At 41.1% G+C, this 72,089-nt stretch overlaps 7 pseudogenes; all 7 read right to left on the bottom strand.

Annotated features, from left to right (window-relative positions):
- The window catches only part of LOC149281616 (proprotein convertase subtilisin/kexin type 4 pseudogene), a 3,368-nt pseudogene extending 3,016 nt beyond the window's left edge, over window positions 1–352 (bottom strand).
- Window positions 353–7,347: 6,995 nt separating this feature from the next.
- Window positions 7,348–10,677, bottom strand: LOC149281615 (proprotein convertase subtilisin/kexin type 4 pseudogene; annotated as a pseudogene).
- An 8,274-nt stretch (window positions 10,678–18,951) lies between these two features.
- LOC149281614 (proprotein convertase subtilisin/kexin type 4 pseudogene) lies at window positions 18,952–22,281 on the bottom strand (annotated as a pseudogene).
- An 8,272-nt stretch (window positions 22,282–30,553) lies between these two features.
- LOC149281613 (proprotein convertase subtilisin/kexin type 4 pseudogene) lies at window positions 30,554–33,883 on the bottom strand (annotated as a pseudogene).
- An 11,370-nt stretch (window positions 33,884–45,253) lies between these two features.
- Window positions 45,254–48,633, bottom strand: LOC149281612 (proprotein convertase subtilisin/kexin type 4 pseudogene; annotated as a pseudogene).
- An 8,342-nt stretch (window positions 48,634–56,975) lies between these two features.
- LOC149281611 (proprotein convertase subtilisin/kexin type 4 pseudogene) lies at window positions 56,976–60,297 on the bottom strand (annotated as a pseudogene).
- Window positions 60,298–68,450: 8,153 nt separating this feature from the next.
- Window positions 68,451–71,780, bottom strand: LOC149281610 (proprotein convertase subtilisin/kexin type 4 pseudogene; annotated as a pseudogene).
- Window positions 71,781–72,089: the final 309 nt, after the last annotated feature.

The following is a 72,089-nucleotide window of genomic DNA, read 5'->3' as shown; positions in this document are numbered from 1 at the left end:
ACCACTGCAAGCTGAAGAGGGGGTCTGTGGGAACCATACTAGGCTGTCTTTTCTCCCTTCTCCTCAGCGTCTGCTGCTCAAACCAGCTAACCTTGGGTTCTTTTTTCAGTTGAATATTTCTACCCCAGTGAGGGCTGAAGGATTTCCTTTGAATGCCACGATGAGATAAATGGTAGAAATCACTGCCAAGCACCACCTGGCCAAGGTTGATGAAACCGAATTTCTGTGCAATACGTTCTGCCTCTACAGAGCCATCAGGTATGTGCACAGCCCAGCTATTTGTGTAAATCTCCAAAGTAAAGATCACATGGATCAGAACAGTAACAACGAAAACCAGAGCTATGCTCCTCATCTTGTACTGTCAGCTTACAAAAGCATCTGTTGGCCTAACGGCCAGTGCTTTTATAACCTACACTATGTCACAGTAGAAGGGCGTGGCACATCTGTTACATCACAATAGCAGGGCGGGGCTCGGAACTCTCAGCGACAAGCCGGCTAGACAACGCTTACAGTTATGATGTCAATATATAATTCTGAAACAGTAGTGTGTGATTATATATATATATATATATATATATACACGGTATATACACACACACACATATATATATATCACACACAGACTACCATTCTAAAATGTGGGGTCACTTGGAAAATAAATGTCTAGCTGTAACAATTGCAAAAGGGGTTTTCTAATTATTGATTAGCCTTTTAAATTTAAACTTGGATTATATATATATATATATATATATATTGCCAAGAGAACGCCAAGTATAAACAAAACCCTTGGGGACTCTAATCAAGATAATCTAACAGAGTAATAAAGTGACATTTAAAGAAGCGACGTGATTAAGGGTTCAAAATGGTGTAAAAAAGGCACGAGAAGACAAGCAGTCGCAGGGTCGGCCCCTGTACTTACGCCACTGACCAAGATGGCTCCGGATATAAAAACATCAAATCCATGGCATGTAGCTGTATGTCCTGACTGAGTGGTGGCGGTTAACACAGTAAGGGAATATAGATATGAATGGGATCGGCATATTGTTATCCCGACTCCTGAGTGAAGATGCGAGTCTGCAGTCAAACTCTATTCCTATGTTTCTTTTTTTTTTTGATTCCCATTGCTATGTTTCATGTACAAAGTGAAATATGTTTTAATGATCCCTTTTTTTCCCAGTGTGATACCCACAGTGTTAGCAAATGCATACACACGTATATAACCCTGGGGGGACCTGTGGGATCAATAAGGATGTCCTCCATGATGAGAGAGGCACAACCAGGGTTCATGGAATTTTATTAAGGAGAAAAACTACACAAAATCCTGATCCGTTTCATACATTTATTATACATCTATGCACAGACATGTAGTACATACATATATTCCATTTAATCTGTAATAATTGAAAACTGTTCAGATCTTTAGTCATAATATAAACAAAAGCCACATAATAGCTTGATTTATACTTTCTATGCCGACTATCCGTTTTAATGGGTTAACTACTTCCATGTCTGCTTATGGTGAACATTTCGCCCTCACAAACACGGCAGCTCCTTGAGATGAGGTACAGATGGCAGACCGCGCGGAGGGCACTGGGTGTACAGAACGGCACTAGAAGCATGAAATAAATACGTTAAAAAAAAACCACTGTATTTGTTGTTCGGTTTTGTTTATAATCCAGTCCCTCGTTTGATTGCTGCTAAAACACCGACATGTTTAGTGCGGCTGGTAACAGGCGGTGACCCGCCAACACTTCCTCTTCATGCGGAAGCTTTATATATATACGAGACCAGAGTTCTCCTCATTCCACGGTAAGCTGGACACTGTCACTTTGACCGTGCTGATCGTGTTTCCGTGCTGAAAAACATCAAGAATATTATCTTTTATTTATAATATAATATATATTTAGAATATATTCCTATAGTCCATACATTCAGAGTCTGACAAAACTAGAACTGACAGATTAAAAACGATCATTTACGTTAAGTAAATAGAGACCGGTCCGTAAACTTACAGTCTAGAGGATATTTCGATTCAATGGCCACCATCCTAGATTAAAACGCAAAAATTAACACATCTACCACTTTTGCTCCGGTTACATAGTTACATAGTTACATAGGCTGAAAAAAGACATGCGTCCATCAAGTTCAGCCTTTCCTATATCTGTTAATTTGTTGCTGTTTGATCCAAAAGAAGGCAAAAAACCCTGGCTTCGCTCTTTCCAATTTTGCACTAACCAGGGAAAAAAATTCCTTCTTGACCCCAAAATGGCAGTCAGATTTCTCCTTGGATCAATAAGCTGTTTCCCCATAATTAAAGATTATATCCCTGAATATTATGTTTTTCCAGGTATCCATCCAGTTGCAGTTTAAACGTCTGTACAGACTCTGATAAAACTACCTCTGCAGGCAGAGAATTCCACATCCTTACTGCCCTTACTGTAAAAAACCCTTTCCTCTGCTTTAGTCTAAATCTCCTTTCTTCCAGTCTAAATGCATGACCACGTGTCCTATGCATAGTCCTGTTTATGAACAGATTTCCACACAATGGTTTGTATTGGCCCCGAATATATTTATATAATGCTATCATATCCCCTCTGAGGCGACGTTTTTCTAAACTAAACAGATTTAAATTAGTTAACCTTTCTTCATAACTATATTGCTCCATTCCTTTTATTAATTTTGTAGCCCGCCTCTGCACCCTTTCTAGTGCTATGATATCCTTCTTCAGACAAGGCAGTTAAAGGGGGCATATTAATCACTGAATGTTTAACTAGACTTGAGTACATGGACCAAAAATGATTTGGACACAATTTCAATTTTTCCTTTCCTGCACCTTTCGGTTTGGATGAGATTCAGGGTTTTTTTTTTGTTTTTGTTTTTATTATTATTATTATTATTATTATTAGTGCTCCATTCACTATCACACTCTCAATGTCCTCATACCTTTTTCGCCAGCCAGCATAGCCGAGCAGAAATCAGGAAGAAGATGACCAAGAAAGAAGATGGGGACACGGAAGAGATTAATGGGAAAATGTGTGCTGACGACCTATAGGATATGCCACAGCGTTTCGGCAGTGAAACAACTTATTTTCTCTTATTATACCCTATAGGGATTCATCTGTCATTCTCTAGCACACAGCTATATTTTCACTTAATCTGACTCTTAGAACCTGTGACTGTACTAAGTATGTGTGTACCAAAATCTACGTTTTATTCCTATGAACACTGACCCAGTGCTGTCATTCCGTAGGGGAAAAAAAAAAAGATATAATTTCACTTAGTTTGACTCCAGAAAAAAACACAAAACATCTTATTACATTGGACATTTAACCATTTAACATTTAATCATTCATCTGTCACTCCCTAAAACACAGCAATTGTTTAAAATGCTATAAAGGGTGATAATGGCTCACATGCAGGGTTCTCAACTACTAATGTGTTAACTGCTCCAATTTAATTGTACAGCGCATCTTAATTTCTTTCTCTGAACAGATAAAGGGTAATAATAATTCCATCTAATCTAACTACCGCATTTGCTCGATTATAAGACGACCCTGATTATAAGACGACCCCCCAAATCTGAATATTAATTTAGGAAAAAAAGAAAAAGCCTGAATATAAGACGACCCTAAAGGAAAAAAGTTTTACCAGAAAATGTTAATTCATGTAAACTATTTTTTTTATAAAGCTATGATTGAGAAAAATATTTTTTTTGTTTTTATTTCCTTGTATTTTCCAACCTGTCCCCCAGTTACGCACATCTGCCCCCAGGCTTGCCACTCCAATATGGCACTGTGGCCCATGATATGCCTTTTAACCCTCTATATGCCACTGTGCCCCATGGTATGCCTTTTGACCCCCTATGTGCCACTCTGCCTCCAGAAATGCCTTATACCCCTAAATGCCACTCTGGCATTTAGGGGGTTAAAATGCATATTATGGGGCAGAGTGGCATATAGGGAGGTATAAGGCATTCCAGGAGGCAGAGTGGAATTAAGGGAGTTAAAAGGCATTGTATAGAGCACTCTGCCTCCAGAAATGCCTTATACCCCTATATGCCACTCTGGCATTTAGGGGGTTAAAAGGCATATTATGGGGCAGAGTGGCATATAGGGAGGTGAAATGCCTTATACCTCCCTATATGCCACTCTGCCCCATAATATGCTTTTTAACCCCCTAAGTGCCAGAGTGGCATATAGGGGTATAAGGCATTCCAGAAATGCCCTATGCCCCCATTTAACACACACACACACACACACACACACACTTACTTACTTACCGGTGCTTCCAATTTCCTGCTGTTTTGCCGGGGCAGCGGGTTAACATCTCCTTCCGCTGCAGCGGGGTTTGTTGGCAGCGGGGTTTGTCTGCGTCCGTCTCATATAGCTTCCCTGGCTGTCAGAGATCAGAGTTCCCCGCACCGGTGCGAGGAACTCTGATCTCTGACAGCCGGGGAAGGTATACGCGACGGACGCAGACAACCCCCGCTGCTAGCCACACCTCCTTCCGGCTGCAGCGGACGTTGTGTACGCGGATCGCTGCCCCGGCAACACAGCAGGAAGCACCGGTAAGTGTGTGTATGGGGGGGGAGACAGGAGGATCCAGGTCCCCTGCAGCGGTGCGGGGGATCTGGATCTTAGTCTCATAATCAGACCTCTATTTGAGGTCTGATTAGAAGACGACCCCGATTAGAAGACCCAAAATGTGGGGTCACTTTCATGTATCAATTGCAAAAGGTTTTTTTAACGATTGATTAGCCTTTTAAACTTGGATTAGCAAACACAACGTGCCGTTGGAACGCAGGAAAGATGGGTGAGATAAAGAGCCTCAAGAGTTATTCCATTAAAAATCACCAAAAAAGAATACCAGCTCTTCATCTAAACCCAGAGAAAGATGGGAAAGGGCAGACCTCCTGGAAGTATAATCTGTCGGCACTAAAGAGATTACCTGCTAGCCATACTGACCACAGAACATAATAAAACAAAACAAAAGTACACTCAGCACTGGAGATACATAATAATGTCGATCCTTAAAAGAAGGAAAAAAAAACAAGCACTATAATAGAATATCTGGAACAGACACATCGCGGACCCCTTCTGGCACACTAACTGTGAATAACGGTCAGGGACCCAGAACCTCCTCTAATGATCACACAAACCGCTATCTCCAGCGGCGCACACAGGCGCGGACCCGCATACATCTCCACACGGCCGACATAACAGTAACAACACGGCAACACCGTAAACTACACGGGTGTACACAACAATCTCCTGACCATACAAAGTGCTCGTGTTACTCCGGGACACAAGAATTATAGCAAAACATTCCTATTAGAAGGAGGACATCCTAAGAGGAATGTAATAGTCTTAAAACTTTAAGATGTAGGGTTTATAAAAATTCAAAAAAAAATCACTTTTTATGCCCCTTTTATTATAGTCTACGGCCTACGGCCTTCCTTTTTATCCTCCCTGTTAGCATGTACCATGTTTCAGTTCTCTTATGACATAAATGAGCTCTAATGACGCCATATAATTACTAATTCACGCAAACACGAACATTACAAATGAGTGTGAATGTGCAGGTGAAACCTGTGACAGCCGGTAGCGCGGATGCAGAATAAAGGTATTTGGCGGTACTACAGACTTCCAAGAGCCCCAACACCGGCCCATTTAAACATAAAGGCATGCGGTCACCTGCTCACTAAACCGGCTCTCCTTGGCATTCTGTACCGGCGGGGCGACCACGAACCCCAAACACACAGGGAGCAGGAGCGGGTTCATGTCCTGTCACTCGTACCGGAGTCCCTCACAGCATTCTGACACAACGTCGCTTCCTGCTTCCTGCTCAACTGGCGAGAAAAGAGCGCTGGGATTGGTCCACGCATTCTAGCGGCTGAATGCTCGCTCATTATTGGTCAGAACTGATGACACGTCCTCCCAATAGCAATGCGCACCCGCCATCTTTATTCCTGGCAGCGATTACGCTACTGTTCGTGATCTGTCGCTTTTTCATTTATCTGTTTTGTGTACGGAATTCGTGTGGATTCTCATAACACTGTCTATATGTTTATTATCTGAAGCAAAACGATTGTTGAATAAAATAAATATTGTTTCCAATATATAATACTTTATCAATGCTCACTCACCCTTACACATAGACATTCATGCTCAAAATATATTTTCTGTAAGATATAACAAAATATTTTTCTGTATGTGATGTAAGGATAAAAATAAAAATAGAGATGTTTGTTGCACTCACAAGTGTATTAGAAATAGAAAGCTCGTCAAAAATCCATACTTTCTTTCGTCTTAGGAGCTTCTGTGTAGAAGATAAGAAACGAAATAGTGCAATAAAAACGATATTGTTTAATGAATATAGATGTCCCAAGACACTGTATAAAATGTAATAAATTCTCGTTTTCCGATTTTAAAGTAATAGGGATAGATTTAGTATCCCCCCACTGGCGGGGAGGAGATGTAAAAGATATGCTATCAAGAAAAGAAACTGAATGGATATATAAATTTCAAACCTACAAGAAAGACGGATTGAATGTAGAATTCGATATATCCATTTTTTTGTGAATCCATTCATTTTTTGTGTATTAATTCCCTTTTCAAACAATCAAAATTTATTTTTTCTTTTTTAAATTATATTTATTTTATTAAGTTTTTATTTACAACATATTTTATCACACATACTAATTAAAATTGCATATAAGCGTTTTTATTCATATACTTTTTATATACACGATTTTATACACATGATTTTTAAACAATATTTTTACAAGATTTCTCTCTTTTAATAACATCATTTTTACACCATGTTTGTTCCATCTGAAGGTTAATTGTTCAACCACAGAACAGATGGATATCAGTAACATAATCGTGACAGCATTCAATTAATCAATTAGCGAGAGTACAATCAGAATACTTTCTTCTACATCTCTCTCTTATGTCTTCTTTCGTGTGGGAGTTCTGTCCAACAGGATAGATTCCTAAGAAAATAAAAATACATTCACTGAATACATTGGATCTTTAAATTGGTACCAATTAATATTGTTACTAAGTTGCTACATTGTTTCACTTGCCTATTGAGGTTTGGACGGATGCCAAACCACATACACAGATGTCTTCTATCTTGAATCAGCCTGTCTGTCTTTCCTTCTGTTGGTCCCTTGATGCTCTGCCGATATATCCCTGTAACTAGAAAAGATAGTTAAATGAAAAACATTCTATATGTCATGTTTTTAACTGTATAAATCTATTTTACACACTTACCGATTTACGAATACTGCCGACTACGAGTCCCGTTGACAGAATGAAACAGAGGGTTCCACAACATCTGCCGTTATTTCATCCTGAGGAATTAAAAAAGAAAAGAAAAAAGAAAAAAGACTAAACGTGATGACGTCGAAATGACGCAAATAGAACAAGACGGCGAGCCGGGACCTTTAAAAGAACCGCGAAAACACAGACAGGATACAGATTGATTTCTTAAATTTTCTCCTGAGGAAGCCAGAATTGGTGAAACGCGTTGAGATATTTTGGAAAACTTTACAACTATTGAAAACCTGGACTTTACATGGACTTGATGATCATCCACTTATCTTTATAAAGGACACTGCTCTTACGCATAACCCAGTTGTTATGCCTACTTGTTTGTAAGTTTTTAATCTATATTCATTAAACAATATCTTTTTTATTGCACTATTTCGTTTCTTATCTTCTACACAGAAGCTCCTAAGACGAAAGAAAGTATGGATTTTTGACGAGCTTTCTATTTCTAATACATTTGTGAGTGCAACAAACATCTCTATTTTTATTTTTTTCGTATTAACTTATTACACTATATTTGTTTTATTTTTTCCCACATATCTATGCGCCCCGACCTTTGCCTATACATCATTTGTTATAACACTTATGAGGAGTGTTGATCTGCGGGAGCAGCAAGATTTGTAGGGTACTGTAATTTATTTCATATTCATTTTTTAAGACCTACCCACTCGTGAAGGTGTTTCTTTTCCGTTCTATATTGTGATGTAAGGATCTGGGGTATTACATAACTTTTAAGTCACTTAAATGCAAAATAAAACCAAACATGTCAGTGGTGACATTAAGTCACATAAAAATGATGTATTTCCAATCTTTAATCAATGTGCATTGCTATAGAATGCTTGATTCTTGTTTTGGAATCCACACAAGATATGAAATCTGAGATCGGTCTAAGCTTTTCCTTCAAGCATGCGAGCACGGTTTAATTGTTTTATTATTCAACATAAAATTTCCAGGTACTTAAAATCTAAATTTGTAAAATATAGCAAGGAAAAGGTATTTTTGCCAAATAGTAAAAGGAATTTTATTGGTGTAACAGTGCTATCCGCGTCAGGTTGGGTCTCTACTCTCCCTTGTTGAATTTGTCCTCATCAGTGTTCAAAAGCAAAGGAAATCTCCTCCCTGCGCAGATTCCAGATCTGATTTAGAGCACGGTGGTTGCCCATCAGACGGGACTGGGGTCTACTCGTGATCTTTTTCGTAGATACCAGTGAATGAAAACCACCAGCGGTCCCATAACCATTACAATGGCCGCACTCATTATCACTGCCACTAATGTTGTTTGAGGGATCCGGATGAATGAGGCGTTCTGTAAGTCTACACTTGGGGAGTCAGATCTTACGCATGAGTTGTCTTTTCCATTATATTCGTATAAAGGGGAACAGGAAGTGCAATTATTGGCAGACGACCCTTTACACGTAAAGCAGGATGGGTGGCAAGCGGCACAAGAACGAACAAGGTGAAAGCTGCTGGGCTCTGACACCTCCGCTCTCTGCGTAGACTTAAAGTATTTGGCAGGGCAGTAAGATAGACAGAGCTTTCCAAAGGTATAATATGGTGCCAAACATTCTATGCACGACCCATTTCTATCCCGCCTCAGACACTTTCTCATGACAGACTTCTTGATTTTCCTGGACATCATGTGTTCATCTGTCCCGTACAAAATCAACGTGACGTGATGTAGAAATCCGTGGTTGGTGTAGCTTCCTCTGTTCCTAAATTCTAAGGTCCAAAGGCCCAATGGATTTTCATCCCAAGATTGTGTGGTCATGAAGGACCAATCTCTGTACCCATCAGTGCTGGTATCATGTGGTCTCTTGCCCATCAGCACAGAACGGGTGCCCATAGGACTGGTAAGATAGATTTCCAGGTCACCTCTGCGACTGTAGCTGAGGGTCATTTGGGCTTGGACATGCTCAAGGGATGTTATGTGATTGGGGGACCCAGAACAGGCAGTGACATTGTAAGTCAAAATCAGATCTGAATGCACTCTTTTAGGGGTGCTCACAATTGTTATGAGGCACTTTCTTTGAGGCTGCGTTGTCTCCCATGTTTCGGCCAGCTCCACTACTCGTCCAGCATGCAAGAGTCCGTAGCCGAAAAAGTGGCTCACTTTTCTTCCCACTCCATTTATGACCCAATCGTCAGCCATTAGGTGGGCAGGACTGGACGCTCTTACCACGATATGTTGTATATCCCTCCATGTAAGAGCTGGGTTTGCCTCCAATGCCAAAGCAAGGATCCCGGCAGCAAGTGGAGTGGCGGCTGAAGTCCCGGTGTGTTTATCTGTACACGTGTGGCGTATATCAGTGGTGATAAAAGTCTCTTCCTCACCACCACCGCTGCTGTAAGTGCTTGTAAGTTTGCATGCACACGCCTCACTGTAACAAGGGACTGTTCCATGATTTGTGACACCCCCAACAGCAACAGTGTAGATACTGTTGGAGTAGCCGTCACTGTTGCAGTTGTCATTCCTGCCACCGTTTCCAGATGCCCAAACAAAGATAGATCCAAGGCCACGGCGGCCATTTAGTATTCCTTGGTAAAAAGCCTCAGAAGACAACATTCCTGGTCCATCCAGTATCTTTCCATCATCAGTGGGACCCCAGCTGGCGCTATAAATGTCAATATGCTGTGGGTTCAAACTCAACGACTGAGCTTCAACAAAGTCTGTGACTATCCCATCCAGCATTCGCACACCTCCTATTCTAGCGTTGTATGCTACTCCAGCGCCGCAGATATCATTATTGGCAACCGCAGCCACCTCGCCTGCACAGCGGGTCCCGTGGTTGGTCTCATTAGATGAGTTATATCGGGGCTGAGGGTCAGGATCGTCGTCATTAAAATCATAACTCGCTTCCGGATCATAGTTTAATGCGAGATCGGGGTGGTCCTTTTCAAGCCCATCATCCAGAACGGTCACCACCACGCCTCGTCCGGTATATCCACGGTTCCAAGCAGTCTGGATGCCTAAGTCAAGATTTTTACCCAGGTACCACTGCAAGCTGAAGAGGGGGTCTGTGGGAACCATACTAGGCTGTCTTTTCTCCCTTCTCCTCAGCGTCTGCTGCTCAAACCAGCTAACCTTGGGTTCTTTTTTCAGTTGAATATTTCTACCCCAGTGAGGGCTGAAGGATTTCCTTTGAATGCCACGATGAGATAAATGGTAGAAATCACTGCCAAGCACCACCTGGCCAAGGTTGATGAAACCGAATTTCTGTGCAATACGTTCTGCCTCTACAGAGCCATCAGGTATGTGCACAGCCCAGCTATTTGTGTAAATCTCCAAAGTAAAGATCACATGGATCAGAACAGTAACAACGAAAACCAGAGCTATGCTCCTCATCTTGTACTGTCAGCTTACAAAAGCATATGTTGGCCTGACGGCCAGTGCTTTTATAACCTACACTATGTCACAGTAGAAGGGCGTGGCACATCTGTTACATCACAATAGCAGGGCGGGGCTCGGAACTCTCAGCGACAAGCCGGCTAGACAACGCTTACAGTTATGATGTCAATATATAATTCTGAAACAGTAGTGTGTGATTATATATATATATATATATATATATATATATATACACGGTATATACACACACACACATATATATATATCACACACAGACTACCATTCTAAAATGTGGGGTCACTTGGAAAATAAATGTCTAGCTGTAACAATTGCAAAAGGGGTTTTCTAATTATTGATTAGCCTTTTAAATTTAAACTTGGATTAAACACAACGTGCCGTTGGAACACAGCTACAATCATTCAGTCATTTATAACATTAATGATGCCTGTGCTGTATTTCTGATGCATTTCATGTCATTTTAATAGACAACATTCGTTTTCTTACAAAAAGAGAGACAGATCTATGTGACCTCGTACTTTTGAATGGTAGAGTATATATATATATAATTATAATTATATATATATATATATATATATATATATTGCCAAGAGAACGCCAAGTATAAACAAAACCCTTGGGGACTCTAATCAAGATAATCTAACAGAGTAATAAAGTGACATTTAAAGAAGCGACGTGATTAAGGGTTCAAAATGGTGTAAAAAAGGCACGAGAAGACAAGCAGTCGCAGGGTCGGCCCCTGTACTTACGCCACTGACCAAGATGGCTCCGGATATAAAAACATCAAATCCATGGCATGTAGCTGTATGTCCTGACTGAGTGGTGGCGGTTAACACAGTAAGGGAATATAGATATGAATGGGATCGGCATATTGTTATCCCGACTCCTGAGTGAAGATGCGAGTCTGCAGTCAAACTCTATTCCTATGTTTCTTTTTTTTTTTGATTCCCATTGCTATGTTTCATGTACAAAGTGAAATATGTTTTAATGATCCCTTTTTTTCCCAGTGTGATACCCACAGTGTTAGCAAATGCATACACACGTATATAACCCTGGGGGGACCTGTGGGATCAATAAGGATGTCCTCCATGATGAGAGAGGCACAACCAGGGTTCATGGAATTTTATTAAGGAGAAAAACTACACAAAATCCTGATCCGTTTCATACATTTATTATACATCTATGCACAGACATGTAGTACATACATATATTCCATTTAATCTGTAATAATTGAAAACTGTTCAGATCTTTAGTCATAATATAAACAAAAGCCACATAATAGCTTGATTTATACTTTCTATGCCGACTATCCGTTTTAATGGGTTAACTACTTCCATGTCTGCTTATGGTGAACATTTCGCCCTCACAAACACGGCAGCTCCTTGAGATGAGGTACAGATGGCAGACCGCGCGGAGGGCACTGGGTGTACAGAACGGCACTAGAAGCATGAAATAAATACGTTAAAAAAAAACCACTGTATTTGTTGTTCGGTTTTGTTTATAATCCAGTCCCTCGTTTGATTGCTGCTAAAACACCGACATGTTTAGTGCGGCTGGTAACAGGCGGTGACCCGCCAACACGTCCTCTTCATGCGGAAGCTTTATATATATACGAGACCAGAGTTCTCCTCATTCCACGGTAAGCTGGACACTGTCACTTTGACCGTGCTGATCGTGTTTCCGTGCTGAAAAACATCAAGAATATTATCTTTTATTTATAATATAATATATATTTAGAATATATTCCTATAGTCCATACATTCAGAGTCTGACAAAACTAGAACTGACAGATTAAAAACGATCATTTACGTTAAGTAAATAGAGACCGGTCCGTAAACTTACAGTCTAGAGGATATTTCGATTCAATGGCCACCATCCTAGATTAAAACGCAAAAATTAACACATCTACCACTTTTGCTCCGGTTACATAGTTACATAGTTACATAGGCTGAAAAAAGACATGCGTCCATCAAGTTCAGCCTTTCCTATATCTGTTAATTTGTTGCTGTTTGATCCAAAAGAAGGCAAAAAACCCTGGCTTCGCTCTTTCCAATTTTGCACTAACCAGGGAAAAAAATTCCTTCTTGACCCCAAAATGGCAGTCAGATTTCTCCTTGGATCAATAAGCTGTTTCCCCATAATTAAAGATTATATCCCTGAATATTATGTTTTTCCAGGTATCCATCCAGTTGCAGTTTAAACGTCTGTACAGACTCTGATAAAACTACCTCTGCAGGCAGAGAATTCCACATCCTTACTGCCCTTACTGTAAAAAACCCTTTCCTCTGCTTTAGTCTAAATCTCCTTTCTTCCAGTCTAAATGCATGACCACGTGTCCTATGCATAGTCCTGTATATGAACAGATTTCCACACAATGGTTTGTATTGGCCCCGAATATATTTATATAATGCTATCATATCCCCTCTGAGGCGACGTTTTTCTAAACTAAACAGATTTAAATTAGTTAACCTTTCTTCATAACTATATTGCTCCATTCCTTTTATTAATTTTGTAGCCCGCCTCTGCACCCTTTCTAGTGCTATGATATCCTTCTTCAGAAAAGGCGCCCAAAATTGCACAGCATATTCAAGGTGCGGCCTTACCATTGATTTATACAGAGGCAAAATTATATCTTTATTCCGCGACTTGATGCCCCTTTTTATACACGACAATACCTTACTGGCCTTAGCAACCGCAGACTGACACTGCACATTGTTGCCTAGTTTGTTGTCTATAACAATTCCCAAATCCTTCTCATTTGTCATTACCCCTAATTCACTACCGTTTAGGGTGTAGGTTGCTTGTGCATTCGCTACCCCGAAGTGCATAACTTTACATTTATCTACATTGAATTTCATCTGCCATTTGAGTGCCCAGTCCCCCAGTCTATCTAGATCCCTCTGCAGCACATTAATATCCTGCTCGCCCTGTATAACTTTACCTAGTTTTGTGTCATCTGCAAACACAGAAACATGACTTTCAATGCCTCCTGCCAGGTCATTTATAAATATGTTGAATAAAATTGGTCCCAGAACAGAACCCTGAGGGACACCACTTACCACTTTTGACCAGCTTGAAAATTTACCATTTATAACAACTCTCTGTTCTCTACCTCTAAGCCGATGTTCTACCCAAGAACAAGAATTTGCATCTAGGCCAATTTCCTTCAGTTTGAATACTAACCTATTGTGTGGAACCGAGTCAAACGCCTTGGCAAAAACCAAGTAGATTCCATCCACCGCGACCCCCTGATCCACACTTCTACTACCATCTACCATCTTAGCTTCTAGAACTTCCTTGTCATTGACATGACCACCATACTACCTCTCACCCCATCACTGATACCCCCACACCACCTCTCACCCTTCCTCTGTGCCTTATGTTTGTCACCCCATTCCCTCAAGATTGTAAGCTTGCAGGGTCCTCTCCACCAAATGTATCGGTTTGTCTCGTCAGACCCCTTGAATTTATGTATTGTATTAAGCGCTGCGTAAACTGTTGGCGCTATATAAATAAAAGATAATAATAATAATAATAAGATTATTAAGGCAGAGAACCAATTAACACTTTTCTGTTATAATATAGGGGGTTTTAATTTTTTATTTTATAATGAAATTAATAAAACACATAATATTCATAATTCTACCAAACTCAAACTATCTCTGCCAGCCTCATCCAAAAAAAGCATGCTGTATTTTTTATAATACAATACAAGGCAGTTAAAGGGGGCATATTAATCACTGAATGTTTAACTAGACTTGAGTACATGGACCAAAAATGATTTGGACACAATTTCAATTTTTCCTTTCCTGCACCTTTCGGTTTGGATGAGATTCAGGGTTTTTTTTTTGTTTTTGTTTTTATTATTATTATTATTATTATTATTAGTGCTCCATTCACTATCACACTCTCAATGTCCTCATACCTTTTTCGCCAGCCAGCATAGCCGAGCAGAAATCAGGAAGAAGATGACCAAGAAAGAAGATGGGGACACGGAAGAGATTAATGGGAAAATGTGTGCTGACGACCTATAGGATATGCCACAGCGTTTCGGCAGTGAAACAACTTATTTTCTCTTATTATACCCTATAGGGATTCATCTGTCATTCTCTAGCACACAGCTATATTTTCACTTAATCTGACTCTTAGAACCTGTGACTGTACTAAGTATGTGTGTACCAAAATCTACGTTTTATTCCTATGAACACTGACCCAGTGCTGTCATTCCGTAGGGGAAAAAAAAAAAAGATATAATTTCACTTAGTTTGACTCCAGAAAAAAACACAAAACATCTTATTACATTGGACATTTAACCATTTAACATTTAATCATTCATCTGTCACTCCCTAAAACACAGCAATTGTTTAAAATGCTATAAAGGGTGATAATGGCTCACATGCAGGGTTCTCAACTACTAATGTGTTAACTGCTCCAATTTAATTGTACAGCGCATCTTAATTTCTTTCTCTGAACAGATAAAGGGTAATAATAATTCCATCTAATCTAACTACCGCATTTGCTCGATTATAAGACGACCCTGATTATAAGACGACCCCCCAAATCTGAATATTAATTTAGGAAAAAAAGAAAAAGCCTGAATATAAGACGACCCTAAAGGAAAAAAGTTTTACCAGAAAATGTTAATTCATGTAAACTATTTTTTTTATAAAGCTATGATTGAGAAAAATATTTTTTTTGTTTTTATTTCCTTGTATTTTCCAACCTGTCCCCCAGTTACGCACATCTGCCCCCAGGCTTGCCACTCCAATATGGCACTGTGGCCCATGATATGCCTTTTAACCCTCTATATGCCACTGTGCCCCATGGTATGCCTTTTGACCCCCTATGTGCCACTCTGCCTCCAGAAATGCCTTATACCCCTAAATGCCACTCTGGCATTTAGGGGGTTAAAATGCATATTATGGGGCAGAGTGGCATATAGGGAGGTATAAGGCATTCCAGGAGGCAGAGTGGAATTAAGGGAGTTAAAAGGCATTGTATAGAGCACTCTGCCTCCAGAAATGCCTTATACCCCTATATGCCACTCTGGCATTTAGGGGGTTAAAAGGCATATTATGGGGCAGAGTGGCATATAGGGAGGTGAAATGCCTTATACCTCCCTATATGCCACTCTGCCCCATAATATGCTTTTTAACCCCCTAAGTGCCAGAGTGGCATATAGGGGTATAAGGCATTCCAGAAATGCCCTATGCCCCCATTTAACACACACACACACACACACACACACACACTTACTTACTTACCGGTGCTTCCAATTTCCTGCTGTTTTGCCGGGGCAGCGGGTTAACATCTCCTTCCGCTGCAGCGGGGTTTGTTGGCAGCGGGGTTTGTCTGCGTCCGTCTCATATAGCTTCCCTGGCTGTCAGAGATCAGAGTTCCCCGCACCTCCTTCCGGCTGCAGCGGACGTTGTGTACGCGGATCGCTGCCCCGGCAACACAGCAGGAAGCACCGGTAAGTGTGTGTATGGGGGGGGAGACAGGAGGATCCAGGTCCCCTGCAGCGGTGCGGGGGATCTGGATCTTAGTCTCATAATCAGACCTCTATTTGAGGTCTGATTAGAAGACGACCCCGATTAGAAGACCCAAAATGTGGGGTCACTTTCATGTATCAATTGCAAAAGGTTTTTTTAACGATTGATTAGCCTTTTAAACTTGGATTAGCAAACACAACGTGCCGTTGGAACGCAGGAAAGATGGGTGAGATAAAGAGCCTCAAGAGTTATTCCATTAAAAATCACCAAAAAAGAATACCAGCTCTTCATCTAAACCCAGAGAAAGATGGGAAAGGGCAGACCTCCTGGAAGTATAATCTGTCGGCACTAAAGAGATTACCTGCTAGCCATACTGACCACAGAACATAATAAAACAAAACAAAAGTACACTCAGCACTGGAGATACATAATAATGTCGATCCTTAAAAGAAGGAAAAAAAAACAAGCACTATAATAGAATATCTGGAACAGACACATCGCGGACCCCTTCTGGCACACTAACTGTGAATAACGGTCAGGGACCCAGAACCTCCTCTAATGATCACACAAACCGCTATCTCCAGCGGCGCACACAGGCGCGGACCCGCATACATCTCCACACGGCCGACATAACAGTAACAACACGGCAACACCGTAAACTACACGGGTGTAGACAACAATCTCCTGACCATACAAAGTGCTCGTGTTACTCCGGGACACAAGAATTATAGCAAAACATTCCTATTAGAAGGAGGACATCCTAAGAGGAATGTAATAGTCTTAAAACTTTAAGATGTAGGGTTTATAAAAATTCAAAAAAAAATCACTTTTTATGCCCCTTTTATTATAGTCTACGGCCTACGGCCTTCCTTTTTATCCTCCCTGTTAGCATGTACCATGTTTCAGTTCTCTTATGACATAAATGAGCTCTAATGACGCCATATAATTACTAATTCACGCAAACACGAACATTACAAATGAGTGTGAATGTGCAGGTGAAACCTGTGACAGCCGGTAGCGCGGATGCAGAATAAAGGTATTTGGCGGTACTACAGACTTCCAAGAGCCCCAACACCGGCCCATTTAAACATAAAGGCATGCGGTCACCTGCTCACTAAACCGGCTCTCCTTGGCATTCTGTACCGGCGGGGCGACCACGAACCCCAAACACACAGGGAGCAGGAGCGGGTTCATGTCCTGTCACTCGTACCGGAGTCCCTCACAGCATTCTGACACAACGTCGCTTCCTGCTTCCTGCTCAACTGGCGAGAAAAGAGCGCTGGGATTGGTCCACGCATTCTAGCGGCTGAATGCTCGCTCATTATTGGTCAGAACTGATGACACGTCCTCCCAATAGCAATGCGCACCCGCCATCTTTATTCCTGGCAGCGATTACGCTACTGTTCGTGATCTGTCGCTTTTTCATTTATCTGTTTTGTGTACCGAATTCGTGTGGATTCTCATAACACTGTCTATATGTTTATTATCTGAAGCAAAACGATTGTTGAATAAAATAAATATTGTTTCCAATATATAATACTTTATCAATGCTCACTCACCCTTACACATAGACATTCATGCTCAAAATATATTTTCTGTAAGATATAACAAAATATTTTTCTGTATGTGATGTAAGGATAAAAATAAAAATAGAGATGTTTGTTGCACTCACAAGTGTATTAGAAATAGAAAGCTCGTCAAAAATCCATACTTTCTTTCGTCTTAGGAGCTTCTGTGTAGAAGATAAGAAACGAAATAGTGCAATAAAAACGATATTGTTTAATGAATATAGATGTCCCAAGACACTGTATAAAATGTAATAAATTCTCGTTTTCCGATTTTAAAGTAATAGGGATAGATTTAGTATCCCCCCACTGGCGGGGAGGAGATGTAAAAGATATGCTATCAAGAAAAGAAACTGAATGGATATATAAATTTCAAACCTACAAGAAAGACGGATTGAATGTAGAATTCGATATATCCATTTTTTTGTGAATCCATTCATTTTTTGTGTATTAATTCCCTTTTCAAACAATCAAAATTTATTTTTTCTTTTTTAAATTATATTTATTTTATTAAGTTTTTATTTACAACATATTTTATCACACATACTAATTAAAATTGCATATAAGCGTTTTTATTCATATACTTTTTATATACACGATTTTATACACATGATTTTTAAACAATATTTTTACAAGATTTCTCTCTTTTAATAACATCATTTTTACACCATGTTTGTTCCATCTGAAGGTTAATTGTTCAACCACAGAACAGATGGATATCAGTAACATAATCGTGACAGCATTCAATTAATCAATTAGCGAGAGTACAATCAGAATACTTTCTTCTACATCTCTCTCTTATGTCTTCTTTCGTGTGGGAGTTCTGTCCAACAGGATAGATTCCTAAGAAAATAAAAATACATTCACTGAATACATTGGATCTTTAAATTGGTACCAATTAATATTGTTACTAAGTTGCTACATTGTTTCACTTGCCTATTGAGGTTTGGACGGATGCCAAACCACATACACAGATGTCTTCTATCTTGAATCAGCCTGTCTGTCTTTCCTTCTGTTGGTCCCTTGATGCTCTGCCGATATATCCCTGTAACTAGAAAAGATAGTTAAATGAAAAACATTCTATATGTCATGTTTTTAACTGTATAAATCTATTTTACACACTTACCGATTTACGAATACTGCCGACTACGAGTCCCGTTGACAGAATGAAACAGAGGGTTCCACAACATCTGCCGTTATTTCATCCTGAGGAATTAAAAAAGAAAAGAAAAAAGAAAAAAGACTAAACGTGATGACGTCGAAATGACGCAAATAGAACAAGACGGCGAGCCGGGACCTTTAAAAGAACCGCGAAAACACAGACAGGATACAGATTGATTTCTTAAATTTTCTCCTGAGGAAGCCAGAATTGGTGAAACGCGTTGAGATATTTTGGAAAACTTTACAACTATTGAAAACCTGGACTTTACATGGACTTGATGATCATCCACTTATCTTTATAAAGGACACTGCTCTTACGCATAACCCAGTTGTTATGCCTACTTGTTTGTAAGTTTTTAATCTATATTCATTAAACAATATCTTTTTTATTGCACTATTTCGTTTCTTATCTTCTACACAGAAGCTCCTAAGACGAAAGAAAGTATGGATTTTTGACGAGCTTTCTATTTCTAATACATTTGTGAGTGCAACAAACATCTCTATTTTTATTTTTTTCGTATTAACTTATTACACTATATTTGTTTTATTTTTTCCCACATATCTATGCGCCCCGACCTTTGCCTATACATCATTTGTTATAACACTTATGAGGAGTGTTGATCTGCGGGAGCAGCAAGATTTGTAGGGTACTGTAATTTATTTCATATTCATTTTTTAAGACCTACCCACTCGTGAAGGTGTTTCTTTTCCGTTCTATATTGTGATGTAAGGATCTGGGGTATTACATAACTTTTAAGTCACTTAAATGCAAAATAAAACCAAACATGTCAGTGGTGACATTAAGTCACATAAAAATGATGTATTTCCAATCTTTAATCAATGTGCATTGCTATAGAATGCTTGATTCTTGTTTTGGAATCCACACAAGATATGAAATCTGAGATCGGTCTAAGCTTTTCCTTCAAGCATGCGAGCACGGTTTAATTGTTTTATTATTCAACATAAAATTTCCAGGTACTTAAAATCTAAATTTGTAAAATATAGCAAGGAAAAGGTATTTTTGCCAAATAGTAAAAGGAATTTTATTGGTGTAACAGTGCTATCCGCGTCAGGTTGGGTCTCTACTCTCCCTTGTTGAATTTGTCCTCATCAGTGTTCAAAAGCAAAGGAAATCTCCTCCCTGCGCAGATTCCAGATCTGATTTAGAGCACGGTGGTTGCCCATCAGACGGGACTGGGGTCTACTCGTGATCTTTTTCGTAGATACCAGTGAATGAAAACCACCAGCGGTCCCATAACCATTACAATGGCCGCACTCATTATCACTGCCACTAATGTTGTTTGAGGGATCCGGATGAATGAGGCGTTCTGTAAGTCTACACTTGGGGAGTCAGATCTTACGCATGAGTTGTCTTTTCCATTATATTCGTATAAAGGGGAACAGGAAGTGCAATTATTGGCAGACGACCCTTTACACGTAAAGCAGGATGGGTGGCAAGCGGCACAAGAACGAACAAGGTGAAAGCTGCTGGGCTCTGACACCTCCGCTCTCTGCGTAGACTTAAAGTATTTGGCAGGGCAGTAAGATAGACAGAGCTTTCCAAAGGTATAATATGGTGCCAAACATTCTATGCACGACCCATTTCTATCCCGCCTCAGACACTTTCTCATGACAGACTTCTTGATTTTCCTGGACATCATGTGTTCATCTGTCCCGTACAAAATCAACGTGACGTGATGTAGAAATCCGTGGTTGGTGTAGCTTCCTCTGTTCCTAAATTCTAAGGTCCAAAGGCCCAATGGATTTTCATCCCAAGATTGTGTGGTCATGAAGGACCAATCTCTGTACCCATCAGTGCTGGTATCATGTGGTCTCTTGCCCATCAGCACAGAACGGGTGCCCATAGGACTGGTAAGATAGATTTCCAGGTCACCTCTGCGACTGTAGCTGAGGGTCATTTGGGCTTGGACATGCTCAAGGGATGTTATGTGATTGGGGGACCCAGAACAGGCAGTGACATTGTAAGTCAAAATCAGATCTGAATGCACTCTTTTAGGGGTGCTCACAATTGTTATGAGGCACTTTCTTTGAGGCTGCGTTGTCTCCCATGTTTCGGCCAGCTCCACTACTCGTCCAGCATGCAAGAGTCCGTAGCCGAAAAAGTGGCTCACTTTTCTTCCCACTCCATTTATGACCCAATCGTCAGCCATTAGGTGGGCAGGACTGGACGCTCTTACCACGATATGTTGTATATCCCTCCATGTAAGAGCTGGGTTTGCCTCCAATGCCAAAGCAAGGATCCCGGCAGCAAGTGGAGTGGCGGCTGAAGTCCCGGTGTGTTTATCTGTACACGTGTGGCGTATATCAGTGGTGATAAAAGTCTCTTCCTCACCACCACCGCTGCTGTAAGTGCTTGTAAGTTTGCATGCACACGCCTCACTGTAACAAGGGACTGTTCCATGATTTGTGACACCCCCAACAGCAACAGTGTAGATACTGTTGGAGTAGCCGTCACTGTTGCAGTTGTCATTCCTGCCACCGTTTCCAGATGCCCAAACAAAGATAGATCCAAGGCCACGGCGGCCATTTAGTATTCCTTGGTAAAAAGCCTCAGAAGACAACATTCCTGGTCCATCCAGTATCTTTCCATCATCAGTGGGACCCCAGCTGGCGCTATAAATGTCAATATGCTGTGGGTTCAAACTCAACGACTGAGCTTCAACAAAGTCTGTGACTATCCCATCCAGCATTCGCACACCTCCTATTCTAGCGTTGTATGCTACTCCAGCGCCGCAGATATCATTATTGGCAACCGCAGCCACCTCGCCTGCACAGCGGGTCCCGTGGTTGGTCTCATTAGATGAGTTATATCGGGGCTGAGGGTCAGGATCGTCGTCATTAAAATCATAACTCGCTTCCGGATCATAGTTTAATGCGAGATCGGGGTGGTCCTTTTCAAGCCCATCATCCAGAACGGTCACCACCACGCCTCGTCCGGTATATCCACGGTTCCAAGCAGTCTGGATGCCTAAGTCAAGATTTTTACCCAGGTACCACTGCAAGCTGAAGAGGGGGTCTGTGGGAACCATACTAGGCTGTCTTTTCTCCCTTCTCCTCAGCGTCTGCTGCTCAAACCAGCTAACCTTGGGTTCTTTTTTCAGTTGAATATTTCTACCCCAGTGAGGGCTGAAGGATTTCCTTTGAATGCCACGATGAGATAAATGGTAGAAATCACTGCCAAGCACCACCTGGCCAAGGTTGATGAAACCGAATTTCTGTGCAATACGTTCTGCCTCTACAGAGCCATCAGGTATGTGCACAGCCCAGCTATTTGTGTAAATCTCCAAAGTAAAGATCACATGGATCAGAACAGTAACAACGAAAACCAGAGCTATGCTCCTCATCTTGTACTGTCAGCTTACAAAAGCATATGTTGGCCTGACGGCCAGTGCTTTTATAACCTACACTATGTCACAGTAGAAGGGCGTGGCACATCTGTTACATCACAATAGCAGGGCGGGGCTCGGAACTCTCAGCGACAAGCCGGCTAGACAACGCTTACAGTTATGATGTCAATATATAATTCTGAAACAGTAGTGTGTGATTATATATATATATATATATATATATATATATACACGGTATATACACACACACACATATATATATATCACACACAGACTACCATTCTAAAATGTGGGGTCACTTGGAAAATAAATGTCTAGCTGTAACAATTGCAAAAGGGGTTTTCTAATTATTGATTAGCCTTTTAAATTTAAACTTGGATTAAACACAACGTGCCGTTGGAACACAGCTACAATCATTCAGTCATTTATAACATTAATGATGCCTGTGCTGTATTTCTGATGCATTTCATGTCATTTTAATAGACAACATTCGTTTTCTTACAAAAAGAGAGACAGATCTATGTGACCTCGTACTTTTGAATGGTAGAGTATATATATATATAATTATAATTATATATATATATATATATATATATATATTGCCAAGAGAACGCCAAGTATAAACAAAACCCTTGGGGACTCTAATCAAGATAATCTAACAGAGTAATAAAGTGACATTTAAAGAAGCGACGTGATTAAGGGTTCAAAATGGTGTAAAAAAGGCACGAGAAGACAAGCAGTCGCAGGGTCGGCCCCTGTACTTACGCCACTGACCAAGATGGCTCCGGATATAAAAACATCAAATCCATGGCATGTAGCTGTATGTCCTGACTGAGTGGTGGCGGTTAACACAGTAAGGGAATATAGATATGAATGGGATCGGCATATTGTTATCCCGACTCCTGAGTGAAGATGCGAGTCTGCAGTCAAACTCTATTCCTATGTTTCTTTTTTTTTTTGATTCCCATTGCTATGTTTCATGTACAAAGTGAAATATGTTTTAATGATCCCTTTTTTTCCCAGTGTGATACCCACAGTGTTAGCAAATGCATACACACGTATATAACCCTGGGGGGACCTGTGGGATCAATAAGGATGTCCTCCATGATGAGAGAGGCACAACCAGGGTTCATGGAATTTTATTAAGGAGAAAAACTACACAAAATCCTGATCCGTTTCATACATTTATTATACATCTATGCACAGACATGTAGTACATACATATATTCCATTTAATCTGTAATAATTGAAAACTGTTCAGATCTTTAGTCATAATATAAACAAAAGCCACATAATAGCTTGATTTATACTTTCTATGCCGACTATCCGTTTTAATGGGTTAACTACTTCCATGTCTGCTTATGGTGAACATTTCGCCCTCACAAACACGGCAGCTCCTTGAGATGAGGTACAGATGGCAGACCGCGCGGAGGGCACTGGGTGTACAGAACGGCACTAGAAGCATGAAATAAATACGTTAAAAAAAAACCACTGTATTTGTTGTTCGGTTTTGTTTATAATCCAGTCCCTCGTTTGATTGCTGCTAAAACACCGACATGTTTAGTGCGGCTGGTAACAGGCGGTGACCCGCCAACACGTCCTCTTCATGCGGAAGCTTTATATATATACGAGACCAGAGTTCTCCTCATTCCACGGTAAGCTGGACACTGTCACTTTGACCGTGCTGATCGTGTTTCCGTGCTGAAAAACATCAAGAATATTATCTTTTATTTATAATATAATATATATTTAGAATATATTCCTATAGTCCATACATTCAGAGTCTGACAAAACTAGAACTGACAGATTAAAAACGATCATTTACGTTAAGTAAATAGAGACCGGTCCGTAAACTTACAGTCTAGAGGATATTTCGATTCAATGGCCACCATCCTAGATTAAAACGCAAAAATTAACACATCTACCACTTTTGCTCCGGTTACATAGTTACATAGTTACATAGGCTGAAAAAAGACATGCGTCCATCAAGTTCAGCCTTTCCTATATCTGTTAATTTGTTGCTGTTTGATCCAAAAGAAGGCAAAAAACCCTGGCTTCGCTCTTTCCAATTTTGCACTAACCAGGGAAAAAAATTCCTTCTTGACCCCAAAATGGCAGTCAGATTTCTCCTTGGATCAATAAGCTGTTTCCCCATAATTAAAGATTATATCCCTGAATATTATGTTTTTCCAGGTATCCATCCAGTTGCAGTTTAAACGTCTGTACAGACTCTGATAAAACTACCTCTGCAGGCAGAGAATTCCACATCCTTACTGCCCTTACTGTAAAAAACCCTTTCCTCTGCTTTAGTCTAAATCTCCTTTCTTCCAGTCTAAATGCATGACCACGTGTCCTATGCATAGTCCTGTTTATGAACAGATTTCCACACAATGGTTTGTATTGGCCCCGAATATATTTATATAATGCTATCATATCCCCTCTGAGGCGACGTTTTTCTAAACTAAACAGATTTAAATTAGTTAACCTTTCTTCATAACTATATTGCTCCATTCCTTTTATTAATTTTGTAGCCCGCCTCTGCACCCTTTCTAGTGCTATGATATCCTTCTTCAGAAAAGGCGCCCAAAATTGCACAGCATATTCAAGGTGCGGCCTTACCATTGATTTATACAGAGGCAAAATTATATCTTTATTCCGCGACTTGATGCCCCTTTTTATACACGACAATACCTTACTGGCCTTAGCAACCGCAGACTGACACTGCACATTGTTGCCTAGTTTGTTGTCTATAACAATTCCCAAATCCTTCTCATTTGTCATTACCCCTAATTCACTACCGTTTAGGGTGTAGGTTGCTTGTGCATTCGCTACCCCGAAGTGCATAACTTTACATTTATCTACATTGAATTTCATCTGCCATTTGAGTGCCCAGTCCCCCAGTCTATCTAGATCCCTCTGCAGCACATTAATATCCTGCTCGCCCTGTATAACTTTACCTAGTTTTGTGTCATCTGCAAACACAGAAACATGACTTTCAATGCCTCCTGCCAGGTCATTTATAAATATGTTGAATAAAATTGGTCCCAGAACAGAACCCTGAGGGACACCACTTACCACTTTTGACCAGCTTGAAAATTTACCATTTATAACAACTCTCTGTTCTCTACCTCTAAGCCGATGTTCTACCCAAGAACAAGAATTTGCATCTAGGCCAATTTCCTTCAGTTTGAATACTAACCTATTGTGTGGAACCGAGTCAAACGCCTTGGCAAAAACCAAGTAGATTCCATCCACCGCGACCCCCTGATCCACACTTCTACTACCATCTACCATCTTAGCTTCTAGAACTTCCTTGTCATTGACATGACCACCATACTACCTCTCACCCCATCACTGATACCCCCACACCACCTCTCACCCTTCCTCTGTGCCTTATGTTTGTCACCCCATTCCCTCAAGATTGTAAGCTTGCAGGGTCCTCTCCACCAAATGTATCGGTTTGTCTCGTCAGACCCCTTGAATTTATGTATTGTATTAAGCGCTGCGTAAACTGTTGGCGCTATATAAATAAAAGATAATAATAATAATAATAAGATTATTAAGGCAGAGAACCAATTAACACTTTTCTGTTATAATATAGGGGGTTTTAATTTTTTATTTTATAATGAAATTAATAAAACACATAATATTCATAATTCTACCAAACTCAAACTATCTCTGCCAGCCTCATCCAAAAAAAGCATGCTGTATTTTTTATAATACAATACAAGGCAGTTAAAGGGGGCATATTAATCACTGAATGTTTAACTAGACTTGAGTACATGGACCAAAAATGATTTGGACACAATTTCAATTTTTCCTTTCCTGCACCTTTCGGTTTGGATGAGATTCAGGGTTTTTTTTTTGTTTTTGTTTTTATTATTATTATTATTATTATTATTAGTGCTCCATTCACTATCACACTCTCAATGTCCTCATACCTTTTTCGCCAGCCAGCATAGCCGAGCAGAAATCAGGAAGAAGATGACCAAGAAAGAAGATGGGGACACGGAAGAGATTAATGGGAAAATGTGTGCTGACGACCTATAGGATATGCCACAGCGTTTCGGCAGTGAAACAACTTATTTTCTCTTATTATACCCTATAGGGATTCATCTGTCATTCTCTAGCACACAGCTATATTTTCACTTAATCTGACTCTTAGAACCTGTGACTGTACTAAGTATGTGTGTACCAAAATCTACGTTTTATTCCTATGAACACTGACCCAGTGCTGTCATTCCGTAGGGGAAAAAAAAAAAAGATATAATTTCACTTAGTTTGACTCCAGAAAAAAACACAAAACATCTTATTACATTGGACATTTAACCATTTAACATTTAATCATTCATCTGTCACTCCCTAAAACACAGCAATTGTTTAAAATGCTATAAAGGGTGATAATGGCTCACATGCAGGGTTCTCAACTACTAATGTGTTAACTGCTCCAATTTAATTGTACAGCGCATCTTAATTTCTTTCTCTGAACAGATAAAGGGTAATAATAATTCCATCTAATCTAACTACCGCATTTGCTCGATTATAAGACGACCCTGATTATAAGACGACCCCCCAAATCTGAATATTAATTTAGGAAAAAAAGAAAAAGCCTGAATATAAGACGACCCTAAAGGAAAAAAGTTTTACCAGAAAATGTTAATTCATGTAAACTATTTTTTTTATAAAGCTATGATTGAGAAAAATATTTTTTTTGTTTTTATTTCCTTGTATTTTCCAACCTGTCCCCCAGTTACGCACATCTGCCCCCAGGCTTGCCACTCCAATATGGCACTGTGGCCCATGATATGCCTTTTAACCCTCTATATGCCACTGTGCCCCATGGTATGCCTTTTGACCCCCTATGTGCCACTCTGCCTCCAGAAATGCCTTATACCCCTAAATGCCACTCTGGCATTTAGGGGGTTAAAATGCATATTATGGGGCAGAGTGGCATATAGGGAGGTATAAGGCATTCCAGGAGGCAGAGTGGAATTAAGGGAGTTAAAAGGCATTGTATAGAGCACTCTGCCTCCAGAAATGCCTTATACCCCTATATGCCACTCTGGCATTTAGGGGGTTAAAAGGCATATTATGGGGCAGAGTGGCATATAGGGAGGTGAAATGCCTTATACCTCCCTATATGCCACTCTGCCCCATAATATGCTTTTTAACCCCCTAAGTGCCAGAGTGGCATATAGGGGTATAAGGCATTCCAGAAATGCCCTATGCCCCCATTTAACACACACACACACACACACACACACACACTTACTTACTTACCGGTGCTTCCAATTTCCTGCTGTTTTGCCGGGGCAGCGGGTTAACATCTCCTTCCGCTGCAGCGGGGTTTGTTGGCAGCGGGGTTTGTCTGCGTCCGTCTCATATAGCTTCCCTGGCTGTCAGAGATCAGAGTTCCCCGCACCTCCTTCCGGCTGCAGCGGACGTTGTGTACGCGGATCGCTGCCCCGGCAACACAGCAGGAAGCACCGGTAAGTGTGTGTATGGGGGGGGAGACAGGAGGATCCAGGTCCCCTGCAGCGGTGCGGGGGATCTGGATCTTAGTCTCATAATCAGACCTCTATTTGAGGTCTGATTAGAAGACGACCCCGATTAGAAGACCCAAAATGTGGGGTCACTTTCATGTATCAATTGCAAAAGGTTTTTTTAACGATTGATTAGCCTTTTAAACTTGGATTAGCAAACACAACGTGCCGTTGGAACGCAGGAAAGATGGGTGAGATAAAGAGCCTCAAGAGTTATTCCATTAAAAATCACCAAAAAAGAATACCAGCTCTTCATCTAAACCCAGAGAAAGATGGGAAAGGGCAGACCTCCTGGAAGTATAATCTGTCGGCACTAAAGAGATTACCTGCTAGCCATACTGACCACAGAACATAATAAAACAAAACAAAAGTACACTCAGCACTGGAGATACATAATAATGTCGATCCTTAAAAGAAGGAAAAAAAAACAAGCACTATAATAGAATATCTGGAACAGACACATCGCGGACCCCTTCTGGCACACTAACTGTGAATAACGGTCAGGGACCCAGAACCTCCTCTAATGATCACACAAACCGCTATCTCCAGCGGCGCACACAGGCGCGGACCCGCATACATCTCCACACGGCCGACATAACAGTAACAACACGGCAACACCGTAAACTACACGGGTGTAGACAACAATCTCCTGACCATACAAAGTGCTCGTGTTACTCCGGGACACAAGAATTATAGCAAAACATTCCTATTAGAAGGAGGACATCCTAAGAGGAATGTAATAGTCTTAAAACTTTAAGATGTAGGGTTTATAAAAATTCAAAAAAAAATCACTTTTTATGCCCCTTTTATTATAGTCTACGGCCTACGGCCTTCCTTTTTATCCTCCCTGTTAGCATGTACCATGTTTCAGTTCTCTTATGACATAAATGAGCTCTAATGACGCCATATAATTACTAATTCACGCAAACACGAACATTACAAATGAGTGTGAATGTGCAGGTGAAACCTGTGACAGCCGGTAGCGCGGATGCAGAATAAAGGTATTTGGCGGTACTACAGACTTCCAAGAGCCCCAACACCGGCCCATTTAAACATAAAGGCATGCGGTCACCTGCTCACTAAACCGGCTCTCCTTGGCATTCTGTACCGGCGGGGCGACCACGAACCCCAAACACACAGGGAGCAGGAGCGGGTTCATGTCCTGTCACTCGTACCGGAGTCCCTCACAGCATTCTGACACAACGTCGCTTCCTGCTTCCTGCTCAACTGGCGAGAAAAGAGCGCTGGGATTGGTCCACGCATTCTAGCGGCTGAATGCTCGCTCATTATTGGTCAGAACTGATGACACGTCCTCCCAATAGCAATGCGCACCCGCCATCTTTATTCCTGGCAGCGATTACGCTACTGTTCGTGATCTGTCGCTTTTTCATTTATCTGTTTTGTGTACGGAATTCGTGTGGATTCTCATAACACTGTCTATATGTTTATTATCTGAAGCAAAACGATTGTTGAATAAAATAAATATTGTTTCCAATATATAATACTTTATCAATGCTCACTCACCCTTACACATAGACATTCATGCTCAAAATATATTTTCTGTAAGATATAACAAAATATTTTTCTGTATGTGATGTAAGGATAAAAATAAAAATAGAGATGTTTGTTGCACTCACAAGTGTATTAGAAATAGAAAGCTCGTCAAAAATCCATACTTTCTTTCGTCTTAGGAGCTTCTGTGTAGAAGATAAGAAACGAAATAGTGCAATAAAAACGATATTGTTTAATGAATATAGATGTCCCAAGACACTGTATAAAATGTAATAAATTCTCGTTTTCCGATTTTAAAGTAATAGGGATAGATTTAGTATCCCCCCACTGGCGGGGAGGAGATGTAAAAGATATGCTATCAAGAAAAGAAACTGAATGGATATATAAATTTCAAACCTACAAGAAAGACGGATTGAATGTAGAATTCGATATATCCATTTTTTTGTGAATCCATTCATTTTTTGTGTATTAATTCCCTTTTCAAACAATCAAAATTTATTTTTTCTTTTTTAAATTATATTTATTTTATTAAGTTTTTATTTACAACATATTTTATCACACATACTAATTAAAATTGCATATAAGCGTTTTTATTCATATACTTTTTATATACACGATTTTATACACATGATTTTTAAACAATATTTTTACAAGATTTCTCTCTTTTAATAACATCATTTTTACACCATGTTTGTTCCATCTGAAGGTTAATTGTTCAACCACAGAACAGATGGATATCAGTAACATAATCGTGACAGCATTCAATTAATCAATTAGCGAGAGTACAATCAGAATACTTTCTTCTACATCTCTCTCTTATGTCTTCTTTCGTGTGGGAGTTCTGTCCAACAGGATAGATTCCTAAGAAAATAAAAATACATTCACTGAATACATTGGATCTTTAAATTGGTACCAATTAATATTGTTACTAAGTTGCTACATTGTTTCACTTGCCTATTGAGGTTTGGACGGATGCCAAACCACATACACAGATGTCTTCTATCTTGAATCAGCCTGTCTGTCTTTCCTTCTGTTGGTCCCTTGATGCTCTGCCGATATATCCCTGTAACTAGAAAAGATAGTTAAATGAAAAACATTCTATATGTCATGTTTTTAACTGTATAAATCTATTTTACACACTTACCGATTTACGAATACTGCCGACTACGAGTCCCGTTGACAGAATGAAACAGAGGGTTCCACAACATCTGCCGTTATTTCATCCTGAGGAATTAAAAAAGAAAAGAAAAAAGAAAAAAGACTAAACGTGATGACGTCGAAATGACGCAAATAGAACAAGACGGCGAGCCGGGACCTTTAAAAGAACCGCGAAAACACAGACAGGATACAGATTGATTTCTTAAATTTTCTCCTGAGGAAGCCAGAATTGGTGAAACGCGTTGAGATATTTTGGAAAACTTTACAACTATTGAAAACCTGGACTTTACATGGACTTGATGATCATCCACTTATCTTTATAAAGGACACTGCTCTTACGCATAACCCAGTTGTTATGCCTACTTGTTTGTAAGTTTTTAATCTATATTCATTAAACAATATCTTTTTTATTGCACTATTTCGTTTCTTATCTTCTACACAGAAGCTCCTAAGACGAAAGAAAGTATGGATTTTTGACGAGCTTTCTATTTCTAATACATTTGTGAGTGCAACAAACATCTCTATTTTTATTTTTTTCGTATTAACTTATTACACTATATTTGTTTTATTTTTTCCCACATATCTATGCGCCCCGACCTTTGCCTATACATCATTTGTTATAACACTTATGAGGAGTGTTGATCTGCGGGAGCAGCAAGATTTGTAGGGTACTGTAATTTATTTCATATTCATTTTTTAAGACCTACCCACTCGTGAAGGTGTTTCTTTTCCGTTCTATATTGTGATGTAAGGATCTGGGGTATTACATAACTTTTAAGTCACTTAAATGCAAAATAAAACCAAACATGTCAGTGGTGACATTAAGTCACATAAAAATGATGTATTTCCAATCTTTAATCAATGTGCATTGCTATAGAATGCTTGATTCTTGTTTTGGAATCCACACAAGATATGAAATCTGAGATCGGTCTAAGCTTTTCCTTCAAGCATGCGAGCACGGTTTAATTGTTTTATTATTCAACATAAAATTTCCAGGTACTTAAAATCTAAATTTGTAAAATATAGCAAGGAAAAGGTATTTTTGCCAAATAGTAAAAGGAATTTTATTGGTGTAACAGTGCTATCCGCGTCAGGTTGGGTCTCTACTCTCCCTTGTTGAATTTGTCCTCATCAGTGTTCAAAAGCAAAGGAAATCTCCTCCCTGCGCAGATTCCAGATCTGATTTAGAGCACGGTGGTTGCCCATCAGACGGGACTGGGGTCTACTCGTGATCTTTTTCGTAGATACCAGTGAATGAAAACCACCAGCGGTCCCATAACCATTACAATGGCCGCACTCATTATCACTGCCACTAATGTTGTTTGAGGGATCCGGATGAATGAGGCGTTCTGTAAGTCTACACTTGGGGAGTCAGATCTTACGCATGAGTTGTCTTTTCCATTATATTCGTATAAAGGGGAACAGGAAGTGCAATTATTGGCAGACGACCCTTTACACGTAAAGCAGGATGGGTGGCAAGCGGCACAAGAACGAACAAGGTGAAAGCTGCTGGGCTCTGACACCTCCGCTCTCTGCGTAGACTTAAAGTATTTGGCAGGGCAGTAAGATAGACAGAGCTTTCCAAAGGTATAATATGGTGCCAAACATTCTATGCACGACCCATTTCTATCCCGCCTCAGACACTTTCTCATGACAGACTTCTTGATTTTCCTGGACATCATGTGTTCATCTGTCCCGTACAAAATCAACGTGACGTGATGTAGAAATCCGTGGTTGGTGTAGCTTCCTCTGTTCCTAAATTCTAAGGTCCAAAGGCCCAATGGATTTTCATCCCAAGATTGTGTGGTCATGAAGGACCAATCTCTGTACCCATCAGTGCTGGTATCATGTGGTCTCTTGCCCATCAGCACAGAACGGGTGCCCATAGGACTGGTAAGATAGATTTCCAGGTCACCTCTGCGACTGTAGCTGAGGGTCATTTGGGCTTGGACATGCTCAAGGGATGTTATGTGATTGGGGGACCCAGAACAGGCAGTGACATTGTAAGTCAAAATCAGATCTGAATGCACTCTTTTAGGGGTGCTCACAATTGTTATGAGGCACTTTCTTTGAGGCTGCGTTGTCTCCCATGTTTCGGCCAGCTCCACTACTCGTCCAGCATGCAAGAGTCCGTAGCCGAAAAAGTGGCTCACTTTTCTTCCCACTCCATTTATGACCCAATCGTCAGCCATTAGGTGGGCAGGACTGGACGCTCTTACCACGATATGTTGTATATCCCTCCATGTAAGAGCTGGGTTTGCCTCCAATGCCAAAGCAAGGATCCCGGCAGCAAGTGGAGTGGCGGCTGAAGTCCCGGTGTGTTTATCTGTACACGTGTGGCGTATATCAGTGGTGATAAAAGTCTCTTCCTCACCACCACCGCTGCTGTAAGTGCTTGTAAGTTTGCATGCACACGCCTCACTGTAACAAGGGACTGTTCCATGATTTGTGACACCCCCAACAGCAACAGTGTAGATACTGTTGGAGTAGCCGTCACTGTTGCAGTTGTCATTCCTGCCACCGTTTCCAGATGCCCAAACAAAGATAGATCCAAGGCCACGGCGGCCATTTAGTATTCCTTGGTAAAAAGCCTCAGAAGACAACATTCCTGGTCCATCCAGTATCTTTCCATCATCAGTGGGACCCCAGCTGGCGCTATAAATGTCAATATGCTGTAGGTTCAAACTCAACGACTGAGCTTCAACAAAGTCTGTGACTATCCCATCCAGCATTCGCACACCTCCTATTCTAGCGTTGTATGCTACTCCAGCGCCGCAGATATCATTATTGGCAACCGCAGCCACCTCGCCTGCACAGCGGGTCCCGTGGTTGGTCTCATTAGATGAGTTATATCGGGGCTGAGGGTCAGGATCGTCGTCATTAAAATCATAACTCGCTTCCGGATCATAGTTTAATGCGAGATCGGGGTGGTCCTTTTCAAGCCCATCATCCAGAACGGTCACCACCACGCCTCGTCCGGTATATCCACGGTTCCAAGCAGTCTGGATGCCTAAGTCAAGATTTTTACCCAGGTACCACTGCAAGCTGAAGAGGGGGTCTGTGGGAACCATACTAGGCTGTCTTTTCTCCCTTCTCCTCAGCGTCTGCTGCTCAAACCAGCTAACCTTGGGTTCTTTTTTCAGTTGAATATTTCTACCCCAGTGAGGGCTGAAGGATTTCCTTTGAATGCCACGATGAGATAAATGGTAGAAATCACTGCCAAGCACCACCTGGCCAAGGTTGATGAAACCGAATTTCTGTGCAATACGTTCTGCCTCTACAGAGCCATCAGGTATGTGCACAGCCCAGCTATTTGTGTAAATCTCCAAAGTAAAGATCACATGGATCAGAACAGTAACAACGAAAACCAGAGCTATGCTCCTCATCTTGTACTGTCAGCTTACAAAAGCATCTGTTGGCCTAACGGCCAGTGCTTTTATAACCTACACTATGTCACAGTAGAAGGGCGTGGCACATCTGTTACATCACAATAGCAGGGCGGGGCTCGGAACTCTCAGCGACAAGCCGGCTAGACAACGCTTACAGTTATGATGTCAATATATAATTCTGAAACAGTAGTGTGTGATTATATATATATATATATATATATATATATATACACGGTATATACACACACACACATATATATATATCACACACAGACTACCATTCTAAAATGTGGGGTCACTTGGAAAATAAATGTCTAGCTGTAACAATTGCAAAAGGGGTTTTCTAATTATTGATTAGCCTTTTAAATTTAAACTTGGATTAAACACAACGTGCCGTTGGAACACAGCTACAATCATTCAGTCATTTATAACATTAATGATGCCTGTGCTGTATTTCTGATGCATTTCATGTCATTTTAATAGACAACATTCGTTTTCTTACAAAAAGAGAGACAGATCTATGTGACCTCGTACTTTTGAATGGTAGAGTATATATATATATAATTATAATTATATATATATATATATATATATATATATATATTGCCAAGAGAACGCCAAGTATAAACAAAACCCTTGGGGACTCTAATCAAGATAATCTAACAGAGTAATAAAGTGACATTTAAAGAAGCGACGTGATTAAGGGTTCAAAATGGTGTAAAAAAGGCACGAGAAGACAAGCAGTCGCAGGGTCGGCCCCTGTACTTACGCCACTGACCAAGATGGCTCCGGATATAAAAACATCAAATCCATGGCATGTAGCTGTATGTCCTGACTGAGTGGTGGCGGTTAACACAGTAAGGGAATATAGATATGAATGGGATCGGCATATTGTTATCCCGACTCCTGAGTGAAGATGCGAGTCTGCAGTCAAACTCTATTCCTATGTTTCTTTTTTTTTTTGATTCCCATTGCTATGTTTCATGTACAAAGTGAAATATGTTTTAATGATCCCTTTTTTTCCCAGTGTGATACCCACAGTGTTAGCAAATGCATACACACGTATATAACCCTGGGGGGACCTGTGGGATCAATAAGGATGTCCTCCATGATGAGAGAGGCACAACCAGGGTTCATGGAATTTTATTAAGGAGAAAAACTACACAAAATCCTGATCCGTTTCATACATTTATTATACATCTATGCACAGACATGTAGTACATACATATATTCCATTTAATCTGTAATAATTGAAAACTGTTCAGATCTTTAGTCATAATATAAACAAAAGCCACATAATAGCTTGATTTATACTTTCTATGCCGACTATCCGTTTTAATGGGTTAACTACTTCCATGTCTGCTTATGGTGAACATTTCGCCCTCACAAACACGGCAGCTCCTTGAGATGAGGTACAGATGGCAGACCGCGCGGAGGGCACTGGGTGTACAGAACGGCACTAGAAGCATGAAATAAATACGTTAAAAAAAAACCACTGTATTTGTTGTTCGGTTTTGTTTATAATCCAGTCCCTCGTTTGATTGCTGCTAAAACACCGACATGTTTAGTGCGGCTGGTAACAGGCGGTGACCCGCCAACACGTCCTCTTCATGCGGAAGCTTTATATATATACGAGACCAGAGTTCTCCTCATTCCACGGTAAGCTGGACACTGTCACTTTGACCGTGCTGATCGTGTTTCCGTGCTGAAAAACATCAAGAATATTATCTTTTATTTATAATATAATATATATTTAGAATATATTCCTATAGTCCATACATTCAGAGTCTGACAAAACTAGAACTGACAGATTAAAAACGATCATTTACGTTAAGTAAATAGAGACCGGTCCGTAAACTTACAGTCTAGAGGATATTTCGATTCAATGGCCACCATCCTAGATTAAAACGCAAAAATTAACACATCTACCACTTTTGCTCCGGTTACATAGTTACATAGTTACATAGGCTGAAAAAAGACATGCGTCCATCAAGTTCAGCCTTTCCTATATCTGTTAATTTGTTGCTGTTTGATCCAAAAGAAGGCAAAAAACCCTGGCTTCGCTCTTTCCAATTTTGCACTAACCAGGGAAAAAAATTCCTTCTTGACCCCAAAATGGCAGTCAGATTTCTCCTTGGATCAATAAGCTGTTTCCCCATAATTAAAGATTATATCCCTGAATATTATGTTTTTCCAGGTATCCATCCAGTTGCAGTTTAAACGTCTGTACAGACTCTGATAAAACTACCTCTGCAGGCAGAGAATTCCACATCCTTACTGCCCTTACTGTAAAAAACCCTTTCCTCTGCTTTAGTCTAAATCTCCTTTCTTCCAGTCTAAATGCATGACCACGTGTCCTATGCATAGTCCTGTTTATGAACAGATTTCCACACAATGGTTTGTATTGGCCCCGAATATATTTATATAATGCTATCATATCCCCTCTGAGGCGACGTTTTTCTAAACTAAACAGATTTAAATTAGTTAACCTTTCTTCATAACTATATTGCTCCATTCCTTTTATTAATTTTGTAGCCCGCCTCTGCACCCTTTCTAGTGCTATGATATCCTTCTTCAGAAAAGGCGCCCAAAATTGCACAGCATATTCAAGGTGCGGCCTTACCATTGATTTATACAGAGGCAAAATTATATCTTTATTCCGCGACTTGATGCCCCTTTTTATACACGACAATACCTTACTGGCCTTAGCAACCGCAGACTGACACTGCACATTGTTGCCTAGTTTGTTGTCTATAACAATTCCCAAATCCTTCTCATTTGTCATTACCCCTAATTCACTACCGTTTAGGGTGTAGGTTGCTTGTGCATTCGCTACCCCGAAGTGCATAACTTTACATTTATCTACATTGAATTTCATCTGCCATTTGAGTGCCCAGTCCCCCAGTCTATCTAGATCCCTCTGCAGCACATTAATATCCTGCTCGCCCTGTATAACTTTACCTAGTTTTGTGTCATCTGCAAACACAGAAACATGACTTTCAATGCCTCCTGCCAGGTCATTTATAAATATGTTGAATAAAATTGGTCCCAGAACAGAACCCTGAGGGACACCACTTACCACTTTTGACCAGCTTGAAAATTTACCATTTATAACAACTCTCTGTTCTCTACCTCTAAGCCGATGTTCTACCCAAGAACAAGAATTTGCATCTAGGCCAATTTCCTTCAGTTTGAATACTAACCTATTGTGTGGAACCGAGTCAAACGCCTTGGCAAAAACCAAGTAGATTCCATCCACCGCGACCCCCTGATCCACACTTCTACTACCATCTACCATCTTAGCTTCTAGAACTTCCTTGTCATTGACATGACCACCATACTACCTCTCACCCCATCACTGATACCCCCACACCACCTCTCACCCTTCCTCTGTGCCTTATGTTTGTCACCCCATTCCCTCAAGATTGTAAGCTTGCAGGGTCCTCTCCACCAAATGTATCGGTTTGTCTCGTCAGACCCCTTGAATTTATGTATTGTATTAAGCGCTGCGTAAACTGTTGGCGCTATATAAATAAAAGATAATAATAATAATAATAAGATTATTAAGGCAGAGAACCAATTAACACTTTTCTGTTATAATATAGGGGGTTTTAATTTTTTATTTTATAATGAAATTAATAAAACACATAATATTCATAATTCTACCAAACTCAAACTATCTCTGCCAGCCTCATCCAAAAAAAGCATGCTGTATTTTTTATAATACAATACAAGGCAGTTAAAGGGGGCATATTAATCACTGAATGTTTAACTAGACTTGAGTACATGGACCAAAAATGATTTGGACACAATTTCAATTTTTCCTTTCCTGCACCTTTCGGTTTGGATGAGATTCAGGGTTTTTTTTTTGTTTTTGTTTTTATTATTATTATTATTATTATTATTATTAGTGCTCCATTCACTATCACACTCTCAATGTCCTCATACCTTTTTCGCCAGCCAGCATAGCCGAGCAGAAATCAGGAAGAAGATGACCAAGAAAGAAGATGGGGACACGGAAGAGATTAATGGGAAAATGTGTGCTGACGACCTATAGGATATGCCACAGCGTTTCGGCAGTGAAACAACTTATTTTCTCTTATTATACCCTATAGGGATTCATCTGTCATTCTCTAGCACACAGCTATATTTTCACTTAATCTGACTCTTAGAACCTGTGACTGTACTAAGTATGTGTGTACCAAAATCTACGTTTTATTCCTATGAACACTGACCCAGTGCTGTCATTCCGTAGGGGAAAAAAAAAAAAGATATAATTTCACTTAGTTTGACTCCAGAAAAAAACACAAAACATCTTATTACATTGGACATTTAACCATTTAACATTTAATCATTCATCTGTCACTCCCTAAAACACAGCAATTGTTTAAAATGCTATAAAGGGTGATAATGGCTCACATGCAGGGTTCTCAACTACTAATGTGTTAACTGCTCCAATTTAATTGTACAGCGCATCTTAATTTCTTTCTCTGAACAGATAAAGGGTAATAATAATTCCATCTAATCTAACTACCGCATTTGCTCGATTATAAGACGACCCTGATTATAAGACGACCCCCCAAATCTGAATATTAATTTAGGAAAAAAAGAAAAAGCCTGAATATAAGACGACCCTAAAGGAAAAAAGTTTTACCAGAAAATGTTAATTCATGTAAACTATTTTTTTTATAAAGCTATGATTGAGAAAAATATTTTTTTTGTTTTTATTTCCTTGTATTTTCCAACCTGTCCCCCAGTTACGCACATCTGCCCCCAGGCTTGCCACTCCAATATGGCACTGTGGCCCATGATATGCCTTTTAACCCTCTATATGCCACTGTGCCCCATGGTATGCCTTTTGACCCCCTATGTGCCACTCTGCCTCCAGAAATGCCTTATACCCCTAAATGCCACTCTGGCATTTAGGGGGTTAAAATGCATATTATGGGGCAGAGTGGCATATAGGGAGGTATAAGGCATTCCAGGAGGCAGAGTGGAATTAAGGGAGTTAAAAGGCATTGTATAGAGCACTCTGCCTCCAGAAATGCCTTATACCCCTATATGCCACTCTGGCATTTAGGGGGTTAAAAGGCATATTATGGGGCAGAGTGGCATATAGGGAGGTGAAATGCCTTATACCTCCCTATATGCCACTCTGCCCCATAATATGCTTTTTAACCCCCTGTTACAGGGTCACCGTACCCAAGGCTGGGTACCCCTGTTTGAGGGCTGAGGAATCACCAGTCAGTCCCTCATACGGATCACACTCAGCTATCCACGGATCATCCAGACCACCATTCGTAGTAAACCAAGAAGAAGAACTCTTTATTGCACAACAAACCAAATTTATATAGATCCTTAATTCAATGAACACAAAACCCAGCCCCCAATCCCATCAGCCACATCCCATCACAAATCCCATCCATATACAGGGGATGTATCAGGTGAGGGGATTACAGAATACAATGGGTTCCCCCACCTGTGTTATCCCCCCTGTAGTGCGGGTGCCGTCTGGGCAGTCAGGGCTGTGCTGGCTGATTAAGAGCCCCAGCCAGATTATAGGATCGTCTCTTTGAAGGCTGGGGCTGAATCCACATCAGTCTCTGGGCCGGTTACACACTAAACACAATATAATATATTACCGGGTCACGGTATACAGAACCGGACACAAAAGTGCTCCGTGACCCGGCTAAACTTCATATGACACATGAGCCAGCTAGCCTGGCCCTGTCACAGATCTCCCCCTTGACCAACGGTCCGGCAGACCAGGCAGATCCACACGGGTCTGCTGCAGGCTGTCCGAGTGGACAAAGTTCAAAGGTGCAGGCCTTAGTTCATGGCCCCCTTTGTCAGAAGCATCCATTGAAGGTGGGCCAGGGCCCCGGTTGCCCAAAAAGATAGTCAGTAGTCCTCTGTGAATTGGAGGACGGTCCCAGCTCAGCCGGGGGCACATGGCTATCCCCCTCACCAGGGTAACAGGGGCACCTGGAGACTCTTGCTCCCTAGTCTTGGGAACTGAGTCTGGGGCAGCTGCCAAGCCAGGGCGGTTGCATGGAAGGAAAACCCTGCTGATCGGGCCGGGGGCACTCGGGGAACCAGGGAAACACGTAGAGGTAGTAAGCGAGGCCTCTACCGGGACACTGGAGTGACCTAGGGGACACTCTGGGACAGGAACAGGTGCCCTTACAGGGTTATTGGGCGAGCTAAGCAGCTCTGCGGGGTACTCAGGGGACCCAGGGGAATACTCCGGGGCAGGGACAGGTGCCAATACTGGACCACCGGGAGGGTTAAGCAGACCCTCGATCTTCCTCTCTGGGACAGGTGCCTCTGCCTGGGCACGGAGAGAGTCAGAGGAACACTCTGGGACAGTGACCTGGGCTCCTACCAGGACACTTGGGGAATCAGGGATCACTTCGGAAAACACAGGGATAGGAACCAGGGCCTGCGCCAGGCTACTGAGAGGACCCAGGGAACTCGGCAGCCCCTCTGGTGCCCTCGCTAGGTCGGGGAATGGTGCCTCTACCGGGTCACCGGGGACTTCATAGGGAACCTCTGGGGCAGTGACCCGGGCTTCTTCCAGGACACTCGGGAAATCAGGGGGACAATCTGGGGCCCTGGCTTCTACGGGCATAGATAAGGGTTTGGTGAGGACTTGGGTCGGAGCTTTTGGCTTCCTCCTCCGCTTCTTTTTGCTGGCGAGGACCTCGGTTCTTCTCGCCAGGGCAGGGGCCGAGGAGTAGGTGAAGAGGACCTCGGTCCCACTCCCGCAAGTTGTAGTATCATGCTCCCAGTCTCCTTGTAACTCCTGGAGCTCCACTCTCCGCAGCAATTCTTTATAGTCCCTCTCGAGCTGCCATTCCTCTTGGACCAGGCAATCCATAACAGCCTCCAGATCGGGGGGAATAGTATAAACCAGGACTTCTGCACGGTTGTCCCAGATTGTATCCCTGCGATACTGGCAGGGGCTTCCGAAGGACGAGTCAAATTGGAAGGCATCATATATCAGTCCTGGGTCGACGGGGCTATACAGCATCAGAGGGTCGCTGTGGTCTTCACCTGCTAAGTGCTGGGAGAATCCCTGGTAGCGGCTCTGGAGGTCGAGCTCTGCATATATGAGACCTCTCAATTCTTCTTCCCACTCCGGCAACGGGTTCTCCCCCAGGAGTGGAACTCGTATATCCCACATTGTCCAGTATTGTGCCCAGTAAGTTTCAAAGTGGGGATGGGAGAAATCATCCCTCCAGTCTGCAGGCGCAGACTCTAACTGCCATTGCTGGTGTTCCAGCTCACACACCTCGGCTGTAACCCGGTCTGTCTCATCCTCTGGGTCTCGGAAGGGTTGCATATCCTGGTATGATATTTTGGCGGTCTGTTCCCCTAGTCTGGGAGATACAGACCCACTCTGGCTTAGTTCCTGGTGACACATTTTAATCACCGCCGTCACTTGATCCGATGTAGCCCCTCCTGGGTACGGGGATAAGTGCCAAAGAATGTTCTTTTGTAGAGCACTCAGTCCGAGGCTCTCCTCTGGGGCATCCTGGTGCCGGTCCATCTCTCTCCAGTCCGCAATCAGAGTAGCCTTTCCTTTGCTACAAACCTCCAGGAGCTCTCTCGGTGTCTCTCGTCTGCAATCCCAGTTGGTGGTTTGGATTTCACCCAAGTCGTGGGATTCTTCCCACCGCTGCCAACCAATGTTACAGGGTCACCGTACCCAAGGCTGGGTACCCCTGTTTGAGGGCTGAGGAATCACCAGTCAGTCCCTCATACGGATCGCACTCAGCTATCCACGGATCATCCAGACCACCATTCGTAGTAAACCAAGAAGAAGAACTCTTTATTGCACAACAAACCAAATTTATATAGATCCTTAATTCAATGAACACAAAACCCAGCCCCCAATCCCATCAGCCACATCCCATCACAAATCCCATCAGTATACAGGGGATGTATCAGGTGAGGGGATTACAGAATACAATGGGTTCCCCCACCTGTGTTATCCCCCCTGTAGTGCGGGTGCCGTCTGGGCAGTCAGGGCTGTGCTGGCTGATTAAGAGCCCCAGCCAGATTATAGGATCGTCTCTTTGAAGGCTGGGGCTGAATCCACATCAGTCTCTGGGCCGGTTACACACTAAACACAATATAATATATTACCGGGTCACGGTATACAGAACCGGACACAAAAGTGCTCCGTGACCCGGCTAAACTTCATATGACACATGAGCCAGCTAGCCTGGCCCTGTCACACCCCCTAAGTGCCAGAGTGGCATATAGGGGTATAAGGCATTCCAGAAATGCCCTATGCCCCCATTTAACACACACACACACACACACACACACTTACTTACTTACCGGTGCTTCCAATTTCCTGCTGTTTTGCCGGGGCAGCGGGTTAACATCTCCTTCCGCTGCAGCGGGGTTTGTTGGCAGCGGGGTTTGTCTGCGTCCGTCTCATATAGCTTCCCTGGCTGTCAGAGATCAGAGTTCCCCGCACCGGTGCGAGGAACTCTGATCTCTGACAGCCGGGGAAGGTATACGCGACGGACGCAGACAACCCCCGCTGCTAGCCACACCTCCTTCCGGCTGCAGCGGACGTTGTGTACGCGGATCGCTGCCCCGGCAACACAGCAGGAAGCACCGGTAAGTGTGTGTATGGGGGGGGAGACAGGAGGATCCAGGTCCCCTGCAGCGGTGCGGGGGATCTGGATCTTAGTCTCATAATCAGACCTCTATTTGAGGTCTGATTAGAAGACGACCCCGATTAGAAGACCCAAAATGTGGGGTCACTTTCATGTATCAATTGCAAAAGGTTTTTTTAACGATTGATTAGCCTTTTAAACTTGGATTAGCAAACACAACGTGCCGTTGGAACGCAGGAAAGATGGGTGAGATAAAGAGCCTCAAGAGTTATTCCATTAAAAATCACCAAAAAAGAATACCAGCTCTTCATCTAAACCCAGAGAAAGATGGGAAAGGGCAGACCTCCTGGAAGTATAATCTGTCGGCACTAAAGAGATTACCTGCTAGCCATACTGACCACAGAACATAGTAAAACAAAACAAAAGTAAACTCAGCACTGGAGATACATAATAATGTCGATCCTTAAAAGAAGGAAAAAAAAACAAGCACTATAATAGAATATCTGGAACAGACACATCGCGGACCCCTTCTGGCACACTAACTGTGAATAACGGTCAGGGACCCAGAACCTCCTCTAATGATCACACAAACCGCTATCTCCAGCGGCGCACACAGGCGCGGACCCGCATACATCTCCACACGGCCGACATAACAGTAACAACACGGCAACACCGTAAACTACACGGGTGTACACAACAATCTCCTGACCATACAAAGTGCTCGTGTTACTCCGGGACACAAGAATTATAGCAAAACATTCCTATTAGAAGGAGGACATCCTAAGAGGAATGTAATAGTCTTAAAACTTTAAGATGTAGGGTTTATAAAAATTCAAAAAAAAATCACTTTTTATGCCCCTTTTATTATAGTCTACGGCCTACGGCCTTCCTTTTTATCCTCCCTGTTAGCATGTACCATGTTTCAGTTCTCTTATGACATAAATGAGCTCTAATGACGCCATATAATTACTAATTCACGCAAACACGAACATTACAAATGAGTGTGAATGTGCAGGTGAAACCTGTGACAGCCGGTAGCGCGGATGCAGAATAAAGGTATTTGGCGGTACTACAGACTTCCAAGAGCCCCAACACCGGCCCATTTAAACATAAAGGCATGCGGTCACCTGCTCACTAAACCGGCTCTCCTTGGCATTCTGTACCGGCGGGGCGACCACGAACCCCAAACACACAGGGAGCAGGAGCGGGTTCATGTCCTGTCACTCGTACCGGAGTCCCTCACAGCATTCTGACACAACGTCGCTTCCGGCTTCCTGCTCAACTGGCGAGAAAAGAGCGCTGGGATTGGTCCACGCATTCTAGCGGCTGAATGCTCGCTCATTATTGGTCAGAACTGATGACACGTCCTCCCAATAGCAATGCGCACCCGCCATCTTTATTCCTGGCAGCGATTACGCTACTGTTCGTGATCTGTCGCTTTTTCATTTATCTGTTTTGTGTACGGAATTCGTGTGGATTCTCATAACACTGTCTATATGTTTATTATCTGAAGCAAAACGATTGTTGAATAAAATAAATATTGTTTCCAATATATAATACTTTATCAATGCTCACTCACCCTTACACATAGACATTCATGCTCAAAATATATTTTCTGTAAGATATAACAAAATATTTTTCTGTATGTGATGTAAGGATAAAAATAAAAATAGAGATGTTTGTTGCACTCACAAGTGTATTAGAAATAGAAAGCTCGTCAAAAATCCATACTTTCTTTCGTCTTAGGAGCTTCTGTGTAGAAGATAAGAAACGAAATAGTGCAATAAAAACGATATTGTTTAATGAATATAGATGTCCCAAGACACTGTATAAAATGTAATAAATTCTCGTTTTCCGATTTTAAAGTAATAGGGATAGATTTAGTATCCCCCCACTGGCGGGGAGGAGATGTAAAAGATATGCTATACAGAAAAGAAACAGAATGGATATATAAATTTCAAACCTACAAGAAAGACGGATTGAATGTAGAATTCGATATATCCATTTTTTTGTGAATCCATTCATTTTTTGTGTATTAATTCCCTTTTCAAACAATCAAAATTTATTTTTTCTTTTTTAAATTATATTTATTTTATTAAGTTTTTATTTACAACATATTTTATCACACATACTAATTAAAATTGCATATAAGCGTTTTTATTCATATACTTTTTATATACACGATTTTATACACATGATTTTTAAACAATATTTTTACAAGATTTCTCTCTTTTAATAACATCATTTTTACACCATGTTTGTTCCATCTGAAGGTTAATTGTTCAACCACAGAACAGATGGATATCAGTAACATAATCGTGACAGCATTCAATTAATCAATTAGCGAGAGTACAATCAGAATACTTTCTTCTACATCTCTCTCTTATGTCTTCTTTCGTGTGGGAGTTCTGTCCAACAGGATAGATTCCTAAGAAAATAAAAATACATTCACTGAATACATTGGATCTTTAAATTGGTACCAATTAATATTGTTACTAAGTTGCTACATTGTTTCACTTGCCTATTGAGGTTTGGACGGATGCCAAACCACATACACAGATGTCTTCTATCTTGAATCAGCCTGTCTGTCTTTCCTTCTGTTGGTCCCTTGATGCTCTGCCGATATATCCCTGTAACTAGAAAAGATAGTTAAATGAAAAACATTCTATATGTCATGTTTTTAACTGTATAAATCTATTTTACACACTTACCGATTTACGAATACTGCCGACTACGAGTCCCGTTGACAGAATGAAACAGAGGGTTCCACAACATCTGCCGTTATTTCATCCTGAGGAATTAAAAAAGAAAAGAAAAAAGAAAAAAGACTAAACGTGATGACGTCGAAATGACGCAAATAGAACAAGACGGCGAGCCGGGACCTTTAAAAGAACCGCGAAAACACAGACAGGATACAGATTGATTTCTTAAATTTTCTCCTGAGGAAGCCAGAATTGGTGAAACGCGTTGAGATATTTTGGAAAACTTTACAACTATTGAAAACCTGGACTTTACATGGACTTGATGATCATCCACTTATCTTTATAAAGGACACTGCTCTTACGCATAACCCAGTTGTTATGCCTACTTGTTTGTAAGTTTTTAATCTATATTCATTAAACAATATCTTTTTTATTGCACTATTTCGTTTCTTATCTTCTACACAGAAGCTCCTAAGACGAAAGAAAGTATGGATTTTTGACGAGCTTTCTATTTCTAATACATTTGTGAGTGCAACAAACATCTCTATTTTTATTTTTTTCGTATTAACTTATTACACTATATTTGTTTTATTTTTTCCCACATATCTATGCGCCCCGACCTTTGCCTATACATCATTTGTTATAACACTTATGAGGAGTGTTGATCTGCGGGAGCAGCAAGATTTGTAGGGTACTGTAATTTATTTCATATTCATTTTTTAAGACCTACCCACTCGTGAAGGTGTTTCTTTTCCGTTCTATATTGTGATGTAAGGATCTGGGGTATTACATAACTTTTAAGTCACTTAAATGCAAAATAAAACCAAACATGTCAGTGGTGACATTAAGTCACATAAAAATGATGTATTTCCAATCTTTAATCAATGTGCATTGCTATAGAATGCTTGATTCTTGTTTTGGAATCCACACAAGATATGAAATCTGAGATCGGTCTAAGCTTTTCCTTCAAGCATGCGAGCACGGTTTAATTGTTTTATTATTCAACATAAAATTTCCAGGTACTTAAAATCTAAATTTGTAAAATATAGCAAGGAAAAGGTATTTTTGCCAAATAGTAAAAGGAATTTTATTGGTGTAACAGTGCTATCCGCGTCAGGTTGGGTCTCTACTCTCCCTTGTTGAATTTGTCCTCATCAGTGTTCAAAAGCAAAGGAAATCTCCTCCCTGCGCAGATTCCAGATCTGATTTAGAGCACGGTGGTTGCCCATCAGACGGGACTGGGGTCTACTCGTGATCTTTTTCGTAGATACCAGTGAATGAAAACCACCAGCGGTCCCATAACCATTACAATGGCCGCACTCATTATCACTGCCACTAATGTTGTTTGAGGGATCCGGATGAATGAGGCGTTCTGTAAGTCTACACTTGGGGAGTCAGATCTTACGCATGAGTTGTCTTTTCCATTATATTCGTATAAAGGGGAACAGGAAGTGCAATTATTGGCAGACGACCCTTTACACGTAAAGCAGGATGGGTGGCAAGCGGCACAAGAACGAACAAGGTGAAAGCTGCTGGGCTCTGACACCTCCGCTCTCTGCGTAGACTTAAAGTATTTGGCAGGGCAGTAAGATAGACAGAGCTTTCCAAAGGTATAATATGGTGCCAAACATTCTATGCACGACCCATTTCTATCCCGCCTCAGACACTTTCTCATGACAGACTTCTTGATTTTCCTGGACATCATGTGTTCATCTGTCCCGTACAAAATCAACGTGACGTGATGTAGAAATCCGTGGTTGGTGTAGCTTCCTCTGTTCCTAAATTCTAAGGTCCAAAGGCCCAATGGATTTTCATCCCAAGATTGTGTGGTCATGAAGGACCAATCTCTGTACCCATCAGTGCTGGTATCATGTGGTCTCTTGCCCATCAGCACAGAACGGGTGCCCATAGGACTGGTAAGATAGATTTCCAGGTCACCTCTGCGACTGTAGCTGAGGGTCATTTGGGCTTGGACATGCTCAAGGGATGTTATGTGATTGGGGGACCCAGAACAGGCAGTGACATTGTAAGTCAAAATCAGATCTGAATGCACTCTTTTAGGGGTGCTCACAATTGTTATGAGGCACTTTCTTTGAGGCTGCGTTGTCTCCCATGTTTCGGCCAGCTCCACTACTCGTCCAGCATGCAAGAGTCCGTAGCCGAAAAAGTGGCTCACTTTTCTTCCCACTCCATTTATGACCCAATCGTCAGCCATTAGGTGGGCAGGACTGGACGCTCTTACCACGATATGTTGTATATCCCTCCATGTAAGAGCTGGGTTTGCCTCCAATGCCAAAGCAAGGATCCCGGCAGCAAGTGGAGTGGCGGCTGAAGTCCCGGTGTGTTTATCTGTACACGTGTGGCGTATATCAGTGGTGATAAAAGTCTCTTCCTCACCACCACCGCTGCTGTAAGTGCTTGTAAGTTTGCATGCACACGCCTCACTGTACCAAGGGACTGTTCCATGATTTGTGACACTCCCAACAGCAACAGTGTAGATACTGTTGGAGTAGCCGTCACTGTTGCAGTTGTCATTCCTGCCACCGTTTCCAGATGCCCAAACAAAGATAGATCCAAGGCCACGGCGGCCATTTAGTATTCCTTTGTAAAAAGCCTCAGAAGACAACACTCCTGGTCCATCCAGTATCTTTCCATCATCAGTGGGACCCCAGCTGGCGCTATAAATGTCAATATGCTGTGGGTTCAAACTCAACGACTGAGCTTCAACAAAGTCTGTGACTATCCCATCCAGCATTCGCACACCTCCTATTCTAGCGTTGTATGCTACTCCAGCGCCGCAGATATCATTATTGGCAACCGCAGCCACCTCGCCTGCACAGCGGGTCCCGTGGTTGGTCTCATTAGATGAGTTATATCGGGGCTGAGGGTCAGGATCGTCGTCATTAAAATCATAACTCGCTTCCGGATCATAGTTTAATGCGAGATCGGGGTGGTCCTTTTCAAGCCCATCATCCAGAACGGTCACCACCACGCCTCGTCCGGTATATCCACGGTTCCAAGCAGTCTGGATGCCTAAGTCAAGATTTTTACCCAGGTACCACTGCAAGCTGAAGAGGGGGTCTGTGGGAACCATACTAGGCTGTCTTTTCTCCCTTCTCCTCAGCGTCTGCTGCTCAAACCAGCTAACCTTGGGTTCTTTTTTCAGTTGAATATTTCTACCCCAGTGAGGGCTGAAGGATTTCCTTTGAATGCCACGATGAGATAAATGGTAGAAATCACTGCCAAGCACCACCTGGCCAAGGTTGATGAAACCGAATTTCTGTGCAATACGTTCTGCCTCTACAGAGCCATCAGGTATGTGCACAGCCCAGCTATTTGTGTAAATCTCCAAAGTAAAGATCACATGGATCAGAACAGTAACAACGAAAACCAGAGCTATGCTCCTCATCTTGTACTGTCAGCTTACAAAAGCATCTGTTGGCCTAACGGCCAGTGCTTTTATAACCTACACTATGTCACAGTAGAAGGGCGTGGCACATCTGTTACATCACAATAGCAGGGCGGGGCTCGGAACTCTCAGCGACAAGCCGGCTAGACAACGCTTACAGTTATGATGTCAATATATAATTCTGAAACAGTAGTGTGTGATTATATATATATATATATATATATATATATATATATATACACGGTATATACACACACACACATATATATATATCACACACAGACTACCATTCTAAAATGTGGGGTCATTTGGAAAATAAATGTCTAGCTGTAACAATTGCAAAAGGGGTTTTCTAATTATTGATTAGCCTTTTAAATTTAAACTTGGATTAAACACAACGTGCCGTTGGAACGCAGCTACAATCATTCAGTCATTTATAACATTAATGATGCCTGTGCTGTATTTCTGATGCATTTCATGTCATTTTAATAGACAACATTCGTTTTCTTACAAAAAGAGAGACAGATCTATGTGACCTCGTACTTTTGAATGGTAGAGTATATATATATATATAATTATAATTATATATATATATATATATTGCCAAGAGAACGCCAAGTATAAACAAAACCCTTGGGGACTCTAATCAAGATAATCTAACAGAGTAATAAAGTGACATTTAAAGAAGCGACGTGATTAAGGGTTCAAAATGGTGTAAAAAAGGCACGAGAAGACAAGCAGTCGCAGGGTCGGCCCCTGTACTTACGCCACTGACCAAGATGGCTCCGGATATAAAAACATCAAATCCATGGCATGTAGCTGTATGTCCTGACTGAGTGGTGGCGGTTAACACAGTAAGGGAATATAGATATGAATGGGATCGGCATATTGTTATCCCGACTCCTGAGTGAAGATGCGAGTCTGCAGTCAAACTCTATTCCTATGTTTCTTTTTTTTTTTGATTCCCATTGCTATGTTTCATGTACAAAGTGAAATATGTTTTAATGATCCCTTTTTTTCCCAGTGTGATACCCACAGTGTTAGCAAATGCATACACACGTATATAACCCTGGGGGGACCTGTGGGATCAATAAGGATGTCCTCCATGATGAGAGAGGCACAACCAGGGTTCATGGAATTTTATTAAGGAGAAAAACTACACAAAATCCTGATCCGTTTCATACATTTATTATACATCTATGCACAGACATGTAGTACATACATATATTCCATTTAATCTGTAATAATTGAAAACTGTTCAGATCTTTAGTCATAATATAAACAAAAGCCACATAATAGCTTGATTTATACTTTCTATGCCGACTATCCGTTTTAATGGGTTAACTACTTCCATGTCTGCTTATGGTGAACATTTCGCCCTCACAAACACGGCAGCTCCTTGAGATGAGGTACAGATGGCAGACCGCGCGGAGGGCACTGGGTGTACAGAACGGCACTAGAAGCATGAAATAAATACGTTAAAAAAAAACCACTGTATTTGTTGTTCGGTTTTGTTTATAATCCAGTCCCTCGTTTGATTGCTGCTAAAACACCGACATGTTTAGTGCGGCTGGTAACAGGCGGTGACCCGCCAACACGTCCTCTTCATGCGGAAGCTTTATATATATACGAGACCAGAGTTCTCCTCATTCCACGGTAAGCTGGACACTGTCACTTTGACCGTGCTGATCGTGTTTCCGTGCTGAAAAACATCAAGAATATTATCTTTTATTTATAATATAATATATATTTAGAATATATTCCTATAGTCCATACATTCAGAGTCTGACAAAACTAGAACTGACAGATTAAAAACGATCATTTACGTTAAGTAAATAGAGACCGGTCCGTAAACTTACAGTCTAGAGGATATTTCGATTCAATGGCCACCATCCTAGATTAAAACGCAAAAATTAACACATCTACCACTTTTGCTCCGGTTACATAGTTACATAGTTACATAGGCTGAAAAAAGACATGCGTCCATCAAGTTCAGCCTTTCCTATATCTGTTAATTTGTTGCTGTTTGATCCAAAAGAAGGCAAAAAACCCTGGCTTCGCTCTTTCCAATTTTGCACTAACCAGGGAAAAAAATTCCTTCTTGACCCCAAAATGGCAGTCAGATTTCTCCTTGGATCAATAAGCTGTTTCCCCATAATTAAAGATTATATCCCTGAATATTATGTTTTTCCAGGTATCCATCCAGTTGCAGTTTAAACGTCTGTACAGACTCTGATAAAACTACCTCTGCAGGCAGAGAATTCCACATCCTTACTGCCCTTACTGTAAAAAACCCTTTCCTCTGCTTTAGTCTAAATCTCCTTTCTTCCAGTCTAAATGCATGACCACGTGTCCTATGCATAGTCCTGTTTATGAACAGATTTCCACACAATGGTTTGTATTGGCCCCGAATATATTTATATAATGCTATCATATCCCCTCTGAGGCGACGTTTTTCTAAACTAAACAGATTTAAATTAGTTAACCTTTCTTCATAACTATATTGCTCCATTCCTTTTATTAATTTTGTAGCCCGCCTCTGCACCCTTTCTAGTGCTATGATATCCTTCTTTAGAAAAGGCGCCCAAAATTGCACAGCATATTCAAGGTGCGGCCTTACCATTGATTTATACAGAGGCAAAATTATATCTTTATTCTGCGACTTGATGCCCCTTTTTATACACGACAATACCTTACTGGCCTTAGCAACCGCAGACTGACACTGCACATTGTTGCCTAGTTTGTTGTCTATAACAATTCCCAAATCCTTCTCATTTGTCATTACCCCTAATTCACTACCGTTTAGGGTGTAGGTTGCTTGTGCATTCGCTACCCCGAAGTGCATAACTTTACATTTATCTACATTGAATTTCATCTGCCATTTGAGTGCCCAGTCCCCCAGTCTATCTAGATCCCTCTGCAGCACATTAATATCCTGCTCGCCCTGTATAACTTTACCTAGTTTTGTGTCATCTGCAAACACAGAAACATGACTTTCAATGCCTCCTGCCAGGTCATTTATAAATATGTTGAATAAAATTGGTCCCAGAACAGAACCCTGAGGGACACCACTTACCACTTTTGACCAGCTTGAAAATTTACCATTTATAACAACTCTCTGTTCTCTACCTCTAAGCCGATGTTCTACCCAAGAACAAGAATTTGCATCTAGGCCAATTTCCTTCAGTTTGAATACTAACCTATTGTGTGGAACCGAGTCAAACGCCTTGGCAAAAACCAAGTAGATTCCATCCACCGCGACCCCCTGATCCACACTTCTACTACCATCTACCATCTTAGCTTCTAGAACTTCCTTGTCATTGACATGACCACCATACTACCTCTCACCCCATCACTGATACCCCCACACCACCTCTCACCCTTCCTCTGTGCCTTATGTTTGTCACCCCATTCCCTCAAGATTGTAAGCTTGCAGGGTCCTCTCCACCAAATGTATCGGTTTGTCTCGTCAGACCCCTTGAATTTATGTATTGTATTAAGCGCTGCGTAAACTGTTGGCGCTATATAAATAAAAGATAATAATAATAATAATAAGATTATTAAGGCAGAGAACCAATTAACACTTTTCTGTTATAATATAGGGGGTTTTAATTTTTTATTTTATAATGAAATTAATAAAACACATAATATTCATAATTCTACCAAACTCAAACTATCTCTGCCAGCCTCATCCAAAAAAAGCATGCTGTATTTTTTATAATACAATACAAGGCAGTTAAAGGGGGCATATTAATCACTGAATGTTTAACTAGACTTGAGTACATGGACCAAAAATGATTTGGACACAATTTCAATTTTTCCTTTCCTGCACCTTTCGGTTTGGATGAGATTCAGGGTTTTTTTTTTTGTTTTTTTTTTTTTATTATTATTATTATTATTATTATTAGTGCTCCATTCACTATCACACTCTCAATGTCCTCATACCTTTTTCGCCAGCCAGCATAGCCGAGCAGAAATCAGGAAGAAGATGACCAAGAAAGAAGATGGGGACACGGAAGAGATTAATGGGAAAATGTGTGCTGACGACCTATAGGATATGCCACAGCGTTTCGGCAGTGAAACAACTTATTTTCTCTTATTATACCCTATAGGGATTCATCTGTCATTCTCTAGCACACAGCTATATTTTCACTTAATCTGACTCTTAGAACCTGTGACTGTACTAAGTATGTGTGTACCAAAATCTACGTTTTATTCCTATGAACACTGACCCAGTGCTGTCATTCCATAGGGGGAAAAAAAAAAAGATATAATTTCACTTAGTTTGACTCCAGAAAAAAACACAAAACATCTTATTACATTGGACATTTAACCATTTAACATTTAATCATTCATCTGTCACTCCCTAAAACACAGCAATTGTTTAAAATGCTATAAAGGGTGATAATGGCTCACATGCAGGGTTCTCAACTACTAATGTGTTAACTGCTCCAATTTAATTGTACAGCGCATCTTAATTTCTTTCTCTGAACAGATAAAGGGTAATAATAATTCCATCTAATCTAACTACCGCATTTGCTCGATTATAAGACGACCCTGATTATAAGACGACCCCCCAAATCTGAATATTAATTTAGGAAAAAAAGAAAAAGCCTGAATATAAGACGACCCTAAAGGAAAAAAGTTTTACCAGAAAATGTTAATTCATGTAAACTATTTTTTTTATAAAGCTATGATTGAGAAAAATATTTTTTTTGTTTTTATTTCCTTGTATTTTCCAACCTGTCCCCCAGTTACGCACATCTGCCCCCAGGCTTGCCACTCCAATATGGCACTGTGGCCCATGATATGCCTTTTAACCCTCTATATGCCACTGTGCCCCATGGTATGCCTTTTGACCCCCTATGTGCCACTCTGCCTCCAGAAATGCCTTATACCCCTAAATGCCACTCTGGCATTTAGGGGGTTAAAATGCATATTATGGGGCAGAGTGGCATATAGGGAGGTATAAGGCATTCCAGGAGGCAGAGTGGAATTAAGGGAGTTAAAAGGCATTGTATAGAGCACTCTGCCTCCAGAAATGCCTTATACCCCTATATGCCACTCTGGCATTTAGGGGGTTAAAAGGCATATTATGGGGCAGAGTGGCATATAGGGAGGTGAAATGCCTTATACCTCCCTATATGCCACTCTGCCCCATAATATGCTTTTTAACCCCCTAAGTGCCAGAGTGGCATATAGGGGTATAAGGCATTCCAGAAATGCCCTATGCCCCCATTTAACACACACACACACACACACACACTTACTTACTTACCGGTGCTTCCAATTTCCTGCTGTTTTGCCGGGGCAGCGGGTTAACATCTCCTTCCGCTGCAGCGGGGTTTGTTGGCAGCGGGGTTTGTCTGCGTCCGTCTCATATAGCTTCCCTGGCTGTCAGAGATCAGAGTTCCCCGCACCGGTGCGAGGAACTCTGATCTCTGACAGCCGGGGAAGGTATACGCGACGGACGCAGACAACCCCCGCTGCTAGCCACACCTCCTTCCGGCTGCAGCGGACGTTGTGTACGCGGATCGCTGCCCCGGCAACACAGCAGGAAGCACCGGTAAGTGTGTGTATGGGGGGGGAGACAGGAGGATCCAGGTCCCCTGCAGCGGTGCGGGGGATCTGGATCTTAGTCTCATAATCAGACCTCTATTTGAGGTCTGATTAGAAGACGACCCCGATTAGAAGACCCAAAATGTGGGGTCACTTTCATGTATCAATTGCAAAAGGTTTTTTTAACGATTGATTAGCCTTTTAAACTTGGATTAGCAAACACAACGTGCCGTTGGAACGCAGGAAAGATGGGTGAGATAAAGAGCCTCAAGAGTTATTCCATTAAAAATCACCAAAAAAGAATACCAGCTCTTCATCTAAACCCAGAGAAAGATGGGAAAGGGCAGACCTCCTGGAAGTATAATCTGTCGGCACTAAAGAGATTACCTGCTAGCCATACTGACCACAGAACATAATAAAACAAAACAAAAGTACACTCAGCACTGGAGATACATAATAATGTCGATCCTTTAAAGAAGGAAAAAAAAAACAAGCACTATAATAGAATATCTGGAACAGACACATCGCGGACCCCTTCTGGCACACTAACTGTGAATAACGGTCAGGGACCCAGAACCTCCTCTAATGATCACACAAACCGCTATCTCCAGCGGCGCACACAGGCGCGGACCCGCATACATCTCCACACGGCCGACATAACAGTAACAACACGGCAACACCGTAAACTACACGGGTGTACACAACAATCTCCTGACCATACAAAGTGCTCGTGTTACTCCGGGACACAAGAATTATAGCAAAACATTCCTATTAGAAGGAGGACATCCTAAGAGGAATGTAATAGTCTTAAAACTTTAAGATGTAGGGTTTATAAAAATTCAAAAAAAAATCACTTTTTATACCCCTTTTATTATAGTCTACGGCCTACGGCCTTCCTTTTTATCCTCCCTGTTAGCATGTACCATGTTTCAGTTCTCTTATGACATAAATGAGCTCTAATGACGCCATATAATTACTAATTCACGCAAACACGAACATTACAAATGAGTGTGAATGTGCAGGTGAAACCTGTGACAGCCGGTAGCGCGGATGCAGAATAAAGGTATTTGGCGGTACTACAGACTTCCAAGAGCCCCAACACCGGCCCATTTAAACATAAAGGCATGCGGTCACCTGCTCACTAAACCGGCTCTCCTTGGCATTCTGTACCGGCGGGGCGACCACGAACCCCAAACACACAGGGAGCAGGAGCGGGTTCATGTCCTGTCACTCGTACCGGAGTCCCTCACAACGACACAACGTCGCTTCCTGCTTCCTGCTCAACTGGCGAGAAAAGAGCGCTGGGATTGGTCCACGCATTCTAGCGGCTGAATGCTCGCTCATTATTGGTCAGAACTGATGACACGTCCTCCCAATAGCAATGCGCACCCGCCATCTTTATTCCTGGCAGCGATTACGCTACTGTTCGTGATCTGTCGCTTTTTCATTTATCTGTTTTGTGTACGGAATTCGTGTGGATTCTCATAACACTGTCTATATGTTTATTATCTGAAGCAAAACGATTGTTGAATAAAATAAATATTGTTTCCAATATATAATACTTTATCAATGCTCACTCACCCTTACACATAGACATTCATGCTCAAAATATATTTTCTGTAAGATATAACAAAATATTTTTCTGTATGTGATGTAAGGATAAAAATAAAAATAGAGATGTTTGTTGCACTCACAAGTGTATTAGAAATAGAAAGCTCGTCAAAAATCCATACTTTCTTTCGTCTTAGGAGCTTCTGTGTAGAAGATAAGAAACGAAATAGTGCAATAAAAACGATATTGTTTAATGAATATAGATGTCCCAAGACACTGTATAAAATGTAATAAATTCTCGTTTTCCGATTTTAAAGTAATAGGGATAGATTTAGTATCCCCCCACTGGCGGGGAGGAGATGTAAAAGATATGCTATCAAGAAAAGAAACTGAATGGATATATAAATTTCAAACCTACAAGAAAGACGGATTGAATGTAGAATTCGATATATCCATTTTTTTGTGAATCCATTCATTTTTTGTGTATTAATTCCCTTTTCAAACAATCAAAATTTATTTTTTCTTTTTTAAATTATATTTATTTTATTAAGTTTTTATTTACAACATATTTTATCACACATACTAATTAAAATTGCATATAAGCGTTTTTATTCATATACTTTTTATATACACGATTTTATACACATGATTTTTAAACAATATTTTTACAAGATTTCTCTCTTTTAATAACATCATTTTTACACCATGTTTGTTCCATCTGAAGGTTAATTGTTCAACCACAGAACAGATGGATATCAGTAACATAATCGTGACAGCATTCAATTAATCAATTAGCGAGAGTACAATCAGAATACTTTCTTCTACATCTCTCTCTTATGTCTTCTTTCGTGTGGGAGTTCTGTCCAACAAGATAGATTCCTAAGAAAATAAAAATACATTCACTGAATACATTGGATCTTTAAATTGGTACCAATTAATATTGTTACTAAGTTGCTACATTGTTTCACTTGCCTATTGAGGTTTGGACGGATGCCAAACCACATACACAGATGTCTTCTATCTTGAATCAGCCTGTCTGTCTTTCCTTCTGTTGGTCCCTTGATGCTCTGCCGATATATCCCTGTAACTAGAAAAGATAGTTAAATGAAAAACATTCTATATGTCATGTTTTTAACTGTATAAATCTATTTTACACACTTACCGATTTACGAATACTGCCGACTACGAGTCCCGTTGACAGAATGAAACAGAGGGTTCCACAACATCTGCCGTTATTTCATCCTGAGGAATTAAAAAAGAAAAGAAAAAAGAAAAAAGACTAAACGTGATGACGTCGAAATGACGCAAATAGAACAAGACGGCGAGCCGGGACCTTTAAAAGAACCGCGAAAACACAGACAGGATACAGATTGATTTCTTAAATTTTCTCCTGAGGAAGCCAGAATTGGTGAAACGCGTTGAGATATTTTGGAAAACTTTACAACTATTGAAAACCTGGACTTTACATGGACTTGATGATCATCCACTTATCTTTATAAAGGACACTGCTCTTACGCATAACCCAGTTGTTATGCCTACTTGTTTGTAAGTTTTTAATCTATATTCATTAAACAATATCTTTTTTATTGCACTATTTCGTTTCTTATCTTCTACACAGAAGCTCCTAAGACGAAAGAAAGTATGGATTTTTGACGAGCTTTCTATTTCTAATACATTTGTGAGTGCAACAAACATCTCTATTTTTATTTTTTTCGTATTAACTTATTACACTATATTTGTTTTATTTTTTCCCACATATCTATGCGCCCCGACCTTTGCCTATACATCATTTGTTATAACACTTATGAGGAGTGTTGATCTGCGGGAGCAGCAAGATTTGTAGGGTACTGTAATTTATTTCATATTCATTTTTTAAGACCTACCCACTCGTGAAGGTGTTTCTTTTCCGTTCTATATTGTGATGTAAGGATCTGGGGTATTACATAACTTTTAAGTCACTTAAATGCAAAATAAAACCAAACATGTCAGTGGTGACATTAAGTCACATAAAAATGATGTATTTCCAATCTTTAATCAATGTGCATTGCTATAGAATGCTTGATTCTTGTTTTGGAATCCACACAAGATATGAAATCTGAGATCGGTCTAAGCTTTTCCTTCAAGCATGCGAGCACGGTTTAATTGTTTTATTATTCAACATAAAATTTCCAGGTACTTAAAATCTAAATTTGTAAAATATAGCAAGGAAAAGGTATTTTTGCCAAATAGTAAAAGGAATTTTATTGGTGTAACAGTGCTATCCGCGTCAGGTTGGGTCTCTACTCTCCCTTGTTGAATTTGTCCTCATCAGTGTTCAAAAGCAAAGGAAATCTCCTCCCTGCGCAGATTCCAGATCTGATTTAGAGCACGGTGGTTGCCCATCAGACGGGACTGGGGTCTACTCGTGATCTTTTTCGTAGATACCAGTGAATGAAAACCACCAGCGGTCCCATAACCATTACAATGGCCGCACTCATTATCACTGCCACTAATGTTGTTTGAGGGATCCGGATGAATGAGGCGTTCTGTAAGTCTACACTTGGGGAGTCAGATCTTACGCATGAGTTGTCTTTTCCATTATATACGTATAAAGGGGAACAGGAAGTGCAATTATTGGCAGACGACCCTTTACACGTAAAGCAGGATGGGTGGCAAGCGGCACAAGAACGAACAAGGTGAAAGCTGCTGGGCTCTGACACCTCCGCTCTCTGCGTAGACTTAAAGTATTTGGCAGGGCAGTAAGATAGACAGAGCTTTCCAAAGGTATAATATGGTGCCAAACATTCTATGCACGACCCATTTCTATCCCGCCTCAGACACTTTCTCATGACAGACTTCTTGATTTTCCTGGACATCATGTGTTCATCTGTCCCGTACAAAATCAACGTGACGTGATGTAGAAATCCGTGGTTGGTGTAGCTTCCTCTGTTCCTAAATTCTAAGGTCCAAAGGCCCAATGGATTTTCATCCCAAGATTGTGTGGTCATGAAGGACCAATCTCTGTACCCATCAGTGCTGGTATCATGTGGTCTCTTGCCCATCAGCACAGAACGGGTGCCCATAGGACTGGTAAGATAGATTTCCAGGTCACCTCTGCGACTGTAGCTGAGGGTCATTTGGGCTTGGACATGCTCAAGGGATGTTATGTGATTGGGGGACCCAGAACAGGCAGTGACATTGTAAGTCAAAATCAGATCTGAATGCACTCTTTTAGGGGTGCTCACAATTGTTATGAGGCACTTTCTTTGAGGCTGCGTTGTCTCCCATGTTTCGGCCAGCTCCACTACTCGTCCAGCATGCAAGAGTCCGTAGCCGAAAAAGTGGCTCACTTTTCTTCCCACTCCATTTATGACCCAATCGTCAGCCATTAGGTGGGCAGGACTGGACGCTCTTACCACGATATGTTGTATATCCCTCCATGTAAGAGCTGGGTTTGCCTCCAATGCCAAAGCAAGGATCCCGGCAGCAAGTGGAGTGGCGGCTGAAGTCCCGGTGTGTTTATCTGTACACGTGTGGCGTATATCAGTGGTGATAAAAGTCTCTTCCTCACCACCACCGCTGCTGTAAGTGCTTGTAAGTTTGCATGCACACGCCTCACTGTACCAAGGGACTGTTCCATGATTTGTGACACCCCCAACAGCAACAGTGTAGATACTGTTGGAGTAGCCGTCACTGTTGCAGTTGTCATTCCTGCCACCGTTTCCAGATGCCCAAACAAAGATAGATCCAAGGCCACGGCGGCCATTTAGTATTCCTTTGTAAAAAGCCTCAGAAGACAACACTCCTGGTCCATCCAGTATCTTTCCATCATCAGTGGGACCCCAGCTGGCGCTATAAATGTCAATATGCTGTGGGTTCAAACTCAACTTCAACAAAGTCTGTGACTATCCCATCCAGCATTCGCACACCTCCTATTCTAGCGTTGTATGCTACTCCAGCGCCGCAGATATCATTATTGGCAACCGCAGCCACCTCGCCTGCACAGCGGGTCCCGTGGTTGGTCTCATTAGATGAGTTATATCGGGGCTGAGGGTCAGGATCGTCGTCATTAAAATCATAACTCGCTTCCGGATCATAGTTTAATGCGAGATCGGGGTGGTCCTTTTCAAGCCCTTCATCCAGAACGGTCACCACCACGCCTCGTCCGGTATATCCACGGTTCCAAGCAGTCTGGATGCCTAAGTCAAGATTTTTACCCAGGTACCACTGCAAGCTGAAGAGGGGGTCTGTGGGAACCATACTAGGCTGTCTTTTCTCCCTTCTCCTCAGCGTCTGCTGCTCAAACCAGCTAACCTTGGGTTCTTTTTTCAGTTGAATATTTCTACCCCAGTGAGGGCTGAAGGATTTCCTTTGAATGCCACGATGAGATAAATGGTAGAAATCACTGCCAAGCACCACCTGGCCAAGGTTGATGAAACCGAATTTCTGTGCAATACGTTCTGCCTCTACAGAGCCATCAGGTATGTGCACAGCCCAGCTATTTGTGTAAATCTCCAAAGTAAAGATCACATGGATCAGAACAGTAACAACGAAAACCAGAGCTATGCTCCTCATCTTGTACTGTCAGCTTACAAAAGCATCTGTTGGCCTAACGGCCAGTGCTTTTATAACCTACACTATGTCACAGTAGAAGGGCGTGGCACATCTGTTACATCACAATAGCAGGGCGGGGCTCGGAACTCTCAGCGACAAGCCGGCTAGACAACGCTTACAGTTATGATGTCAATATATAATTCTGAAACAGTAGTGTGTGATTATATATATATATATATATATATATATATATACACGGTATATACACACACACACATATATATATATCACACACAGACTACCATTCTAAAATGTGGGGTCACTTGGAAAATAAATGTCTAGCTGTAACAATTGCAAAAGGGGTTTTCTAATTATTGATTAGCCTTTTAAATTTAAACTTGGATTATATATATATATATATATATATATTGCCAAGAGAACGCCAAGTATAAACAAAACCCTTGGGACTCTAATCAAGATAATCTAACAGAGTAATAAAGTGACATTTAAAGAAGCGACGTGATTAAGGGTTCAAAATGGTGTAAAAAAGGCACGAGAAGACAAGCAGTCGCAGGGTCGGCCCCTGTACTTACGCCACTGACCAAGATGGCTCCGGATATAAAAACATCAAATCCATGGCATGTAGCTGTATGTCCTGACTGAGTGGTGGCGGTTAACACAGTAAGGGAATATAGATATGAATGGGATCGGCATATTGTTATCCCGACTCCTGAGTGAAGATGCGAGTCTGCAGTCAAACTCTATTCCTATGTTTCTTTTTTTTTTTGATTCCCATTGCTATGTTTCATGTACAAAGTGAAATATGTTTTAATGATCCCTTTTTTTCCCAGTGTGATACCCACAGTGTTAGCAAATGCATACACACGTATATAACCCTGGGGGGACCTGTGGGATCAATAAGGATGTCCTCCATGATGAGAGAGGCACAACCAGGGTTCATGGAATTTTATTAAGGAGAAAAACTACACAAAATCCTGATCCGTTTCATACATTTATTATACATCTATGCACAGACATGTAGTACATACATATATTCCATTTAATCTGTAATAATTGAAAACTGTTCAGATCTTTAGTCATAATATAAACAAAAGCCACATAATAGCTTGATTTATACTTTCTATGCCGACTATCCGTTTTAATGGGTTAACTACTTCCATGTCTGCTTATGGTGAACATTTCGCCCTCACAAACACGGCAGCTCCTTGAGATGAGGTACAGATGGCAGACCGCGCGGAGGGCACTGGGTGTACAGAACGGCACTAGAAGCATGAAATAAATACGTTAAAAAAAACCCACTGTATTTGTTGTTCGGTTTTGTTTATAATCCAGTCCCTCGTTTGATTGCTGCTAAAACACCGACATGTTTAGTGCGGCTGGTAACAGGCGGTGACCCGCCAACACGTCCTCTTCATGCGGAAGCTTTATATATATACGAGACCAGAGTTCTCCTCATTCCACGGTAAGCTGGACACTGTCACTTTGACCGTGCTGATCGTGTTTCCGTGCTGAAAAACATCAAGAATATTATCTTTTATTTATAATATAATATATATTTAGAATATATTCCTATAGTCCATACATTCAGAGTCTGACAAAACTAGAACTGACAGATTAAAAACGATCATTTACGTTAAGTAAATAGAGACCGGTCCGTAAACTTACAGTCTAGAGGATATTTCGATTCAATGGCCACCATCCTAGATTAAAACGCAAAAATTAACACATCTACCACTTTTGCTCCGGTTACATAGTTACATAGTTACATAGGCTGAAAAAAGACATGCGTCCATCAAGTTCAGCCTTTCCTATATCTGTTAATTTGTTGCTGTTTGATCCAAAAGAAGGCAAAAAACCCTGGCTTCGCTCTTTCCAATTTTGCACTAACCAGGGAAAAAAATTCCTTCTTGACCCCAAAATGGCAGTCAGATTTCTCCTTGGATCAATAAGCTGTTTCCCCATAATTAAAGATTATATCCCTGAATATTATGTTTTTCCAGGTATCCATCCAGTTGCAGTTTAAACGTCTGTACAGACTCTGATAAAACTACCTCTGCAGGCAGAGAATTCCACATCCTTACTGCCCTTACTGTAAAAAACCCTTTCCTCTGCTTTAGTCTAAATCTCCTTTCTTCCAGTCTAAATGCATGACCACGTGTCCTATGCATAGTCCTGTATATGAACAGATTTCCACACAATGGTTTGTATTGGCCCCGAATATATTTATATAATGCTATCATATCCCCTCTGAGGCGACGTTTTTCTAAACTAAACAGATTTAAATTAGTTAACCTTTCTTCATAACTATATTGCTCCATTCCTTTTATTAATTTTGTAGCCCGCCTCTGCACCCTTTCTAGTGCTATGATATCCTTCTTCAGAAAAGGCGCCCAAAATTGCACAGCATATTCAAGGTGCGGCCTTACCATTGATTTATACAGAGGCAAAATTATATCTTTATTCCGCGACTTGATGCCCCTTTTTATACACGACAATACCTTACTGGCCTTAGCAACCGCAGACTGACACTGCACATTGTTGCCTAGTTTGTTGTCTATAACAATTCCCAAATCCTTCTCATTTGTCATTACCCCTAATTCACTACCGTTTAGGGTGTAGGTTGCTTGTGCATTCGCTACCCCGAAGTGCATAACTTTACATTTATCTACATTGAATTTCATCTGCCATTTGAGTGCCCAGTCCCCCAGTCTATCTAGATCCCTCTGCAGCACATTAATATCCTGCTCGCCCTGTATAACTTTACCTAGTTTTGTGTCATCTGCAAACACAGAAACATGACTTTCAATGCCTCCTGCCAGGTCATTTATAAATATGTTGAATAAAATTGGTCCCAGAACAGAACCCTGAGGGACACCACTTACCACTTTTGACCAGCTTGAAAATTTACCATTTATAACAACTCTCTGTTCTCTACCTCTAAGCCGATGTTCTACCCAAGAACAAGAATTTGCATCTAGGCCAATTTCCTTCAGTTTGAATACTAACCTATTGTGTGGAACCGAGTCAAACGCCTTGGCAAAAACCAAGTAGATTCCATCCACCGCGACCCCCTGATCCACACTTCTACTACCATCTACCATCTTAGCTTCTAGAACTTCCTTGTCATTGACATGACCACCATACTACCTCTCACCCCATCACTGATACCCCCACACCACCTCTCACCCTTCCTCTGTGCCTTATGTTTGTCACCCCATTCCCTCAAGATTGTAAGCTTGCAGGGTCCTCTCCACCAAATGTATCGGTTTGTCTCGTCAGACCCCTTGAATTTATGTATTGTATTAAGCGCTGCGTAAACTGTTGGCGCTATATAAATAAAAGATAATAATAATAATAATAAGATTATTAAGGCAGAGAACCAATTAACACTTTTCTGTTATAATATAGGGGGTTTTAATTTTTTATTTTATAATGAAATTAATAAAACACATAATATTCATAATTCTACCAAACTCAAACTATCTCTGCCAGCCTCATCCAAAAAAAGCATGCTGTATTTTTTATAATACAATACAAGGCAGTTAAAGGGGGCATATTAATCACTGAATGTTTAACTAGACTTCAGTACATGGACCAAAAATGATTTGGACACAATTTCAATTTTTCCTTTCCTGCACCTTTCGGTTTGGATGAGATTCAGGGTTTTTTTTTTGTTTTTGTTTTTATTATTATTATTATTATTATTATTAGTGCTCCATTCACTATCACACTCTCAATGTCCTCATACCTTTTTCGCCAGCCAGCATAGCCGAGCAGAAATCAGGAAGAAGATGACCAAGAAAGAAGATGGGGACACGGAAGAGATTAATGGGAAAATGTGTGCTGACGACCTATAGGATATGCCACAGCGTTTCGGCAGTGAAACAACTTATTTTCTCTTATTATACCCTATAGGGATTCATCTGTCATTCTCTAGCACACAGCTATATTTTCACTTAATCTGACTCTTAGAACCTGTGACTGTACTAAGTATGTGTGTACCAAAATCTACGTTTTATTCCTATGAACACTGACCCAGTGCTGTCATTCCGTAGGGGAAAAAAAAAAAAGATATAATTTCACTTAGTTTGACTCCAGAAAAAAACACAAAACATCTTATTACATTGGACATTTAACCATTTAACATTTAATCATTCATCTGTCACTCCCTAAAACACAGCAATTGTTTAAAATGCTATAAAGGGTGATAATGGCTCACATGCAGGGTTCTCAACTACTAATGTGTTAACTGCTCCAATTTAATTGTACAGCGCATCTTAATTTCTTTCTCTGAACAGATAAAGGGTAATAATAATTCCATCTAATCTAACTACCGCATTTGCTCGATTATAAGACGACCCTGATTATAAGACGACCCCCCAAATCTGAATATTAATTTAGGAAAAAAAGAAAAAGCCTGAATATAAGACGACCCTAAAGGAAAAAAGTTTTACCAGAAAATGTTAATTCATGTAAACTATTTTTTTTATAAAGCTATGATTGAGAAAAATATTTTTTTTGTTTTTATTTCCTTGTATTTTCCAACCTGTCCCCCAGTTACGCACATCTGCCCCCAGGCTTGCCACTCCAATATGGCACTGTGGCCCATGATATGCCTTTTAACCCTCTATATGCCACTGTGCCCCATGGTATGCCTTTTGACCCCCTATGTGCCACTCTGCCTCCAGAAATGCCTTATACCCCTAAATGCCACTCTGGCATTTAGGGGGTTAAAATGCATATTATGGGGCAGAGTGGCATATAGGGAGGTATAAGGCATTCCAGGAGGCAGAGTGGAATTAAGGGAGTTAAAAGGCATTGTATAGAGCACTCTGCCTCCAGAAATGCCTTATACCCCTATATGCCACTCTGGCATTTAGGGGGTTAAAAGGCATATTATGGGGCAGAGTGGCATATAGGGAGGTGAAATGCCTTATACCTCCCTATATGCCACTCTGCCCCATAATATGCTTTTTAACCCCCTAAGTGCCAGAGTGGCATATAGGGGTATAAGGCATTCCAGAAATGCCCTATGCCCCCATTTAACACACACACACACACACACACACACACTTACTTACTTACCGGTGCTTCCAATTTCCTGCTGTTTTGCCGGGGCAGCGGGTTAACATCTCCTTCCGCTGCAGCGGGGTTTGTTGGCAGCGGGGTTTGTCTGCGTCCGTCTCATATAGCTTCCCTGGCTGTCAGAGATCAGAGTTCCCCACACCGGTGCGAGGAACTCTGATCTCTGACAGCCGGGGAAGGTATACGCGACGGACGCAGACAACCCCCGCTGCTAGCCACACCTCCTTCCGGCTGCAGCGGACGTTGTGTACGCGGATCGCTGCCCCGGCAACACAGCAGGAAGCACCGGTAAGTGTGTGTATGGGGGGGGAGACAGGAGGATCCAGGTCCCCTGCAGCGGTGCGGGGGATCTGGATCTTAGTCTCATAATCAGACCTCTATTTGAGGTCTGATTAGAAGACGACCCCGATTAGAAGACCCAAAATGTGGGGTCACTTTCATGTATCAATTGCAAAAGGTTTTTTTAACGATTGATTAGCCTTTTAAACTTGGATTAGCAAACACAACGTGCCGTTGGAACGCAGGAAAGATGGGTGAGATAAAGAGCCTCAAGAGTTATTCCATTAAAAATCACCAAAAAAGAATACCAGCTCTTCATCTAAACCCAGAGAAAGATGGGAAAGGGCAGACCTCCTGGAAGTATAATCTGTCGGCACTAAAGAGATTACCTGCTAGCCATACTGACCACAGAACATAATAAAACAAAACAAAAGTACACTCAGCACTGGAGATACATAATAATGTCGATCCTTAAAAGAAGGAAAAAAAAACAAGCACTATAATAGAATATCTGGAACAGACACATCGCGGACCCCTTCTGGCACACTAACTGTGAATAACGGTCAGGGACCCAGAACCTCCTCTAATGATCACACAAACCGCTATCTCCAGCGGCGCACACAGGCGCGGACCCGCATACATCTCCACACGGCCGACATAACAGTAACAACACGGCAACACCGTAAACTACACGGGTGTACACAACAATCTCCTGACCATACAAAGTGCTCGTGTTACTCCGGGACACAAGAATTATAGCAAAACATTCCTATTAGAAGGAGGACATCCTAAGAGGAATGTAATAGTCTTAAAACTTTAAGATGTAGGGTTTATAAAAATTCAAAAAAAAATCACTTTTTATGCCCCTTTTATTATAGTCTACGGCCTACGGCCTTCCTTTTTATCCTCCCTGTTAGCATGTACCATGTTTCAGTTCTCTTATGACATAAATGAGCTCTAATGACGCCATATAATTACTAATTCACGCAAACACGAACATTACAAATGAGTGTGAATGTGCAGGTGAAACCTGTGACAGCCGGTAGCGCGGATGCAGAATAAAGGTATTTGGCGGTACTACAGACTTCCAAGAGCCCCAACACCGGCCCATTTAAACATAAAGGCATGCGGTCACCTGCTCACTAAACCGGCTCTCCTTGGCATTCTGTACCGGCGGGGCGACCACGAACCCCAAACACACAGGGAGCAGGAGCGGGTTCATGTCCTGTCACTCGTACCGGAGTCCCTCACAGCATTCTGACACAACGTCGCTTCCTGCTTCCTGCTCAACTGGCGAGAAAAGAGCGCTGGGATTGGTCCACGCATTCTAGCGGCTGAATGCTCGCTCATTATTGGTCAGAACTGATGACACGTCCTCCCAATAGCAATGCGCACCCGCCATCTTTATTCCTGGCAGCGATTACGCTACTGTTCGTGATCTGTCGCTTTTTCATTTATCTGTTTTGTGTACGGAATTCGTGTGGATTCTCATAACACTGTCTATATGTTTATTATCTGAAGCAAAACGATTGTTGAATAAAATAAATATTGTTTCCAATATATAATACTTTATCAATGCTCACTCACCCTTACACATAGACATTCATGCTCAAAATATATTTTCTGTAAGATATAACAAAATATTTTTCTGTATGTGATGTAAGGATAAAAATAAAAATAGAGATGTTTGTTGCACTCACAAGTGTATTAGAAATAGAAAGCTCGTCAAAAATCCATACTTTCTTTCGTCTTAGGAGCTTCTGTGTAGAAGATAAGAAACGAAATAGTGCAATAAAAACGATATTGTTTAATGAATATAGATGTCCCAAGACACTGTATAAAATGTAATAAATTCTCGTTTTCCGATTTTAAAGTAATAGGGATAGATTTAGTATCCCCCCACTGGCGGGGAGGAGATGTAAAAGATATGCTATCAAGAAAAGAAACTGAATGGATATATAAATTTCAAACCTACAAGAAAGACGGATTGAATGTAGAATTCGATATATCCATTTTTTTGTGAATCCATTCATTTTTTGTGTATTAATTCCCTTTTCAAACAATCAAAATTTATTTTTTCTTTTTTAAATTATATTTATTTTATTAAGTTTTTATTTACAACATATTTTATCACACATACTAATTAAAATTGCATATAAGCGTTTTTATTCATATACTTTTTATATACACGATTTTATACACATGATTTTTAAACAATATTTTTACAAGATTTCTCTCTTTTAATAACATCATTTTTACACCATGTTTGTTCCATCTGAAGGTTAATTGTTCAACCACAGAACAGATGGATATCAGTAACATAATCGTGACAGCATTCAATTAATCAATTAGCGAGAGTACAATCAGAATACTTTCTTCTACATCTCTCTCTTATGTCTTCTTTCGTGTGGGAGTTCTGTCCAACAGGATAGATTCCTAAGAAAATAAAAATACATTCACTGAATACATTGGATCTTTAAATTGGTACCAATTAATATTGTTACTAAGTTGCTACATTGTTTCACTTGCCTATTGAGGTTTGGACGGATGCCAAACCACATACACAGATGTCTTCTATCTTGAATCAGCCTGTCTGTCTTTCCTTCTGTTGGTCCCTTGATGCTCTGCCAATATATCCCTGTAACTAGAAAAGATAGTTAAATGAAAAACATTCTATATGTCATGTTTTTAACTGTATAAATCTATTTTACACACTTACCGATTTACGAATACTGCCGACTACGAGTCCCGTTGACAGAATGAAACAGAGGGTTCCACAACATCTGCCGTTATTTCATCCTGAGGAATTAAAAAAGAAAAGAAAAAAGAAAAAAGACTAAACGTGATGACGTCGAAATGACGCAAATAGAACAAGACGGCGAGCCGGGACCTTTAAAAGAACCGCGAAAACACAGACAGGATACAGATTGATTTCTTAAATTTTCTCCTGAGGAAGCCAGAATTGGTGAAACGCGTTGAGATATTTTGGAAAACTTTACAACTATTGAAAACCTGGACTTTACATGGACTTGATGATCATCCACTTATCTTTATAAAGGACACTGCTCTTACGCATAACCCAGTTGTTATGCCTACTTGTTTGTAAGTTTTTAATCTATATTCATTAAACAATATCTTTTTTATTGCACTATTTCGTTTCTTATCTTCTACACAGAAGCTCCTAAGACGAAAGAAAGTATGGATTTTTGACGAGCTTTCTATTTCTAATACACTTGTGAGTGCAACAAACATCTCTATTTTTATTTTTTTCGTATTAACTTATTACACTATATTTGTTTTATTTTTTCCCACATATCTATGCGCCCCGACCTTTGCCTATACATCATTTGTTATAACACTTATGAGGAGTGTTGATCTGCGGGAGCAGCAAGATTTGTAGGGTACTGTAATTTATTTCATATTCATTTTTTAAGACCTACCCACTCGTGAAGGTGTTTCTTTTCCGTTCTATATTGTGATGTAAGGATCTGGGGTATTACATAACTTTTAAGTCACTTAAATGCAAAATAAAACCAAACATGTCAGTGGTGACATTAAGTCACATAAAAATGATGTATTTCCAATCTTTAATCAATGTGCATTGCTATAGAATGCTTGATTCTTGTTTTGGAATCCACACAAGATATGAAATCTGAGATCGGTCTAAGCTTTTCCTTCAAGCATGCGAGCACGGTTTAATTGTTTTATTATTCAACATAAAATTTCCAGGTACTTAAAATCTAAATTTGTAAAATATAGCAAGGAAAAGGTATTTTTGCCAAATAGTAAAAGGAATTTTATTGGTGTAACAGTGCTATCCGCGTCAGGTTGGGTCTCTACTCTCCCTTGTTGAATTTGTCCTCATCAGTGTTCAAAAGCAAAGGAAATCTCCTCCCTGCGCAGATTCCAGATCTGATTTAGAGCACGGTGGTTGCCCATCAGACGGGACTGGGGTCTACTCGTGATCTTTTTCGTAGATACCAGTGAATGAAAACCACCAGCGGTCCCATAACCATTACAATGGCCGCACTCATTATCACTGCCACTAATGTTGTTTGAGGGATCCGGATGAATGAGGCGTTCTGTAAGTCTACACTTGGGGAGTCAGATCTTACGCATGAGTTGTCTTTTCCATTATATTCGTATAAAGGGGAACAGGAAGTGCAATTATTGGCAGACGACCCTTTACACGTAAAGCAGGATGGGTGGCAAGCGGCACAAGAACGAACAAGGTGAAAGCTGCTGGGCTCTGACACCTCCGCTCTCTGCGTAGACTTAAAGTATTTGGCAGGGCAGTAAGATAGACAGAGCTTTCCAAAGGTATAATATGGTGCCAAACATTCTATGCACGACCCATTTCTATCCCGCCTCAGACACTTTCTCATGACAGACTTCTTGATTTTCCTGGACATCATGTGTTCATCTGTCCCGTACAAAATCAACGTGACGTGATGTAGAAATCCGTGGTTGGTGTAGCTTCCTCTGTTCCTAAATTCTAAGGTCCAAAGGCCCAATGGATTTTCATCCCAAGATTGTGTGGTCATGAAGGACCAATCTCTGTACCCATCAGTGCTGGTATCATGTGGTCTCTTGCCCATCAGCACAGAACGGGTGCCCATAGGACTGGTAAGATAGATTTCCAGGTCACCTCTGCGACTGTAGCTGAGGGTCATTTGGGCTTGGACATGCTCAAGGGATGTTATGTGATTGGGGGACCCAGAACAGGCAGTGACATTGTAAGTCAAAATCAGATCTGAATGCACTCTTTTAGGGGTGCTCACAATTGTTATGAGGCACTTTCTTTGAGGCTGCGTTGTCTCCCATGTTTCGGCCAGCTCCACTACTCGTCCAGCATGCAAGAGTCCGTAGCCGAAAAAGTGGCTCACTTTTCTTCCCACTCCATTTATGACCCAATCGTCAGCCATTAGGTGGGCAGGACTGGACGCTCTTACCACGATATGTTGTATATCCCTCCATGTAAGAGCTGGGTTTGCCTCCAATGCCAAAGCAAGGATCCCGGCAGCAAGTGGAGTGGCAGCTGAAGTCCCGGTGTGTTTATCTGTACACGTGTGGCGTATATCAGTGGTGATAAAAGTCTCTTCCTCACCACCACCGCTGCTGTAAGTGCTTGTAAGTTTGCATGCACACGCCTCACTGTAACAAGGGACTGTTCCATGATTTGTGACACCCCCAACAGCAACAGTGTAGATACTGTTGGAGTAGCCGTCACTGTTGCAGTTGTCATTCCTGCCACCGTTTCCAGATGCCCAAACAAAGATAGATCCAAGGCCACGGCGGCCATTTAGTATTCCTTGGTAAAAAGCCTCAGAAGACAACATTCCTGGTCCATCCAGTACCTTTCCATCATCAGTGGGACCCCAGCTGGCGCTATAAATGTCAATATGCTGTGGGTTCAAACTCAACGACTGAGCTTCAACAAAGTCTGTGACTATCCCATCCAGCATTCGCACACCTCCTATTCTAGCGTTGTATGCTACTCCAGCGCCGCAGATATCATTATTGGCAACCGCAGCCACCTCGCCTGCACAGCGGGTCCCGTGGTTGGTCTCATTAGATGAGTTATATCGGGGCTGAGGGTCAGGATCGTCGTCATTAAAATCATAACTCGCTTCCGGATCATAGTTTAATGCGAGATCGGGGTGGTCCTTTTCAAGCCCATCATCCAGAACGGTCACCACCACGCCTCGTCCGGTATATCCACGGTTCCAAGCAGTCTGGACGCCTAAGTCAAGATTTTTACCCAGGTACCACTGCAAGCTGAAGAGGGGGTCTGTGGGAACCATACTAGGCTGTCTTTTCTCCCTTCTCCTCAGCGTCTGCTGCTCAAACCAGCTAACCTTGGGTTCTTTTTTCAGTTGAATATTTCTACCCCAGTGAGGGCTGAAGGATTTCCTTTGAATGCCACGATGAGATAAATGGTAGAAATCACTGCCAAGCACCACCTGGCCAAGGTTGATGAAACCGAATTTCTGTGCAATACGTTCTGCCTCTACAGAGCCATCAGGTATGTGCACAGCCCAGCTATTTGTGTAAATCTCCAAAGTAAAGATCACATGGATCAGAACAGTAACAACGAAAACCAGAGCTATGCTCCTCATCTTGTACTGTCAGCTTACAAAAGCATCTGTTGGCCTAACGGCCAGTGCTTTTATAACCTACACTATGTCACAGTAGAAGGGCGTGGCACATCTGTTACATCACAATAGCAGGGCGGGGCTCGGAACTCTCAGCGACAAGCCGGCTAGACAACGCTTACAGTTATGATGTCAATATATAATTCTGAAACAGTAGTGTGTGATTATATATATATATATATATATATATATACACGGTATATACACACACACACATATATATATATCACACACAGACTACCATTCTAAAATGTGGGGTCACTTGGAAAATAA

This window comes from Sceloporus occidentalis, unplaced genomic scaffold (assembly GCF_023333645.1).
Source record: "Sceloporus occidentalis isolate IW3139 unplaced genomic scaffold, rSceOcc1.0.p SCAF_130, whole genome shotgun sequence".
In the NCBI taxonomy this organism is placed as follows: Eukaryota; Metazoa; Chordata; class Lepidosauria; order Squamata; family Phrynosomatidae; genus Sceloporus; species Sceloporus occidentalis.
The sequence above is the reverse complement of the archived record's forward strand: the minus strand, read 5'-3'. Positions and strand labels throughout refer to the sequence as shown.